This window comes from Neophocaena asiaeorientalis, unplaced genomic scaffold, assembly GCF_003031525.2.
Source record: "Neophocaena asiaeorientalis asiaeorientalis breed wild unplaced genomic scaffold, Neophocaena_asiaeorientalis_V1.1 scaffold220, whole genome shotgun sequence".
NCBI classification, from domain to species: Eukaryota; Metazoa; Chordata; class Mammalia; order Artiodactyla; family Phocoenidae; genus Neophocaena; species Neophocaena asiaeorientalis.
The window spans coordinates 2422316-2490053 of NW_020174042.1; the positions used below are offsets into that span (position 1 = coordinate 2422316).

The 67738-nt window shown below is 42.5% G+C and overlaps 1 protein-coding gene and 1 pseudogene across 1 annotated transcript; both read right to left on the minus strand.

The window, feature by feature from the left end:
• Positions 1 to 5037: 5037 nt before the first annotated feature.
• On the minus strand, positions 5038 to 5959 carry LOC112405452 (translationally-controlled tumor protein pseudogene; annotated as a pseudogene).
• Positions 5960 to 19206: 13247 nt separating this feature from the next.
• On the minus strand, positions 19207 to 59969 carry DCAF12 (DDB1 and CUL4 associated factor 12). Its single transcript, XM_024753812.1, has 9 exons — positions 59605 to 59969; positions 58264 to 58518; positions 36713 to 36919; positions 35572 to 35632; positions 26440 to 26633; positions 25389 to 25454; positions 23838 to 24000; positions 21858 to 22036; positions 19207 to 21334 (listed from the first exon to the last, which is right to left on the minus strand). The coding sequence occupies exons 1-9, from the start codon at positions 59680 to 59682 to the stop codon at positions 21176 to 21178; spliced, it is 1362 nt and encodes a 453-aa protein (XP_024609580.1). The 5' UTR covers positions 59683 to 59969; the 3' UTR covers positions 19207 to 21175.
• Between the last annotated feature and the right edge of the window lie 7769 nt (positions 59970 to 67738).

Below are 67738 nucleotides of genomic sequence, written 5' to 3' on the forward strand. Positions count from 1 at the left end.
TTGGCATCTAAATTGAGGGCAGTCCTGTAGGACTGAGCCCCTAACCTGTGAGATCTGACACATAGTGTCAGAACTGAGTTACAATGGAGGGTACCCAGTCTGTGTCCACCTGAGAACTGGAGAATTACTTGGTGGTGTTGGACAACACTCTATAAACAAAAATATCAGCCAATTTTTATGCTGGAACTACACTTGTTAGCTGCAAAGATAGACTGGCTATGGATACAAGAGTTTGTCAAATAGCAACAAAAGCATTCTGTGAGAATATGGAATTTACAGTAAGAGCATTTATATTTTGTTATATGTAAATTGTGTTTTACACATTCTTTGTATCACTAAACTTATAAATAAAATTAGGTATGTAGGGCTTCCCTGGGGCACAGTGGTTAAGAATCTGCCTGCCAAGGCAGGGGACATGGGTTCAAGCCCTGGTCCGGGAAGATCCCACATGCCGCGGAGCAGCTAAGCCCGTGCACCACAACTACTGAGCCTGCACTCTAGAGCCTGTGAGCCACAACTACTGAGCCCATGAGCCACAACTACTGAAGCCCACACACCTAGAGCCCATGCTCCGCAACAAGGGAAGCCACTGCAATGAGAAGCCCACGCACCGCAACCAAGAGTGGCACCCTGCTCCCCCCTCCTCGCCGCAACCAGAGAAAAGCCCACGTGCAGCAACTAAGACCCAATGCAGCCAAAAATGAAATAAATTTTTAAAAAATTAGGTATGTATATATATACGTTTGAAACTGAGAAGGGCTCTGTGGGGCCCTCCAGGATATAAAAGCCTTTCTGTGTCCCCTATTTCTTGTTTGTAGGAAAAAGGCTTCATTAAGCTTCCTTGACCTTCCCTAAGTTTAAAAGGGCAGATTCAGAAAGTTGCTAATCAGGGAAGGGAGGGGTTGCAGAAACAAGGGAGGAACAGGCAAGAAACATTAGTGCAGCCTTGGGGTAGGGTCCTGTTTCTTCCTCAAGGAATATACAAAATAGGGACCTCCACTGCAAGGGGCATGGGTTCAATCCCTGGTTGGGGAACTAGGATCCCACATGCCTCGCAGTGTGGCCAAAAATAAAAGGGGGGGGAATATACAAAACAATATCTTTGAGTTATTCTGTGAGAACTAAGGTCCCTGAGCACAAGATTCCTGGAGCTCTGCCCTGTTACCTCACCACCAACCAATTGGAAGAAAGTCACACACCCTGCAGCCCTCACCCCAAATTTTGCCTATAAAAACCTTTCCCCAAAAACCATTAGGGAGTATAGCGGATTCACTTTGTTATAAAGCAGAAACTAACACACCATTGTAAAGCAATTATACTCTAATAAAGGTGTTTAAAAAAATTAAAAACAAAAACCATTGGGGGAGTTTGAGTGTGGCCCTGCAATAAACCTTTCTCTGCTCCAAACTCCGATGTTTCGGTATGTTTGCCCTCACTGTCCGTCAGGCACATGAACTGTGTTCTGTAACACATTCATACCGTTACCAAAAGCTTGGCCTTTCTGTACACTGGTGACAAATCAAATCTCAGAGACAGAGTTTTGGGTGAAGTAGAGAAGGATAGCTTCATTGCTTTGCCAGGCAAAAGGGGGCACAGTGGGCTCCTGCCTCGGAAAAACTATGTGTCTCAACCCGGGAGGATTTGATGAGGGTTTATAACAATAGTTCAAAGGTGGGGTCTCTGACAAGATTAGAGTGCGAGCAGGGCCTGCCCTCCTTAATCTCGTCTTGGTCTCCTAATCTTGATGAGCTTCTCTGATCCCTTTAATCTTGCTTGCGTGGTTTTTTGGCTACTCCTCCCTTGATGAGCAACCATTTGAATCTGCCCTTTGGAACTCGGGGAATGTCATGGAGGCTCGTGTCTTGGCCACAAGAAGTGGGGGACAAAAAGGCCTCCACGCCTGGGAACCCCACCGGGCCCCGCTCGGTTTCAATAGTTTTCAGAGAGCTAGTTGTTACCAAACACTTTACCAGCATACCCATTCGGAGAAAAAGACAGTAAATAGACATAATATAACGTGAGGTTTTGGGACTTCCCTGGTGGTGCAGTGGTTAAGAATCTGCCTGCCAATGCAGGGGACACGGGTTCGAGCCCTGGTCCTTGAAGATCCCACATTGTGTGCCACACTACTGAGCCTGTGCTCTAGAGCCCATGAGCCGCAACTACTGAGCCCATGTATCACAACCACTGAAGCCCACGCACCTAGAGCCCATGCTCTGCAACAAAGAAAAGCCACCACAATGAATAGCCCGCGCACCACAACAAAGAGTAGCCCCCGTTCGCCACAACTAGAGAAAGCCCGCACGCAGCAATGAAGAACCAACAGCCAAAAATAAATAAATAAATAAATTAATTAATTAATTGAAAAACAAAACGTGAGGTCTTAAGGACTAGGAAGAAATAATAAACAGAGACTGGGGTCAGAGTGTCAGGGAATGTGCTATTTTGGATGGTCAGTCAGGAAAGGTCTCTATAATAAGATAACAGCTGAACAGAGACCTGAATGAACTGAGGGAGTGAGCCACGTGAAGAGTGTCTCAAGTAGAGAAACTGAAACTGTGTAACTCAGATTGGGACTTGAACTCATGCATTGGGACTTGAACCCAGCAAAAACCCAGATTGGGACTTGAACTCATGGTCTTTTAATGGAGATCACACACCTTGTCTCAGTTTCTTAAGGTCTCATTACAGAAATAATTCAAAGACAAAGTAATAGGTAAGAAGTGTATTTATTTAGAGAGAAACACACTCCACAGACAGAATGTGGACCATCTCAGGAGAGAGCAGCACCAGGGTATGGGTTTGTCAGTTTTTATAGAGGTGGGTAATTTCATAGGCTAATGAGTGGGAGGAATATGCCAGCTATTTTGGGAAAGGGGTGGGGATTCCCAGAAATTGAGCCACCGCCCACTTTTTCACCTTTATGGTAGGCCTTGGAACTGTCATGGCGCCTGTGGGTGTGTCATTTAGTGTGCTCAGGGCCTGGTGGAAGTCAATCATCAGCCAACTTGGACCTATTGGTTCTAACCAGTTTATGTCATGTCCTCGGACTATGTGATTCTTTTTTTTGAATTTTATTTTATTTATTTTTTTATATAGCAGGTTCTTATCAGTTATCTATTTTATACATATTAGTATATATATATCAATCCCAATCTCCCAATTCATCCCACCACCACCACCACCCTGCAAACCAGTTCATCTGTACCATTTTTCTAGGTTCCACATATATGCGTTAATATACCATATTTGTTTTTCTCTTTCTGACTTACTTCACTCTGTATGACAGTCTCTAGATTCATCCACGTCTCTACAAATGACCCAATTTCATTCCTTTTTATGGCTGAGTAATATTCCATTGTATATATGTACCACATCTTCTTTACCTTGAGGTATTTTTTGATTTCCTCTTTGATTTCTTCAGTGATCTCTTGGTTATTTAGTAACATATTGTTTAGCCTACATATGTTTGTGTTTTTTACGTTTTTTCTCTATAATTCATTTCTAATCTCATAGCATTGTGGTCAGAAAAGATGCTTGATATGATTTTAATTTTCTTAAATTTACAGACGCTTGATTTGTGACCCAAGATATGATCTATCCTGGAGAATGTTCCATGTGCACTTGAGAAGAAAGTGTAATCTGCTGTTTTCAGGTGGAATGTCCTATAAATATCAGTTAAATCTATCTGGTCTATGTGTCATTTAAAGCTTGTGTTTCCTTATTAATTTTCTGTCTCGATCATCTGTCCGTTGGTGTAAGTGAGGTGTTAAAGTCCCCCACTATTATTCTGTTACTGTTGATTTCCTCTTTTATAGCTGGTAGCATTTCCCTTATGTATTGAGGTGCTCCTATGTTGGGTGCATATGTATTTATAATTGTTAGTTCTTCTTCTTGGATTGATCCCTTGATCATTATGTAGTATCCTTCCTTGTCTCTTGTAACATTCTTTATTTTAAAGTCTATTTTATCGATATGAGTATTGCTACTCTATCTTTCTTTTGATTTCCATTTGCATGGAATATCTTTTTCTATCCCTTCACAGTCTGTATGTGTCCCTAGGTCTGAAGTGGGTCTCTTGGACACAGCATATATATGGGTCTTGTTTTTGTATCCATTCAGCAAGCCTGTGTCTTTTGGTTGGAGCATTTAATCCATTCATGTTTTAGGTAATTATCGATATGTATGTTCCTATGACCATTTTCTTTATTGTTATGGATTTGTTTTTGTAGGTCCTTTTCTTCTCTTGTGTTTCCCACTTAGAGAAGTCCTTTTAGCATTTGTTGTAGAGCTGGTTTGGTGATGCTGCATTCTCTTAGCTTTTGCTTGTCTGTAAAGCTTTTTTTTTTTTTCCTATCAAATCCAATATAATCAACTGAAAAATTTATAAAATAATTATTTAACATATAAAATGTCACTAGGAATAAAATAATCAGTTTTGGCTTTTCATCTGTTCTCTTTTTTAAAATTTTATTTTATTTTTTTATACAGCAGGTTCTTATTAATCATCAATTTTATACACATCAGTGTATACCTGTCAATCCCAATCGCCCAATTCATCACACCACCACCCCACCTCCCTGCGTTGTCTGTAAAGCTTTTGATTTCTCCGTCAAATCTGAATGAGATCCTTGCCAGGTAGAGTAATCTTGGTTGTAGGTTCTTCCCTCTCATCACTTTAAATATATTGTGCCAGTCCCTTCTGGCTTGTAGAGTTTCTGATGAGAAATCAGCTGTTAACCTTATGGGAGTTCCCTTGTATGTTATTTGTCATTTTTCCATTGTTGCTTTCAATAATTTTTCTTTGTCTTTATTTTTTTTCAGTTTGATTACTATGTATCTCAGCATGTTTCTTCTTGGGTTTATCCTGCCTTGGACTCTCTGTGCTTTCTGGACTTGGGTGGCTATTTCCTTTCCCACGTTAGGGAAGTTTTCGACTATAATCTCTTCAAATATTTTCTCAGGTCCTTTCTCTCTTCTCCTTCTGGGACCCTTATAATGTGAATGTTGTTGTGTTTAATATTGTCCCAAAAGTCTCTTAGGCTGTCTTCATTTCTTTATATTCCTTTTTCTTTTCATTTTAGACAACCTACATGTTTTTTTATTTTCCTCAAAAACAGTGCCTCCGCTCCAAACAAATCAACATCAAAACGAAGAGCTCAAGTTGACATCAGTCCCATTTGTCTAAGTCCTGCTTTTATGTGGATGAAAAGCAGCAGCCAGCCAGTTATGATGAGCAGGTGATAGATCCAAACAGCCAAATTTGTTAACATTTTTCAATTTCTAGACCATCCTTAAAGAAAATCATATTTGGTATCACACAATCCTCACAGTAGTCCAGCAGAGCAACCATGCCATCTGGATTCATGTTTTCACCAATAAAGAAGTGATAGTTTTTGAAATTAGCAAGGATGTGCTTGATTTGTTCTGCAGTCCCTGTCATAAAAGGTTTTACTCTTTCTGGTCTCTGTTCTTCAAGCTTCCCTTTGATTGACTTCATGTAATCCTTGATGTAGTTCTTGTAGGCTTCTTTTGTGAAGCTGGTTTCTTGCATGTGATTGTTCATGACAGTATCCACACCAGTGATTACTGTGCTTTCAGTACCTTTGCCCTCAGGGCCTTCAGAGGAGGCATTTCCACCAATGAGCGAGTCATCAATGTTACCCTCTCTCCTACTGACCATCTTCCCCTCCACCTCCAGACACAGCCTATCCGCAATCTCCCGGATCTTGTACATGTCAGGGAACATCTCATCATGGTTGATGAGGCCCCGGTAGATGATCATGATGGCGACTGGAGGGAGACAACGGTGGCACTAGCTTAGTAGGAGCCCAGAGCTCAGAGAGAGCACAGTGCAGCAGAAGAGGCACTTGCAGGGAGGGGGGAGTGGGCGGAAAAGCCATTCTTTTTTCTTTATTCTGTTCCAAGGCAGTGAATTCCACCATTCAGTCTTCCAGGTCACTTATCCGTTCTTCTGCCTCAGTTATTCTGCTATTGATTCCTTCTAGTGTATTTTTCATTTCAGTGATCGTATTGTTCATCTCTGTTTGTTAATTCTTCTAGGTGTTTGTTCTTTAATTCTTCTAGGTCTTTGTTAAACATTTCTTTCATCTTCTCAATCTTTGCCTCCATTCTTTTTCCGAGGTCCTGGATCATCTTCATATCATTATTCTGAACTCTTTTTCTGGAAGGTTTCCTATCTCCACTTCATTTAGTTGTATTTCTGGGGTTTTATCTTGTTCCTTCATCTGGTACAAAGTCCTCTGCCTTTTCATTTTGTCTATTCTTCTGTGAGTGTGGTTTTCCTTCCACAGGTCGCAGAAGTTCTTCTTGCTTCTGCTGTCTGCCCTCTGGTGGATGAGGCTCTATGTCATTCTTTTAAAGGTTGTGCCCTGCCCCTTCTCTCCTGTTTCAAAACCAGCAAGGACAGGGACTTCCCTGGTGGCGCAGTGGTTAAGACTCTGTGCTCCCAATGCAGGAGGCCCGGGTTTGACCCCTGGTCTGGGAGCTAGATCCCACAAGCATGCAGCAACTAAGAGTTAGCATGCCACAACTAAGGAGCTGGTGAGCTGCAGCTAAGACCCAATGCAACCAAATAAATAAATATAAAACACACACACACGAGCTGATTTAAAAAAAAGAACCAGAAAGGACAAAGTCTGTGAGGGGGGAATGTGCTTGTGTGTTCTGGGAATAGCAAAGAGGCTGGTTTGGCTAGAGCCTGGTAAGCCAGCAGGGAGCAGTAGATTGAGATCCAAAAATTGGAGACGACCTTACAACGGAAGAGAACTTGAGGTTGATTCTACTCTGAGAGATGGTAAGCATTGGAGCGTTTTACAGAGTGGTGTCATGATCTGAATTTACATTTTTAAAAGATTGCTCAGGCAGCTGTGTGAACAGACTGTATGAGGAGTGGAGGAGCTTGGGAAGGTAAGGAAGCTGGAGACCGGTCAGAAGGTGAGAGATGATGTGGCTTGGACCAAGGAGGCAGCAGTGGAGTTGATGAGAAGCAGTTAGATTTTAGATATATTTTGAAAATCTACCTGACAGGAAACACTGTGGATGTCGGGTGTGAGAGAAAGAGATGAGTCAAGGATGACTCTAAGGTTTTTGGCCTGAGCAACTGGAAGACTGAAATACCATATACATGAAAGAAATCAGAAAATGGCTGGGGGAGGGCAGGTTGGAAGCCATGGTGGAAATTTTACTGGTTAGAGGCTTGAACGAACTTTCTGGAATGATGGGGATGTTCTCTCATTTAGAGTGGTGGTTGCCTGGGGGTAAACACTGTAAAAACTCAGTGAACTGAATTTTTAGTATCTCTGCATTTTATATAAATTATACCTAAACACACACACACATACACACACACTTTTATTGATAACGGGGAAGACTTAAGAAAAAAGGAGTTTATTTTAAAGGTTACACATGAGAGAGAATGGGATCCATATTGGAAACTCATTGAAATTGATCCTCCCATCTCTCTCAAGGGGGTCCCTGCATCTCCCCGTGCTTCGGCATCTTCATCACTTTCTCTTCTTTTGTTAATAATTTTATTTCATTTATTTATATTTTATTTTACTTTTTTTGTCTGCCTTGGGTCTTCATTGCTGCGTGTGGGCTTTCTCTAGTTGTGGCGAGTGGGGGCTACTCTTGTGACTACTCTTTCATTGTGCTGTGTGGGCTTATCATTGCGGTGGCTTCTCTTGCTGTGGAGCATGGGCTGTAGGCATGCAAGCTTCAGTAGTTGCAGCACGCGGGCTCAGGAGTTGTGGCTCATGGGCTTAGTTGCTCTGTGGCATGTGGGATCTTCCTGGACCAGGGATCAAACCCATGTCCCCTGCATTGGCAGGTGGATTTTTAACCACTGCGTCACCAGGGAAGTCCTTCATCACTTTCTTAAACTGTGACAATCAACAAAACAAGCTGATTTGTAGTATTTGCTGATTTCTGTGACATGAATATTCCCACCATATTTCAAGCCACAGGCTACATCAAGCTACATCATCATCCTTGGAGGCGGTAGATTGAAGTAGTGGAGAACACAGACTTCAGTGCAGGCAAGTTCTTTACCTCTCTGGGACTGTTTCCTCATCTGTAAAATGAGAAGGTGCTACTAATGCTGTCTCCATAGGGTTGTTATGAGGATTAAAGGAGTTAATATGTGGCATCTTGTACCTTTTAACTGTTAATAGCTCTGCTGTTAATTTACTGTGTGTCCTTGGGCAAGACTCTTCCTCTCTCTGCATCTTAGTTCCTGTATTTGTAAAACACAGAGGTTTTGTTACAAATAATCTTTGAAGTCCTTCCAGCTCTAGAAATCTTAGGGCCTTCTATGACTCCAGTTACAGAGAAATCTCAGCCTCCCTCTCTGGGTTTTAAGCTCTATTCCTGAAATCACAGGTACAAGGCACCTGAGTGGTGTGAGAGACAGCCAGGTAGATTCCAAAGTGGATTCAGTCTAAAGTGGAAAGTTAAAATTGTCAGGCTTGATCTCAGCCTGGGAAAACTCTTCCTGAGCCAAAAATTTCCAGCATTTGCAACTCTTTAACTGGCAGCTCCAGGTGCTGGTCAGTTTGAACTGCTTCATTTGGATGCCTGCCAGGAGCCTTTGTTTAGGAACTTTCTGATTCTCCCCTGCTAAGTAGGTACTGAAGGGAATACCTTTTTTTTCTTTTCTTTTCTTTGTTGTTTGGTTTTTTCAAAAAATTTTATTTATTTATTTATTTACTTTTGGCTGTGTTGGGTCTTTGTTGCTGCACGCAGGCTTTCTCTACTTGCAGTGAGCGGGGGCTACTCTTCGTTGCAGTGCACGGGCTTCTCATTGCGGTGGCTTCTCTTGTTGTGGAGCACGGTGTCTAGGCGTGAGGGCTTCAGCAGTTGCGGCACGTGGGCTCAGTAGTTGTGGCTCACAGGCTCTAGAGTGTAGGCTCACTAGTTGTGGCGCACAGGCTTAGTTGCTTCGCAGCATGTGGGATCTTCCTGGACCAGTGCTTGAACCTCTGTTCCCTGCATTGGCAGGTGGATTCCTAACCACTGTGCCACCAGGGAAGTCCCTCTTTTCTTTGTTTTAATGGAGAGAAACAGTAATAAAAAGAAGAAAACAAATACAGAGAGAGACTAGGTTAATAGAAATAGAATATTAGAAGTAGAGAAAAAAACACCAAGAGAAAGAGATTTTTCCTACATTTTCTAACAAAAGAAGACAAATACAAACAAAGCTGAAGACAAAATAAGAGCTGATTCCTACCACAAGTCTGGAGAATTTCTCAGAAAGGATCATGTTTAAAATAAATACACATGCAGCACAGGTGGAGGTATTTCTTGCCTTTTCCTCTACCAACTCTTAAGTCTGAGGTAACTCCTGTAACCCCTACTCCCAAATGCCCAATGGAATAATTTTACATATTTTTCCATTCAGACCCATATTCTCCTGGTTAAATTCTGTAAGACCTACACTTATCACCTTAGAACCAAAGATTCTAAACTGAAAAGTGACCTCAGAGCATACCTCCTCTCCCTGCAGTATTTTACATATGAAGAAACCAAGGCTCAGAGAGGTTGAGTAACTTGTCAAGGTCCCACAGACATGTGACAGAGCTAGGTTAGGTGGTAATTCATATATCTCAGTGGCACTTGTCCTATCTATGAGGGTCCCAGAAATAAACAGATGGATAATTCAGAGTTTAATAAAGGAAAAGCAACAAGAAATGATGCAGTACCCCAGGGCCAATGACAGTGGGAAACTTGATCACTATGGGACCTGAGGGGACAAAGGGAGGAAGCAGAGAGCGTATGAAAGGTGTCTGCAGAGACCCTGCTTTTAGGAAGGTGGGGTGTATGATGGGGAATAAACAATCTCACATCCCTCTTTTTCCCACTTTTAGCCTCCATTGGCTGAACCTAACTAGAAGCCAGAGGACAAGGAAGTCTGTTGATAAAAGACCAAACTGAGGCACTGAACAGGGAGGGTGGAAAGCAGATCTGGAGGCTACAAGGAAGCAACCTATCACCATTCTATTCACTGAAATTTCAAACAATGCTGTTCATGCCCCATAATTTGGCCTTAAAGTGTGCAACACAGCAAGTTGTCAGGAACATAAGATACAACAGGAGTCAAGAAAGCTCCAAGTTAGGACACTGAGCTGTCATATAGTGCTGGAAGTAGAAGACTAGTTGGGTGGATGGAAGTTTCCAGGGGCTGCTCTGCTCCTCAGCCCAGTGCCTAACCCACACAGACTTGGCGGAGAGCCTTTCAACAGCCCAGGCCCTGCCCTCAAGGAATCCAAGTCTAGTCTGCAAAGGGTGAGGCCTGACCGTAGATGACTCCTCCTGGAGACCTGCATGATGCTGATGGGCAGGGAAGACTTCTCCACCAGGGCGACTTCCTGGAGAATCAAAAGTGATGCCAACTAGGGCTTCCCTGGTGGCACAGTGGTTGAGAGTCTGCCTGCCGATGCAGGGGACACGGGTTCGTGCCCCCGTCTGGGAAGATCCCACATGCCGTGGAGCGGCTGGGCCTGTGAGCCATGGCCGCTGAGCCTGCGCGTCCGGAGCCTGTGCTCCACAACGGGAGAGGCCACAGCAGGGAGAAGCCCCCGTACCACACCCAAAAAAAAAAAGTTAAAAAAAAAAAAAAGTGATGCCAACTATAGGAGAGAGGGGCTGGCATCTCTGTCCTGGGACGTGTGAGGAGATAGTTTGGTGGAAGCTCAGGGAGACCTAGGGAACCTTCTCCTTCCTCAGAATAAAGTTACTTCTGCAGGCATCTCCTGATTTCACAGTTCCTTTTGGCTGTATCCTGTCTCCTCCTCTCCCACTCTTATACCTGTCTTCCCTGAAGCCAAAGGAGTCTGGGGTGGAGTTAATAAGATTCTCAAAAGCAAGTTAAGCCAGTTCCTGCAGGCCTGAACATGTTCTGTTGAGGAGTAGCCCCTGCAGAAAACTACTGTCCCCAACTGTAGCCACAGTCAGCTACAAATAGTGCAGAAAGAGGGGTAAGAGCTCAGAGAAAACACAAATCGGCACCTGACTCCAAACACAGATGAACCCAAACTGGACCTGTAGATGCTGGGGCCTTGCCTGCAGGGCAGAGCTAATGCTCATCGTGCCCTAACCCTGGTCAGCAGTGGCCACTTCTAAAAACATCTCTTTCCTTGAGGCCTTGCTCCAATTCTACCAGCTCAGCTTCTAGCAGAGTTCTTAGAGAAGCTGCATCCCAACAATGACTCAAGGAGCCCAGCTTTCAGCTTCTCTCTCTAGGGTTGTTCAGGTCCCCTGTGTCCTAGGGAAAAGCCACACATGGCTCCCTCCGGCAGGAGCAGCCTGGCTAAGCCTCTCACCTCTCTGTGGTTAAAAGGGGAGGATGCAACCAGGAAGTGTAAAGGGGCCCCTAGTTCTAGCTTGGGTAAAGGCCTGGCTGGACGCTTGAAGGCTTGGATCCTTTTGTCCAAGTTAACTCCAGCTAGTTCCCATGCTCCTGGCTGTCCCATAGTCGCAACTATTTGGACTGAGTTTAAGTGAGGGAGGTTGGCCATCTTCCAGGGACTGTGAAATCTCAGCAGATGGCTCAGCTTGTTGGGAGCTCTACGAATCCTTCACAGTTGCGCCCTATTTCAAAGCACCTTCACATCCCTTATCGCAGAAGTTCACAATCAGCCCAGAGAGACTCAGTCTACAGTCAAACAGCTGGTTAATGATTAGAGACAGGATACAACTAGGAACATCAACCTCAGATCCAGTGCTCTTTCTCCAAGCTGCCTCCTACCTAATTCCTCCAACCAATGCTCAGTTTATTGAATTTGGAGATGCCCTGGCAACATCCTGTTGTTCCTTGAACAGCAAGGTCTATCTGGCTTTAAACAACACACACACACACACACACACACACACACACACTTTTGAGAAATTGTGTGCATATATTTTTGTAAGTCAAATCTGTACATAAATGCATAGGGGAGCTTGGTTCAAGGATTGTCACTCTGAAAAGTTCATTATAGAAAACAAAACAAAAAGACCTCCTTTAAGACTTAACATTACACTACAGCCCTGCCTACCTCTCCTCCCTCCCTTCTTAAAAAAGTGTTTTGTGCATATCTTTGATCACACTCCATATGGAGTTTGTTTATACAGGGGTGGTGCCTCCAGAGGTTGGGAAGTAAGTTCTGGCTCCCCCTACTGGGCTCATGATGAATTCATTGGCCCAAAGGAATTTTCTCAGTCTCCCCAGAAGATTCTGGGGCTCTGGGGACGATCATATTCCTGCTTGTGCTTGGAAAGACCCCGAAAAACAGGGCTCCCTGAGGAAGGGTGTGATCATAGAAGACTTTCTAAAAGAGTTAGGTCCTGAACTACACCTTGAAAGATTTTGACAGGAGGAGTTGGTGGTGAGCAATCTTGAGAAAGGGAAGTGCTGTGTGAATTGAGAGGATTGGATGAGCTGGCTGGCCTAAGCAGGATGTTTGTACCCCAGGAAAGGGAAGTGAGGAATTTTCGTTCTAGGATTTTTGAGCAAAGGAGCAATCGATATTCTCTCTCCTCCTTTACTACTAACTTCTTATTCACAACCAGCACATGTTGAAGAAAAACTGGGAGGGTGTATTTTAAGTGACACTACTAGAAAATACAGATAAGCAAAGGAATAAAAAAAATATCATTGAGGGACTTCCCTGGCGGTGCAGTGTGGTTAGGAATCCACCTGCCAATGCAGGGGACATGGGTTCGAGCCCTGGTCCGGGAAGATCCCACATGCCGCGGTGCAACTAAGCCTGTGCGCCACAACTACTGAGCCTGCACTCTAGAGCCTGTGAATCACAACTACTGAGCCTGTGTGCCACAACTACTGAAGCCCATGTGCCTAGAGCTCATGCTCCTCAACAAGAGAAGCCACCCCAATGAGAAGCCCGCGCACCACAACCAAGAGTAACCCCTGCTCGCCACAACTAGAGAAAGCCCACACGCAGCAACGAAGACCCAACGCAGCCAAAAATAAATAAATTCATTAATTTAAAAAAATCATTGAAACTCTGCTGCCAAGAGACCCACTACTGACATTCTAGTGATAACATTTTAGATTTTTCCTGTACCTAAATGTAGATACGTATGAATTTTACAAGAGATCCTGCATTAGAAGCTGGCTTATAACTTTGTTAATTAATAATATATTCTATGTTATAATCATCCTATGTCACTACATATATATTTACTTGTTATATACCACTTTTAAAACTTTTATTATAAAAAAATTCTAACATTACATAATTAGAAATACTAGCATCATAAGCCCCCATATACCCATCTTGCAGCTTCAACAATTATAAAATTACCTCTTTAAAATAATCTAGGGACTTCTCTGGTGGCACAGTGCTTAAGAATCCACCTGCCAAAAAAAAAAAAAAAAAAGAATCCACCTCCCAAGGCAGGGGACATGGGGTCGATCCCTGGTCCGTGAAGATCCCACATGCCGCGGAGCCACTAAGCCCGTGCGCCACAACTACTGAGCCCGCGCTCTAGAGTCTGTGAGCCACAATACTGAGCTTGTGGGCCTAGAGCCTGCGCTCCACAAGAGAATGCAATGAGAAGCCTGCCCACCGCAACAAAGAGTAGCCCCACTCGCCACAACTAGAGAAAGCCCGTGCACAGCAATGAAGACCCAATGCAGCCAAAAAAATAAAAATAATCTAACTCTCTGGATTATTTATTTATTAGTATTTTTTTGGCCCCACTGCATGGCATGTGGGATCTTAGTTCCCCAGCCAGGGATTGAACCCGTGCTCTTTGCAGTGGAAGTGCAGATTCTTAAGCGTTGGACTGCCAGGGAAGTCCCCCTCTGGATTATTTTAAAACATAACCTTGATATCATGTAATTTCATCTGTAAATAAAATATCTCTAAGAGGTAAGATTTAAAAAAACATAATCAGTAAAACAAACAAACAAACATAATCAAGGTATCATTGTTATACCTAGAAAAAGTAACAGTAATTCTTTGCTATTATCTAATACCCAGTCAGTGTTATGTTTTCCCTGATTACCTTTTTTTTTTAATAGTATTTTATTTTTTCTTGGCTGTATCGTGTGGCTTGTGGGGTTGACCAGGGATTGAACCCAGGCCGGCAGTGAAAGCGCCGAGTCCTAACCACTGGACCGCCAGGAATTCCCTCACTGATTATATTTTTCAGTTACATTGTTTTGAATGAGAATGTAAACACCCTCTACACATTACATTTGTTTTCTACGCCTGTCTCAAGTCTCCCTTAATACACAATAGTTCCCTTTTTTTGTGCTAGTTGTTTATTGAAAAAAGTAGATCCTTTTCCTTACATTCAGCATTTGGTTGTTTGCATCCCTGATCTACCATTAATATGTTCTTCCACCCACTGTATTTTCTGAGAACTGATAGATCTAAAAGCTTACTCAGATCAAGTTTGATTTCCTGGCAAGAATACTTCTTAGGCAATGCTGTTAACTTCCTATTGTGACCCATCAGGAGGAACATAGTATGTAGTGGTCTCTCTCTGTAATAAGATTGACCAGAGAGTATTTAAAATTTTTATTTAACCATTTCCTTATTAATAGACTTAGGATACTTCCATTTTTTTGTTTTTTTGCTAATTAACGCTACGACAACCATTCTTATACGTCTGTCTTTGCATGCTTGCCTAGAATATTTCCTAAAATTCCCAGAAGTCTGGGTCAATGGATATAATCAATAACTTTTTTTTTTTTTTTGAGGTACGCGGGCCTCTCACTGCTGCGGCCTCTCCTGCTGCGGAGCACAGGCTCCGGACGCACAGGCTCAGCAGCCATGGCTCACGGGCCCAGCCGCTCCGCGGCATGTGGGATCCTCCCATACGGGGGCACGAACCCGTGTCCCCTGCATCGGCAAGCGGACTCTCAACCATTGCACCACTAGGGAAGCCCAATCAATAACTTTTCAGTGCAATAAATACCATTTTGATAGGCTAAGGCTTCCTAATAAATACCACAGGAAATAAAATAAACCAGTAGCCCAGGAACAATAAAGTCAATGCTGACTTTTTCTGCTGACTTGTGCATCCTTCTCATTCTGGCTAGCAGGTCCAGGTTTGCACAGGCAGGCACAGGGCAGATTCTATTGTAAAGCTAGTTTAGGTATGTTAGGCCTTAGCTAGATCTTCTATTTTCTCCTGTTATCAAGGGGGACTGCAGAGAGCTGTCCATGTTATTGGCTAATAAATTCAGGATGGGAAAGCATCCTGAGACTCTGCTGTCTACACTGTGAAAAGATGACCTAGGGTAAAAGTTAAAAATGTTGAGGCAGTTTGACACAGTTAGGAAAAAGCAACCAGAGGTAGGCAGTTTGGGGGATTACTGCCTCGGTCCTGGAAGGAAGAGGTTTGTCAGACAGAAGCAATTAAAGTATGGTTCTGAGCTTTAATTTTTGCGTTTACAAGTCTTAGCACAACTATATAAGTATATTTCCTCTTTGTATCATCATAAAAGAAAAAAGTTTTTCTTAAATCTCAAATGTGATTTCATAAAAATTGGTATCTGAAAATTCCTTAGACTACTCCTGTATTAATTTGCTAGGGCTGCTGAAACAAATTACCACAAACTTGGTGGTTTTAAAACAACAGAAATTCATTCTCTCACAGTTTTGGAGGCCAGAAATCCAAAATCAAGGTGTCAACAGGGCCACAATCCTTCGCAAGGCTCTAAGGGAGACTCTTTCCTTGACTCTTCCAGCTTCTGGTGGCTCCTGGCATTCTTTGGCTTATAAATGCATCACTCCAATCTCCTCCTGTCTTCAGGTCATCTTCTCTGTGTGTCCCTGTATATCCTTTTCTGTCTCATAAGGACACTCTCATTGGAGTTAGGGCCTAGCCTAACACAATATGAGCCCATCTTAATCCTTCCCCTAATTACATCTGCAAAGACCTTATTTCCAATTAAAGTCACACTGAGGTTCTTCTGGTAGACTTGAATTTTGCGGCGACACTACTCAACCTACGATTTCCAATGTTTTACTGGAAACCGTTAGGAAAATACGATTCATTTAACAAACCTGCTATATTTACCTGCTTTGAGGACAAACTGCTTGAGGATCACTGCTTCATCTTCTTAGCCTTCCCTGCACCACTAGAGTAGTTGTGGATCCAGGAAATCTAACGTCTAATTTGAACTCCTGTCCTCATCATATAAGATTAAAAAGAAAAATGATGTCCAGAGGGGAAAAGACTTGTTTAAAGTCATGCTCATGAGCAGCAGCAGTAGATCTATAACTGAGCCCATATCCTCCCCTTTCAGTCCACACTTACCTTGCGCAATTGGCATTTGGGGGTGGCATGAATTTACCTCCCCCAGGGAAGAGCAATAGTATTTTTTTTTTTGGGGGGGGGGCATGCCGTGCGGCATGCTGGTTCCCCAACCAGGGATCCAGGGATTGAACCCCTGGGCTCCCTGCACTGGGAGTGCAGAGTCTTAACCACTGGACTGCCAGGAAAGTCTCTCTCTCTTTTTTTTTTAGTATCTTTAATTAGGTAATATAACATCCCCCTTCCTCAAGAAAAAAGAAAGGGCTAATGGTGGGAACTTAAGCATGGTGATTGGCACAATAATTCTGTGTTTCTAGCAGAAGGGCCTGGGGACTGAGAGCTGCAGTGGTGGTAGTTAAGGATGTTTCTTGGGCAAGCAACACATTACACGGCCCAAACGCACACTCCTCAGGCCAACGTACCCAGCACAGTGTTCTATGCATCAACAAACGGCCTTGACCCTGGAGACAAAAGAAGCTGCATTATTTTTTCCAGTCCTCTGTCCAGGCTGTCACCAGCTAAGTAAAACGTAGCTACTGGTAAGGGAAGTTTATTTTATTTAAGATGGGAGTTGATCATTTGTTTTCTTCCTGTTCTTAGCACTAGGGATGTTAATTACAGCTCTGAATACTGCTTAACAAGAAATGCAGGAAACATGTGACTCTGGGCTCAGTTAATGAGTATTATTATCTTTTAAAAATTCTGATGTCGGCAATTACACACTAATCAAGAGTGTTCACATATGAGGCTCAACCCAGGGGGAGTTTAAGAGGACAGCTCATACCTGTCTTGGAGAGCTGAGTCATGAGTTTACAGTCCCATCTTGAGTTCAGTTCACACCTCTGTCTTTAGTGGTAGTTTAGAAACAAATTTCTCACATTTGTTTCTCTAGATTATTCTTTGAAGGAGCTGAAATGAGGGCAGGAGAACCAAGCTAACAAACCTGAACTTTCTTTTGTCTTCATCAGTAATTCCAGAATTAGAAGCCCACATTTCTACCTTCCCAAAGCTTCCAGCCATTTCAGCACAATAGCATGAAATGAGATGTGGCTAAAAGCAAGAAACATTGAGTGTTCCTCTTCTCCCCTTTCCTCTCCACATTGTTGTCTCCCAGACACCAGCCAACTGAAAAGGAAGGAAAAAAACACTTGGGTCATAGGATCTTACAAGATTGACCCCCCCCAATCCTAAGCCATGGGTCTTGACACCCTGCTTACTTTTCCTGGGTACCTGCTCTAGGAAATGTATGGGATCAGAGGGCCCTGGACTGGCAAACTTTAGCTTTATTAGGAACACTAATAAATTTAATAGAAAATTAATAGTTAATTTAAAAAAATTTTATTTTGACTGCATTGGGTCTTCGTTGCTGCATGCGGGCTTTCTCTAGTCGTGGTGAGCGGGGGCTACTCTTCCTTGTGGTGTGCGGGCTTCTCGTTGCGGTAGCTTCTCCTGCTGCGGAGCACGGGCTCTAGGCACGCGGGCTTCAGTAGCTATGGCACACGGGCTTAGTTGCTCCACGGCATGTGGGATCTTCCCAGACCACGGCTCGAACCTGTGTCCCCTGCATTGGCAGGCGGATTCCTAACCACTGCAGGACCAGGGAAGCCCTAGTTAATTAATTTAATGGACCAGATTAATACTAATCAACTTCGGAAGTGGCAGGCATGAGGGAACCTGGGGCATAAATGAGGTTCCAAAGACTTCTGCAAAAGGACCCAAAGGATGATGGGAGGAGCCAGCAGCCCATGTGGAATGAGGCATGCACCTGACAACAAGGAAGTTCTTTCATGGCCTGGGAGTAAGGACTGCTGGCAGGAAAGGGAGGGACCACATAAAGTCCACAAAGCCCTTCTGTGATACACACTTCGCTGCAAAGTTTGGTTGGAAAGTGAGAGCAGGGCCAAGATTCCACAGAGGCCAGAGGTCCAGGCCAGGCCCTTCCCACATCCTGTGTCGCCTTTCTCTGAGCATGTTCCATGCACATGAGTCCCATGGTAACCCCAAACCTCAGGCTGTGAGAAGCATGTCTGTTTTAATCTGCATTTCCCAAAAATAATTTGACCATGGAGCATTTTGCAAACACCAATTACTGTTCCATGGATTGGGGATTCTGAAAATCTCATTTTGGGAAAGGCCAATTCCAGTCCTTTTCCAAATGTAACTCTTCTTCTCTACAGCCCTCTGAAGCCCTCTCACTTGCTTCAACTCATTCACCTCCCCCTTCCTGTTTTGCAGCCTTTGATCATATAGGGAGGTGCCTGTATGAGTCGTATTCTGAATCAGTCTCTAAGGGCAGCTGTATTCAGCTTGCCTGGCTCTGTGGCCCAGCCCTGATGGGTCTCCCAGAGATGACTGAGGAGAGTGGTAGGGTTCAGCAGTCTGCCTTTCTCTCAGCTACAGCCCCAAACAGCTTCCGGGAGGAGCATCACTCACTATGGACACTGCATCCTCTCTTAGAGCTAGGATCTATGGTTCCAACTTCAAAAAAATGATACTGTTCCCAGGGCACTATCATAGTCATTCTCAGGGCCCCTCCACTGAAGCAGACAGGGCCTATCACCAACCCTAGTTTATGTTAGAGGAGCTGGTCACGTTGCTCACATCCACAGTGATTCAGAGCAAGGACTAGCACGCTCCCTCATCTTCAGTCTGTTTTTCTCTCCAAGTACCGCACGACTTCCCCCGGGCATACCCACTCTCAACTGGACTCCAGAGCAACTGATCTTGGGCCAGGGCTGGGGACAAGGAGCAAAAGCAGGTCTTAGTGTTTGTGTGTTTGCCCTTGACCTGCCTTTACCCTAGAGGGAACTCCTGTGTTCTTCTGCTCCAAGCAATCCAACCACCCCAAGCTGACCTTCCAACCAGTCATTTGGGGCCTTTTTCCTGCTGTCTCTTGGCTATACATACTCAAACTTTGCATTGGAATAAGATTTATTTATTTTTTTTACTTGGCAAAAAGTCAAGTGCTACATTTTTAAAAACAAAATCTCAAACAATCAAATGCATTACCCATCACAGAAGAGGGTCTGGCAACAGTACAAAACATCCTACTTAAGATTTTTTTTTTATACAAGTAGGTTTAAAATGAGTTCTGTGAGAACTAAGAAATCTACAGCTTGTAGTTTAATAATAGAAAAAAATTAAGACAATTAAAAGATCTGTAGCATCCAGCATTTTGCTTAATTCCCTGTTTTATAGCACCTATTTCTCTAGGTTAGAAGATGAGAATTCTAGAACCTGTGGTGTATGCCTTGTACCACAGCAAGATAGGGTGGACCTGCTGTCTCCCCTCCCCACCAGCCCCCATCACCAAGGAGAAGACACTCTTTTTTTTCAATCTCCCCACTTACTCCCAGAGCAGAGGGGGATAACTGGGAAAGCAACTTAGAAATCAGAGTGCAGGAATATGACTTCCTTTCCCCAGAATGGGCTGCTGACAGAAGCAGAGTATGTGTTTAGAATGGTGGAGGAGTCTGTGGGTGGGAACAGCTATTATCTGCAACATGATGCATAAAAAGCAAGGAGTAACTGGACATCACGGTCAGTTGCCTGCAAGTTTAAAAACCTCAGACTAAACAGACAGCTCGAGGGAGGAACAAATTACTAACCACATAGATGCTTTACATGCACACCACTGTTGGCTGTAGGCCACCTCATCGCCATCCCAGGGCTAAGCCAACAGAGTGGCTCCACTGTACTAAGAAAAACAAACATTACACACAGGAAGCACTCACTACACACAGATAAATCCCCTGTTCATCCCCACCCTCCAGAACTGAACCCAATTTAGAAAACAAAAGCAAAATCCACTGGGGAGATTAGAAGAAGGGCAAAGAAGTTTCTCCCCAAAGCCAAGGGGACCGAGTATGTGAATTTTAGCAGACTTGAGGCCCCCAGCTCCAGGCCCCTGAGAAACCAGATCAGGTCTTATTTGACAGGAGGGAGAGGGAGGTTTGGATGTAGATTCTTTTTACGAAGTCCTACCAAAGCTTCTGTAGCCTCCAGAGCTGCATCTTGGATGGAGACCCTGATGTTTTGGGGGGAGTGGTCATTGATTTAACCAGATGGGAAACTGAAGTGAAAGTGACACATACACAGAAATGTTCTCACCTGGGGGACACACAGATGGGAAGGCAGGTGGGAGATGGATTACTCTGGAGTCCTGGCATGAGTCCCCAGGAAGCTTCAATCTAACTCAAAGGGTTTCCTACTGGTGATTTGTTTTCCTTTCTATTTTTACTTCCTATAATCAGTGTTGTTAGACTTTACAAAACAAGATAAAAACTAGTCCCAAAGCTGGACTCTGTGAATATAGTTGTTTCTTTTATAAATATTTTAATTACAGTAATCCTCACTCCAGATAATTTCAGTGACAAACGGTACTCGCAGGCACACAAGTTCTCACTCACACACACACACACACACACACACACACACACACACACACACACACACAGCCCCCAAACTTTCACAGAAAGTCTGACAGCAACCATATAATTATAAAGGAGCCCCACCTCTCAAGAGTGAAGTAAGGGTGAGAATGACTATGTCAACCTAAAGAAGCCAGAGGGGAGACTGTGTGTCACTTAAAGAAAAAATATAAACAGGAATTAACAATGTCTGATTGAGAAGCCAGAAAGAAAAAAGATAGTAAAGTAAAATTCTGCTTACCAAAAGGGAAAAAAGGAAAAAAAAAAGAGAAAACCCTTTATATTTCTGTACAGAGGTTCTTCCTGTCAAGTGCCTAAACCATAGGCAAACTCTGGCGTTCCCACTAAAATATGAGGGACTCACACCACTGGAAAAAAATCAAAATAAGAAATGGAAACTGAGGATGGAAATTAGTGAATTTCTGTGCATTCTGGGAGAGACTTAGTTGGCGTTAACTCCAGAGCCCAGCGTAGTTTCCATGGAGTCCTGAAGGGAGGGGTCCTCCTGCCACGAAGAGCTTCGTTCCAGACGAGTCGTAGCAGTGTGTGTAGACAGCGTTGGGGAAGGAATCAGTGTCCGAAAAGTAACTCCTCCAGGTTTCGTCATGATTCTGTGGGAAATAAGAGACTCTGAGCACTCGCCGTGGGGCAGAAAAGGGAAAGAAGGGACAAGAATGCTTTCTGGGCTCCTTAAGAGGAGAGGGTCCTATATCTATACAGGAGACTGGTGCTCAGGGGAGCTGGAGCCCCATTTTTCCAAATGAACATTAGGGAGGAGCCAAGCAGGCTGAAGAATTGCTACACAAACTGAAGGTCTTCTCAGGACTGCTGGAACCAAATGCTTTCATAATTCACTGGCAGCCTCAGTGGGAGGTTCCTCTCCTTCCAGCTCTATTATCACCTGGGGGTTATTCTGGGCCAACCGGTGTGTCTTACTGGGCCTGTTTTCCCACAGACATGCAGACACAAAAACAAAACCAAGGGAAAGTGCCTTTCTCTGCTCCAAGGAGTGTCTCTTACTAGTGAAAAACTATGTGGTAGGTGGTGTGTCAGTGGGGGTGGGAGTGGGTGGGTAGAGTGAATACAACTTTTCCGTCACTGTCCAGTAACCATGTGAGGCATGGGCTTACTCACCAGCCAGCCTCTGCCAGTTGTTAGTTTCAGATTCTCCCCTGCTAGTCTGGGCTTGGACCCATAACAAGCTGAGAGCCTCTCTTCCAGGAACCTCTGAGCTCGGATGTCATAGAAAAGCAGGGAGCCCTGCCCTGTGCCCACAGTGATGATGTGCTCATAGAAGCTCACTGACCGGATACCTGAGAGAGAGAAAAGTAAAGGGCAATCAGGTCTGCTAGCCGGAACTTCTCTGACACTGAGTTCACATGGCACCCCTAAATACCACAGCGCCTTTCCCAAGGCAGACCTAGCTCACGCACAAGCCAGAGAACCCCGATGCCACACTGCTCATCCACACACTAACAGGAACCTTCCCATAAGCCTCAGAAGTACCAAATGCCTGATGATGCCCAAGATGCTTTGGGCCCAAGACCGTAAGTATGCCCTGAACCTGCTTGCCTCCCCTCGACTCACTCTGAGGTCACCTTTCATAACTCTAAGTTCTTCTCCATTATATGTTTCCAACCCGTACTGAAACTGAGGGTAATCTGCATATTTACAAATCATTACATTAACAAGGACTTTCTTGTATTTGACCTAAAACCACTACCATGGCACTGCAAGAGGTCTTTATCTGGTATTAAGTGTGTTATGAGAGTGGCAAACAGCCTAGAACTGAAGCACTCAAAGGTGCACTGTCTCTCACTGTGAATTTAAGACAAGTCACCTGATCACTTTGGGTCACAGGGAAAATACATCTGCTGCATCTGTGGATCAGATAAGTGCATGGGATGTGAAGATGTCTCTAAGTACAAAAGAGGTGCTCACTAATATTTGTGAAATCAGTATTTCCTTATTAGGTTTGCAAGCTACTCCTGTAACAGTAACCAAAATCTCTTAAAACTTCATCGCAGACATCATTCCGGCCAAGATTATTTATTCTTTCCCTTACTACTTTCCTTACACACATTATTCTCTCTGTTCTGAAATGTATTTCAAGAATAACTGAAAACAAATCTAAAACAATGGCCAAAACTGCAGCATCTACACGAAAATAAATACTACTTGAAAGAGAAGATACTGTGCCTTTTAGGACTCCCAGGATAACGTAGCCACATTTTTGCATGAGAAGGGGGACAATGTCAGACGAAGAAGGAAACACACTTTGTTACGTTGGACAACCTGGATTCTGGTCCCTGGCTGTTCCCCCACCAACCTGTGTGGTGTTTGGCAAGTTATTTAACCAATCTGGGTCTCAGTCTCCTCATCTACAAAATAGGGTGTAAACTGCTTCCCACAGGGTCCTTGGTAAGATGAAATGAGATGTCAGACAAAGGTATTCTGAAATCTTAAAGTACAGTACAAATGTAAGTCTCTTTTTATTCCTCAATGAAGAATGAGGGTGCGCTCAGAGAGAATATGCTATTAAAGCTTGGGAGGCGGGGGGCCTGAAGCCTAATTCACCCAGTGGGTAAGAACTACACTGAAAACTGTCTTCAGCTTTATTGAGGTATAATTGACATAGGATACACTGCACATATTCAAGGTATACAATTTGAAGTTTTAATATATGTATGTATCCATGACACCACCACCACAATCAAAATAACATATTTATCACCCCCAAAAGTTTCCTCATGCCCCTCTGTAAAATCCTCCTCACCCCACCACATCATAACTTAGCATAAAAGAATTTTATAGTTCAGGTAGGGGCCCAGCAAAAAACTACCACAAGGAGTAGGGCTCTGTGGAGGAACAAGGAAACCACCAATACGCTGACTATTGGTTTCCATCAAAGGCTTCTGTGGCCACACGTTTGTGTGCGGTGTGCGAAGCTTTGCTGCCATATGCAGGTATTCAATCTCCCCTCTGTGTCACCAAACACCTCCACCAGGTTCCATATAGATCACTATATTTGTTTGGAAACCAATATTGAAACTGAAGGTCAAAACCCATTCACAACGCAGCTGTAAGCCTGAGGGGCACATGGGGGCCTCTTACCACTGCCTCGCTCCCTGGAGCAGACAGACTTGACGTTGTATGATGGTTGCCGTGGATCCAAGAAGGAGACATGAGCTTGGGAGCCCACTGCATACACTGACCACTCACTACCATAGGCCAGGCACACATTCTCACGGCAATATGGCAGTTTGGTGGAGAGGAGCTGAAAACAGAGAGAGAAGAGATGCACCTATGGCATTACCGGAAAGCACACGGCAGGGCATTGTTCTTAGATGCCCACCTCTGTGGGCTTTCCTCATATACCAGACAAACAAAGTCACAGACAAAAAGACATGTACCAATTAAGGAAATAACATCCTGCTCCACCCCTACGTATGTAAGAGAAAGAAAGAATGATGATACTAAACAAGATCTAGGTACTGAAGAGGACCAGTTAGGGAAAAAGGTCAAGCTCGAATTAAATAATCAGAAGCAGAGAGAAAGGCCAAAAGCCACAGGCTGTTTCCAGGGATAACCCCAGGGCACTAAAGCCAAGGTCCCACTCTGTTCTCTCTGCTGGGAAGAGCCACTACCCTTCTCACTGATCTTCAGGTAAAGGGGCTGATTTCTGGCTACCCTCAGCCTAACTCCCCAACTGTATGGGAGTTGTACACTATAGAAAGCACACTCGTGGGACTGCTCAACCCCAGGTAACCCCAATCAGCCTTAACCCTGGATCCTTGTCACTTAGCCAATCCTCAGTGGCTACTGCACGTAAGGGACCAAGCAAGGCCAGTGGAGCTCAAAGGCTGCTGTGACACGAAGGAAATCAATAATTCCTGGAGCTCTGCTTCCTCTTGAAAAAGAGTCTATCATAGAAGTTATAAGCAGCAAAGGCCTCTGGAATAAGAAGAGGACAAACGATCCACGGGTAGGTTTAACTTTAGGTAAAAGGTGCTTGCAAATACTGTAAATTAAATCCATACCTTACATGATTATTTTAGAGATGATTAATCTTAGTTTAATTGATCTTCGGTTGCCAATGGCTCCTAACATTTAGGTTTTTCCTGCCCTCACAATATTGCAAATAGTCAATAATCCATAAGCAAATACTTAAATGCACTGTGGATTGGAAGACTGCTAGTTAAAGGAGTCTCTCAGCAAGTCTTTGCAATGTGAAAGAATCACCCCCTCTTTTTTTTTTTTTTTTTCCAGTTCTGGACATTAGTTTAATCAGTCATTTTCACCTTCTCTGAAGAGCATAAAAATTTACTCAGTTTGCCAGTATCCCTGTCATGAAATTGCTGTAAGTTGTTCTATATTAATTATTTCACAGGAAATAGACAGATCTCTTATTGTTGGGTAACGGAAATGCGTAGATTATCCTGTACATGTTACTCCGATCAACTGATAACATAGTTTCTGCTGGGCTCCCTCTGACTTCTTTAAAAAACTTTTAAGAGGGGCAGGCCAGACTCAGAATTTCATGCACTATGCAATCACATGCCCAGATCTTTGGAGAATTCGTGCTTTAGACAAGAATGAAAAAGTTTAGGGAGGATTAAAGTATTTTAACTATAAGGTGAAACTACTAAGTCATGTTCATCATACCTTAGACAGTGTGTTTTCAGCCTTCCAGAGATGAAAGTAGCCATCCAGAGATACTGCTCCCAATTCCTGCAAAAGCAATGAAAAACAGGTTATACTCACAGCAACTAATATATAACAGTAAGCAGGGGAAGACCCTGCAGGTTGGGGTCCTCCCATTACTCACTCCTATCCTATGATGGTGCCAGGGATTATCAGCCCATCATCTTACCCTATAAAATGCAACTGTACAGCATATTAAAGCAAGGCTGCTTCTTGACAGAACCCAAGAAGCAAGTCCTGGTTTGAACATAGACACCCATGGTTAAAAAAGCCCATACTATACAATCATACACATGACATCCTGTTTGATAGTTAGAGCAGAGCATGCACATGAAAGACAGTTTTGTAAGTCTCAGTGTGAGAGCTTCTATAAGTAGAGGGTCTAAGCTGGGAGAGATAAGTCTACCCCTAACCCATAAACATGGATGAGAGATAGGAGGCGGCTAAGGGAACTACCCCTCAAATTGTGGCCCGATTCAAATTTTGGGAAAAGAGCCTTTCTTCTCTTCTGGCTCTGGGTCTCCATACTAACACTCTACTTAATAGCCCAGCAGTTTCAGATCTGACTCAAATGATTAAGTTAAGACTTGATGGCAGTGTTGAGAAGAGGCAGTAAAGAATGAAAAGAAACTGAATACAAGAGAGAAGAAAGTGACTGCATGTAGGAAAATCACACCCAAAATAGAGGACCGGCAGGATCACGTGCAAATGAGAGACAGTCAAATCAGAATGGCCCTGGGGAAACTCTGAGAGGCTAACAGATATGAACCATCCAGAGAATACTCAATGCAAGGGGTGGCTTTCACAATTTCAGTTATAATCTTTCTCAGAGAGAGATTATAACTAAGCATCCCTCAGCCTTCAAGAGATGCTCTGTGGGCTCAGGACTGAGTTATGTAGTAAGCTCTGACTTGGGGAAGGAGAAGGAGAAGGACAGTGCACCTCCCAAGACATAAGCCAAGAAGCTGAAGCAAGAGGAACAGGCTTCAGGGAACCTTTGGCAAGCTCATACCTTGTTCTTGTTGTTGAAGGCCAGAGCTCGGACCTTGCAGTTGTCAGGGTTTGTGTCCTCCTTGGGGATGTCCTTTAAGGCCTTGTGAGTGATGTGAGCATACACAGGGACCTGTGACACATTGTGCCTTGCGTCACTTTTGGTTAACACATCATCTGTCACCTCCCAGAGTCCCATAGAACCATCGCGTGAGCCTGTAGGGCAAGGAAACCACAGATGTCAGACATATCCAACTTTCCATGAGACAGTCCCACAGAAGCCAAATGGGATTTCTTAGTCTAGCTCTCTGTGCACCATGCTCATATGTGCTGAAGCCTGGCCAGGTGGCCCACACCAAAACAGAAAGCAGTATGTATTTTAATAGCTACACCAAGAGGATGATTCAACTGAGGTGTAGGAGTTAAAATATAACCTTTAAGTGTAACATAGTTGGTGGGACTTTTGAAAAGAGAGAATACATTTGATAAAGCTCAGTAATTTTCCAAGCCAAATGCTTAGGTCACTTGGGCATGCATGCATAGGTGATTTCTACTAGGCAATAGGGTTTGGGAACTTCCACTCTAGATCAGTGATGCTTAATATTTTCTGAGTCATGTACCCCTCTGACAGACTTAGGAATGTTAAAGACCCCTTTCTCTAGAAAAATACACAAAAAACCTACCTTGCACACTCAGTTTCAGGGAGCTTCATGGGCCTCTTGAAGAAACCATAATCCCTGAATTAAGAATGACTGTTCTGGGCTTCCCTGGTGGTGCAGTGGTTAAGAATCTGCCTGTCAATGCAGGGGACATGGGTTCGAGCCCTGGTCCAGGAAGATCCCACATGCCGCGGAGCAACTAAGCCCGTGCGCCACAACTACTGAGCCTGCACTCTAGAGCCCGTGAGCCACAACAATGGAGCCCGCGTGCTGCAACTACTGAAGCCCGTGCGCCTAGAGTCCGTGCTCCTCAACAAGAGAAGCTACTGCAGTGAGAAGCCCGCGCACCGCAACGAAGACCCAACACAGCCAAAAATAAATAAAATAAAATAAATTAAAACAAAATGCCTTAAGAATGACTGTTCTACATTAAGATGAATGCTTAAAAACATAAAGTTATCCTTAGGGAACATAATGAAGCACTTAAAAACAAGTCTGTGGTATAGTCATAAAACAGTATATCAAGAACCAATAAAGAGAGCTTCCCTGATGGCGCAGTAGTTAAGAATCCGCCTGCCAATGCAGAGGACACGGGTTTCAGCCCTGGTCTGGGAAGATCCCACATGCCGCGGAGCAACTAAGCCCGTGCGCCACAACTACTGAGCCTGTGCTCTAGAGCCCGTGAGCCTCAACTACTGAAGCCCGCAAGCCTAGAGCCCATGCTCCGCAACAAGAGAAGCCACTGCAATGAGAAGCCAGCGCACCACAACGAAGAGTAGCCCCCGCTCCCACAACTAGAGAAAGCCCACACCCAGCAACAAAGACCCAACTCAGCCAAAAATAAATAAAAAATAAAATAAAATAACCAATTAAAAAAATGTTTTCAAATTCCTGTCCAGTAGCATTATCTGCCAACACTCCTTTGAGACCAGAAGGTGCCCTTCTCACACTGCAAATCTCCTGAATAGTTCACGGTAAAAATTGTCTAACATGGGATAAATATCATCCAACTTGTTTGTATCATAAGGTTTGTGGACAAAGGTTCAAAGTAGAGGGCTCATCATGTGTGAAATCTAGAAAAGGCCAGAGAGTGAAGGGCACATCTAGAGAACTACGTACGGTTTATAATACAAATTAAAAAAATAAAACTATACAAGTTTTATTATGAAAAATTTCAAGCATATTGAAATGTTGAAAGAATTTTACAATGAATTGTATACTTACACCTATAGTCTACTATCAACATTTTCTCATATTCGGCATATCATATATCTATACATATATCCATCCCTCTATATGATCCCATTTTAACCTACTGATAATCCCATTTTAACAACTCAAATATGTACTGAAAAAAGACTAGCAGGATTGATTTCAAATTGTTAACAGTGACTATCTCTGGGCACAAACTGTGTGGGTAATTCTTTCCTTTTTTGTTTATTTGAATTTTAAAACATTCTTACAATAAACATGTATTACTTTTACAGTAAAGAAAAAATTATTTTAAGAACTAATCTGGCAGCAACATGAAGATTAGATTGGAGGAGACAAGACTAGAGGCAGAGAGAAAATATGGAAGGACATTGGGGTAATTCAAAAGATAGACGATGAGCACTCAAGTAGACAAGATAGAAAAGAAATTGATGGATAGAAGAGATATTTTAGAAAACAGAATCAACATGGCTTGGTAATCTAAGGAGATTGAAGAGTCTTAGTTCTCTGGCTGTGCACCTAGGTGGAAGGTAGGAGAATTTACGAATATATGTCAATGGCAGGGGGAGGTGAGGTCCTGGAAGGGAGATGATGAGTTTGAATACACTGAATTTGAGGGGAATGTTCAGGGGTTGATGCTCATCATCAAGTCTGAACATTAACACTGGTTAACAAGTATTGAGCATTTTCAATATGGCAGCCACTAAGCACTACCTCATCTGATCTTCCCAATGACCCTGTGAAGTATATATAATCATTATCCATGTTACAAATGAGGAAATCCAAGTCTCAAAAGCCTTAAATAACTTGCCTTCTATGCTAATAAGTGGTAAGACCAGGATTCAAATTCAGATCTTTATTATCAGAGCCAATACTCTTTTTTTTTTAAATGCAGCAAAAACTACTGTTAATGGTACATCAAACACTTTTTTATAAATAATAAAACCTTGTTTATTTCCAATTTAACAAGACATCTACATTGACTTAAAACTATTTGGACTTTCTTGCTGATGTGACCTCTCAGAGTATGAAATTCCTGATTTGGATGTGAACAAAGCAGAACTGAAAATTCAAAAGAAACTTTTTTTTTTTTTGGCCGTACCATGCAGCTTGCGGGATCTTAGTTCCCTGACCAGGGATTGAACCCAGGCCCCCTACAGTGGAAGCATGGAGTCCTAACCACTGGAGCGCCAGGGAACTCCCCAAGAGAAACACTGTCTCCTGCCCTCCTGCACAGCTGAACGTTAGAACTATTTCCAACTGAGCTGCTTACTGCAAAACTTTGAGGCAGTTTCTCAATCTTTGTATAGTATAACACTCCTCCAAATTGGGCTCCTCGTTAATTGTCTCTGCACACATTAGTTTTAAAATATATACTGGGGACTTCCCTGGTGAGCCAGTGGTTAAGAATCTGCCTTCCAATGCAGGGGACGCAGGTTCGATCCCTGATCGGGGAACTAAGATCCCACATGCCGCAGGGCAACTAAACCCGGGCGCTCTAGCGCTCTTGCGCCACTAGAGAGCCCACGTGCTGTAACTGCTGAGAGGCCCGCGCGCCAACGAAAGATCCCGTGTGCCTCAACTAAGATCCGACACAGCCAATAAATAAATATTAAAAAAAAAAAAAAGACGGCACAGATCAGTAGCTAACACTTCCTGGGCTTCTTTCACTGTGGTTGTTCTGCCTTTGAACAAATGGGAAGGTTGAGCTGGGAGGATTTTTAAAAAATTAATAAATAAAATGTATACTGTGTTTTTACCGTCTTCCATAATTGTCAACAGTATGTCACACAGCAACTCCATCACTAAGGTAGGGAAGTGTACTAACTTACTTTGATGATTAGGAAACTGAAACACAGCTTCTTTCAACATTTAACAATTTGGAGAACAGAGCATTTGAAGATTAGTACTTTTACAAAGCTATATTTCCTCAATTTAGATGGCAAAATTATGTATTAGGAACATCGATGGAAGGATTTTTGTTGTGTATGTTGATTTATAGTGATTCTACAGTTTATAAGGAAGGTGTATTCTATATTATCATAATTAAAGTCTCAGTAGAAGATGAGAATTATCACGAACATTTAGATTTTAATTTTTCATTAAAGTATAATTCACTTACAATATAATATTAGTTTCAGGTGTACAGCACAGTGATGCATTATTTTTATACTCTATTTAAGGTTATTATAAAATAATGACCATATTTCCCTGTGCCATACAATATATCCTTGTTGCTTATTTTATTTTTTATAAATTTATTTATTTTATTTTTGGCTGTGTTGGGTCTTCATTGCTGCACGTGGGCTTTCTCCAGTTGCGGCGAGCAGGGACTACTCTTCGTTGCAGTGCGCAGGCTTCTCATTGCGGTGGCTTCTCTTGTTGCAGAGCATAGGCTCTAGGTGCACAGGCTTCAGTAGTTGTGGCTCACAGGTTCTAGAGCACACGCTCAGTAGTTGTGGCACACGGGCTTAGTTGCTCCGCGGCATGTGGGATCTTCCCGGACCAGGGCTTGAACCTGTGTCCCCTGCATTGGCAAGCGGATGCTTAACCACTGCGCCACCAGGGAAGCCCTGTTGCTTATTTTATACATAGTACTTTGTATCTCTTAATTCTATACTTCTATCTTGCCCCCTCCCTCTCCCCCCTGGTAACCACTAGCTTGTTCTCTTTATCTGTGAATTTGTTTGTTTTGTTATATACATTCATTTTATTTATTTTTTTGATTCCACATATAAGTAGTAAAGTGTTTGTCTTTCTCTGACTTATTTCACTAAGCATAATACCCCCTAGGTTCATCCACGTTGTTGCAAATGGCAGACTTTCATTCTTTTTTAATGGCTGAGTAATAGTCCATTGTGTATATATACCACATCTTTTAAAAAAACTTTTATTTCATATTGGAGTATAGTTGACTAACAATAGTATGTTAGTTTCAGGTGTACAGCAAAGTGATTCAGTTATACATATACATGTATCTATTCTCTTTCAAATTCTTTTCCCATTTAGGTTATTACAGAATGTTGAGCAGAGTTCCCTGTGCTATACAGTAGGTTCTTGTTGGTTATCTATTTTATTTTTCTATTTTATTTTTTTATGGCCACGCCACGTGGCTTGTGGGATCTTAGTTCCCTGACCAGGGATTGAACCTGCACCCTCTGCAGTGAAACCACAGAGTCCTAACAACTGGACCACCAGGGAATCCCCTGGTTATCTATTTTAAACATAGCAGTGTGTACATGTCAATCCCAAACTCCCAATCTATCCCTCCCTGCCGGTAACCATAAGTTCATTCTCTAAGTTTGTGAGTCTGTTTCTGTTTTGTAAGTAAGTTCATTTGTATGAACTTTTGTTGTTGTTTTTTTTTATATTCCACATGTAAGCAATATCATATATTTGTCTTTCTCTGTCTGACTTACTTCACTTAGGATGATAATCTCCAGGTCCATCCATGTTGCTGCAAATGGCATTATTTCATTCTTTTTAATGGCTGAGTAATATTCCATTGTATATATTTAACACATCTTCTTTATCCATTCATCTGTTGATAAGACACATAGGTTGCTTCCATATCTTGACTATTACATATGATGCTACTAAGAATACTGGGGTGTGTGTATTTTTACGAATTAGGGTTTTCATTTTCTTTAAATATATATCTAGCTGTAGAATTGCTGGATCATATAGTAGTCCTACTTTTAGGGGTTTTTTTCAATTTTTTTAAATTGAAAAAAATATTTATTTATTTGGCTGCGTTGGGTCTTAGTTGTGGCACATGGGATCTTTGGTGCGGCATATGGGATCTTTCGTTGTGGCACACGGGCCTCTCTCTAGTTGTGGCACATGGGCTCAGTAGTTGTGGCGCACAGGCTCTCTAGTTGTGGCGCATGGGCTCTAGAGTGTGAGGGCTCAGTAGTTGTGGCATGCAGGCTTAGCTGCCCTGAAGCATGTGGGATCTTAGTTCCCTGACCAGGGATCGAACCCACGTCCCCTGCATTGGAAGGCAGATTCTTAACGAAGGCAGATTCTTAACCACCGGACCACCAGGGAAGTCCCTATTTTTAGTTTTTTGAGGAACATTTATACTTTTTTTCATAATGGCCACACCAATTTACATTCCTACCAGCAGTGTACTAGGGTTCCCTTTCCTCCACATCCTCACCAACATTTGAAGACTTTTTGATGACAGCCATTCTGACAGGTGTGAAGTGATTATTATCTCACTGTGGTTTTGATTTGCATTTCTCTGATGATTAGCAATTTTGAGCATTTCCTCATGTGCCTGTTGGCCAGTGTATATCTTCTTTGGAAAAATGTCTATCCAGGGTTTCTGCCCAATTTTTAATTGGGTTGTTTATTTTTTTATATTGAGTTGTATGAGCTGTTTATATATTTTGGATAACCCTTATTGGTCATATCATTTGCAAACATTTTCTCCCATTCCATAGGTTGTCTTTCTGTTCTGTTGATGGTTTCCTTTGCTATGCAAAAGCTTTTAAGTCTAATTAGGTCCCATTTGCTTAATTTTGCTCGTTTCTTTTGCCTTAGGAGAGATGAAAAATATTGCTACAATTTATGTCAAAGAGTGTTCTGCCTATGTTTTCTTCTAGGAGTTTTATGGTTTCCAGTCTTCCATTTAGGTCTTTAAATCATTTTGTTAGTTTTGCATATTGGTGTGAGAAAATGTTCTAATTTCACTCTTTTACATGTAGCTGTCCAGTTTTTCCAGCACCGCTCTTCACTGGAGACTGTTTTTTCTCCATAGTATATTCTTTGTCATAGATTTATTGACCAGAAGTGTGTGGGTTTACTTCTGGGCTCTCTGTTCTGTCCCATGGATCTATATGTCTCTTTTTGTTCCAGTACCATGCTGGGCTTTTAAAAAAAATAATTAATTAACTACTTTATGGCTGCGTTGGGTCTTCGTTGCCACACGCAGGCTTTCTCTAGTTGCGGCGAGCAGAGGCTGCTCTTCGCTGCGGTACATGGGCACCTCACTGCGGTGGCTTCTCTTGTTGCTGAGCATGGGCTCTTGGCACGCGGGCTCTAGACCGCAGGCTTGGCAGTTGTGGTGCATGGGCCTAGTTGCTCCGCAGCATGTGAGATCTTCCCGGACCAGGGCTCAAACCCGTGTCCCTTGCATTGGCAGGTGGATTCTTAACCACTATGCCACCAGGGAAGTCTTACCATGCTGTTTTGATGACCAAAGCTTTGTCGTTTAGTCTGAAGTCAGGGAGCATGCTATCTCTAGCTTTGTTCTTTTTTTCCTCAAGATTGCTCTGGCAATTTGGGGTCTTTTGTGATTCCATATAGATTTTAGGATTGTTTGTTCTACTTCTATGAAAAACATCATGGGTATTTTGATAAGGACGGCATTAAATCTGTAGATTGCTTAGGGAAATAGAGACATTTTAACAATATTAATTCCTCCAATCCAAGAACATGGGATATCTTTCCATTCCTTTGTATCATCTTCAATTTCCTTCATAAATGTTTTACAGTTTTCAGAATATAGGTCTTTCACTCAGAGCCAATATTCTTTTTTCTTTTTAAATTGAAATATAGCTGATTTACAATATTATATTAGTTTCAGGTGTACAGCAAAGTGACTCAGTATTTTTGCAGATTACATTCCGTTATAGGTTATTACAAGATACTGGGTATAATTCCCTGTGCAGCAGTCCCGAACTGCTGGGACTAGGGACTGGTTTCATGGAAGACAATTTTTCCATGGACCGGGGGGTTGGGGGGTGGGGGAGTGGAGATGGTTCAGGCAGTAATGCAAGCATTGGGGAGTGATGGGGAACGGCAGATGAAGCTTTGCTCGCTCATCCGCAGCTCACCTCCTGCTGTGTGGCCCAGTTCCTAACAGGCCATGGACCGGTAGCAGTCCGCGGTCTGGGGGTTGGGGACCCCTGCTATACGGTATATCCTTGTTGCTAATCTATTTTACATACAGTAGTTTATATTGGTTAATCCCATAATCCTAATTTGTCCCTCCCCCCTCCCTCTCCCCTTTGGTAACCACAGCTTTGTATTCTATGTCTGTGAGTCTGTTCCTGTTTTAGAGCCAATATTCTTAAAACCTGCTATACTGTTCACAAAATGTAGACTTGGAAGCTATCAGCCTGAAAACATAGAATACTCACAGCCTATATGAAAAAAGAGAAGGGAAGCTCCCAGAAAAAGCCACATCCTGGCTCCTAACAATCACACTTAGTGCAAGTTACTGTCATACAGATAGTCCCTATAGAGGTGACATGATTCAGCCTTTGCCTTCAAGGAGCTCTCATTTCTTGGGGAGACAAATGACAGGGAATCCAAAAGCTTCTGAACCAATACTGAATAATTCTGAACTGTGACTATGCTTGTCCATTAGATTTATTTTCCCTCCTGGCTGCTTTCTATTGCCTTGCAAAGAATCCAAAGAAGAAACATTTACGTTCCCTTAGCTTTGTGCGTAGCAGTTCTAAGCATGGGCTTGGAACTCAGAGCTGGATTCAGATCCTGAGTCCATCTCTCACCATCTGTGTAGCCTTTGGCAAATTATAATTTCTCAGAATCTACATTTTCTCATTTGTGAAATAAGGCTCATAATGCAAACCTTCTAGGACTGTTCTGAGGATTCTATGAGATAACACACATGAAGTACTTAATTTAGCAACTCTTACAATTTTTTTTAAAATTTGGGAATCTGGAATGGGGGATTATATTTTTACATATACGTACCCAGCAAAACTGGTTGGCACTCTGAGCCTACTTTCTAGGCTGCTGTGGGTATTCAGAAAGCATTTGAGTATCTCTAGGTTATCTTCTCTACACTCATTTCCATGTATTTTTAGTGACTGTTCTACCACTGGGAGAGAAATTCCCCTAATCCTATATAGCTTTATCAACACTATATAGTTGTACAGAAAGTAACAGTTGCTCCTAATACTTTGCAGAGCACACCAACTTTTCCAAAAGCACTTTCACAACTATTGTCTCAGTGAAGCCCCACAAAAATGTTGAGGCTAACATGCTAATACACAGGCTCTTTGGAACAAGGCAGAGTATGAATAATAATTGTGCTAGTACTTTGCAGATCAGGAGTATACAAGGGGAATGACTTATCCAAGGTCACATGGTAAGTCAGGAGAAAGAGTATTAGAAACAAGGTTTCCTGGCCCCTCACTGATGGTCGGTTTACTGGGCTATTTCTAATCACACTACTCTCCTTCTTCAACTTCTAGCTTCCCTCCCTCCCTGCCACACCAGAACTCCCTACAAAAGGGCAATTTTACCAGATACCGCCATAGTGTCACTGATCCATGCAATGGAAAAGATCCAGTCCTTGTGTCCATCCTTCAAGAGGAGGGAGTGACAGGTACAGAGAGAGAAAAAAAAAAAAGGAAAAAAAGAAATCAGTAAAATAAGGATTACAATGTACACCCCTGAAAAGTTTACGAGTCTGACTGAAAATATCTTTGTAAAAATTACAATTCTAATCTCTGGTGATTTCAACCCAAACGGAATGATCCCACAACTTTTAACTTCTGTCTTGAGAAGCTCAAAGCTGGAATAAAACTGGCATTCTTGTGGACAATAAACATGGCCGGTGGACACACAGCTCTAGCATTCTATCTCTGGATGTTCTACTTGTGGTTCCTACGCACAATTACCCACTACTCATCCCTCCAACACACCTCCTTGCACTCCCCCCTTGCTTCCTGGGAGAATATAGGTACAACTGACCTCTATGCTGTTCCATCTGTCTGGTACTCTCTTCCTCCAGACATCAGCATGTCTTGCACCCTCATTTCCTTTAAGTCTCCCTGCTCAAATGTCATTCTTATCAAAGAGGCCCTCCCAACTATCCCCTGAAATAGCATTCTCCACCATGCTCTCTCCCTTTAGCCTGCCTTTACTCTTCTCCACGGCACTCATCACACTCTGACATACTGCTGGTACATTTTTGTTGGTTTATATGCCTCCCTTCACTTGAGTGCAGGCTTCAAGAGGGTAGGGGCTTTGTCTGTTTTATTCACTGCTATGTCCCCAGTGTCTGAAACAATGACCGGCCATAGAAGGGTCAAAAAATAGTTGCTGAATGAATAACTTAATAAACCCTTCTGACTATGGGCAGTAGGAGATGTGTAACCACTGTGGTGTGGACTCAAACACCAACCCACCGCTCATGGCCTCTGAGGTGTACTGCTCGCCTCTTTATCAAACATACCCTCTGCCAACATATCTGATACTCCCTGTGGTGAGTGGAATACCAACTCTGAAATCTCCACCCCCATACCTCACCATTACGCACCCCCAACCCAAGTCCGCAGAAGTCTAGAGGAAACTGTCCCTTCCTGGGGGGTTTGTGGGATGAGGACTGGGCTCTGTTAAAAAACAAGGCTACCTCTATCTACAATTATTGGGGAGACTTACATCTCCCACACACACAGGATCTAGTGTAGGCAGCCGGTAGACAGCAAGGCTGTTGGGGTTGTCTCCTCCGGTGGCTAACAGTGTTCTAGAGGGATTCAGCTCGATAGCATGGATACCACAGCCCTGCTGTGTCACACCGCCGGGCTCCCGGTCCTTCAGAATGGGGATCTTGGTGATCTGGCTTGTCTGGACATCCACTACAAACAGCTACAAGACAAAAGGGATAAAGAAGCTGAACGCAGTTTCTCTTCAGTGTGGCTAACGCTGGGTACAAACATCCATTCATTCACTCAGTTACCCATCAAACATTTAATTAATGTCTACTACGTTAGACCCTGGGCATTATTAAACGCATGGTCAGGGAGACACTAGTCAAATGAAACATGTAAATAAGAAAACATAACATAGATAGATATAATATGCTACATAAACAGAGAGGAAGAAGTAAATTCTGCCTGGGATTCAAAGAGGATTATGGATCTAATGAACCTGATGAAAGGTTTTCTACCAGGTCAAGCATATTTTATATAACTCTTTTTTTTTTTTTTTTTTACTATTTATTTTATTTCTTTATTTTCCTTAATTTTTTTTTTTTTGGCTGTGTTGGGTCTTAGTTGCGGGACACAGGATCCTTGTTGAATCATGCCAGATCTTTTCGTCATGGAGCATGGTCTGCTTGGGTTTCTCTCTAGTTGTGGTGAGTGGGCTCCAGAGCACATGGGCTCTGTAGTTTGTGGCACGTGGGCTCTCCCGTTGAGGCGCGTGAGCTTGCTAGATGTGGCATACAGGCTTAGTTGCCCTGTGGCATGTGGGATCTTAGTTTCCCGAGCAGGGATCAAACCTGTGTCCCCTGCATTAGAAGGTGGATTCTTTTTCTGTTTTGTTTTTTAAAGATTTAAAAAAAAATTTTTATTTATTTTATTTTTGACTGCATTGGGTCTTCCTTGCTGAGTGCGGGCTTTCTCTAGTTGCGGTGAGTGGGGGCTCTTCGTTGCAGTGCGCGGGCTTCTCATTGCAGTGGAGAAGGTGGATTCTTTACCACTGGACCACCAGGGAAGTCCCTATGTAACTAATTCTTATCTAACCATGCACAGAAGCTTATAAACAAAACAAGTCAAAACCACTATTAGACATACCTATAAACATTACCACATTTGCAAGAGTGACCTGAGACAGGACAAGGTAAGAGATATTCATCTCACTGCTTATCTATCACACACACATTCTGTTTTGTGCCACCATGCCTTTGCTCATGCTGCTGCTTCTGCCTGAAATGCTCTTATCCACTTCTGTACCAAACTAACCCCTTTTCACTCTCCAAAATTCAATTCAGAGAAATACTTTATGGAAAAGATCAGTCTTAGACAAAGGGCATTCCCAGTGGAGTCTTTTTTTTTTTTTAATATTTACTTTTTAGGGTGTGCTGGGTCTTAGTTGTGGCAGGCAGCTCCTTAGTTGTGGCTCGCAGGCTCCTTAGTTGCGGCACATGAGCTCCTTAGTTGTGGCAGGCGGGTTCCTTAGCTGTGGCACATGAACTCTTAGTTGCGGCATGCATGTGGGATCTAGTTCCCTTACCAGGGATTGAACCCAGGCCCCCTGCATTGGGAGTGCAGAGTCTTAACCACTGTGCCACCAGGGAAGTCCCTGGAGTCTATTATTATTAAACTCTTTATGTGATTCAATGATTCATTTATTCACTCACTGATTCAGCACCAACTAAATGACAATAATTGTTCTAGATGCTAGAAATATAACTACTAGGAATGATCTCTGGCCTCATATACCTTATAGTCTAGGTAGTTCATTTAAAATCCTATCAGCAGTTCTCAGAGTGAAGCCAAATCATGTTATATCGTTGTATAAAATAACCTACTGCTTGCACAGGAAGATCTATGAAAGGAGAAAGCAGGTAAGCCTTAAATTTAAAATAGAAAAAGGAAAGGAAGAGTAGCTAGAACAAGACCGCCAGGTAGAGACTGAGGAAAAATTTTAAAAGGGAAGGTGGAGAGAGGGGAACCACTCCTGAGTCTGTAGGCCCTGACAACTACTTAAGGCAGACCTCCTGCCTAACAGTCAGTCACTGATGTGTCTGACAGGCTTTTTTTTTTTTTTTGACAGGCATTTTTAAACTCAATGTGTCTAAAACAAATACTCTTCCTCCCCAAATTGCTCATTTCATCTAATGCCACCCAAATCTGCCTGGTCACACAAGCCTGGGATTCATCCTAGACTCCTCCTCCCTCATTCCCACCATCCCAGCTAGTCCTGCCAAACTATCTCCTAAATATTCTTACAGTTGGCTCCTTCCTCTCCATCCTCTCTCCTCTAGACAACTGCAACTGGTCTTTGTGCCTTCAGGCAAGGTCACCATAAAAACTATCCTCCAGGGGCTTCCCTGGTGGCGCAGTGGTTGAGAGTCCACCTGCTGATGCAGGGGACGTGCGCGGGTTCGTGCCCCGTTTCAGGAAGATCCCACATGCCGCGGAGCGGCTAGGCCCGTGAGCCAGGGCTGCTGAGCCTGCGCGTCCGGAGCCTGCGCTCTGCAACGGGAGAGGCCACAACAGTGAGAGGCCCGCATACCGCAAAACAAACAAACAAACAAAACCTATTCTCCATACTATAATCATTCATCTTCATAAAAATGGAAATCCTCCCATGTCAATTAAAAAATATCTAATGGTTCCCCTTTACCTAAATTCAAGCCCCTTAGCATGGCATCAAGACTCTTCTCAATGTGGCCCCTACCTATCTCTCTAGCTTCAAATCCTGCCATGGACCTTATACTCTAGAAAGAACTGCTTATTAATTATTATTCACACAAATAATAATTATTTTATTTTTGACTGCATTGGGTCTTCAATGAAGACTCTCCAATGAAATATAATTATTTTGTTTCATGCTCATGCTGTTCACAATGCCAGAAATGCTTCCTCCTACTCTTTTCTTTACCTGGTCATCACGTCCTTACCTTTCATGATTCAGTTCAGACATGTCCTCTATGAATATTCCTTAATGTCCAGGCTGGTTAAGTTCCTCTCTTGTAGGCTCCCAAGACAGCCCTCTACCCACAATACTTAGATATTATTATCACAATTTCAAAATCTTTACTTGTTTCGGGCTTCTCTGGTGGCGCAGTGGTTAAGAATCCGCCTGCCAATGCAGGGGACACGGGTTGGAGCCCAGATCTGGGAAGATCCCACATGCCATGGAACAACTAAGCCTGTGCACTACAACTACTGAGCCTGTGCTCTAGAGCCTGCGAGCCACAACTACTGAGCCCAAGTGCTGCAACTACTGAAGCCTGTGTGTCTAGAGCCCATGCTTTGCAACAAGAAAAGCCACCGCAATGAGAAGCCCGTGCACCGCAACAAAGACCCAACACAGCCAAAATAAAAAAAATTCTTTACTTGTCTCTCTTCTCCATTAAGCTAATAATGTCCTTCCAATTCCAAGAGCAGGGGGTTTACCCTATTTGGTTCTATTCTCCTGCCCCAACCATGCAGAGCTACATAGTAAGTGCTTACAGTAACCACCTTTCAAGGGACCTGCCCAATGATGTTAGGGGGCCCCCACATCCCTGCACTCAGAGTGGGGGCCTGTAGCTGAGTTTGATACAGCCCAGATTTCCAGATCACAGCACTGTCCTGGGGTGGCCTCCTGGCTCAAGGAGAACCAGTGCAGAGGCTAGACTGGACTGGGTCATTCAAATTCTCTCAGCAATATGGAACTGGCTGGTGGCACTAAACCAAACTGTCTCGGTGGCCATTTTCTACCAAAGCCAGTCCCCAGAGAAAAGGAAACAGAAGACAGGAATCATGGACATCCCTGGTTCCTAGGGGCTTTCCAACTTCTAGTTGTTTTTCTGCGATCCAGGGATACTTCCTGCTCTTCAGGTTTGCAAGCTAGCCCTTCCAATAAATGTGAGTGGATTTCTTACCCTTTTAAACAAACGATCTCTAACCAACACAGCCCCTCAAATGTTTAATAAAGCAAAATGTACTGCCCACTTACACTTTTGTGTTGTGTGGGACAGTGCAACCATAATATACTGGCTTCTAGATCAGTGATTCTCAAACTGATTATAATACAATATAATATAATACAATAACCTGGGGAATTTTCTTTTTTTAAAAAATACTACAAAACAAACACAACTCCCAGGGACTTCCCTGGTGGTCCAGTGCTTAAGACTCCGTGCTCCCAATGCAGGGGGCCTGGGTTCGATCCCTGGTCAGGGAACTAGATCCTGCATGTCACAACTAAGAGCCCGCATGCCGCAACTAAGAGCCAGCACAGCCAAATAAATAATAAATAAATAAATAAATATTTAAAAACAATTCCCAGGCCCTACCCTAAAACTCCTCCAATTAGAATTTCTGAGTTTGGGGCCAGTAAAAGTGAATTTTTTTCAAGGATCTCCAGGTGAATCTAATGACTGCCCATGTTTAACAATCACTGATCTAGAGCTTTGCTATTCAAAGGAGTATCTGGAAGCTTGTTAGAAACAAAGAATCTCAGGCCTTCACCCTAGACCTATTAAATCAGCATCTGGAGTTTCTCAAGATCTCCAAGTACACTGAAGTTTGAGAAGCACTGATGTAGAGAGAAATCTACTCTGTACACTAAGGACGATGCATTTGATAAGACACAACCCTATGCCTTAAAACAGGGCTCCATTTCTGCCACCCAGAAAAGGTGAAGAGAAAAAGCTTCATCTATTCATGTCCAAGAAAGTCTTAAGTCCAACCTCTCCAGTTTTAGACTTGGGAGAGACCTAGGTTTGAATTCCATTGGTTACTTAGTAGCTATGTGATCTTGATCAAGTCACTTTCACCTTTCTGAATCTTGTTTCTTATGTATAAAACTTGAATAATATTATTTATCTAATAGGGTTGCTAGGAGGTCTAATAAAATGTAAAGTATCTAGCGCAGGGCTCAGCACAGAATAGGTACTTAACAAGTACTAGCTAATAGTAACATTCTATTCTAATGTTTGTTTCATTCAGTAGGTTATAATGGCTTCTACACTAGATGAAAAAGATTTCATACAAGGGAAATGCAAACAGCTGGCTCTGTAGAGGCCCAGGAAACCAAGAGTTTACCCCCAACCTCACCCTCATCCTTGCAGAGGAATGACTAAGCACCATGTGAAGGACAGAGCCTTTTTGCTTTTTCAAAGGAAGGAACAGGGATGTGGATGGAGTGCCAGAGACTATCTCCCCAAGCTGTCTGACAAAGGGTCAAGGCTTCAAACAGCTCCTGTAACATTTCCCAGAATGAGGCTGCTCCACATTAACCTACTGGGATCCCTGCCAGAAACCAGCAGCACGGCAAGATAAGCTTGAGGCTTAATGGCTCCCTGCAACTTACAAGTTAGGACAGAGGGAAAAAAGAAAGCAAAGGCCTTACAATCAGGAAGATTGTATGACTAGTGAGTACACCTCTAAATGCATGTATCTGCATATAGACATATGCAATTGTGTGTATAGAAAGTCAAGGTGGCTTAATAAAATGGGGGGAGGGGAGATTCACAAAGTATCAGTGTTTTAGATGGAGGTTAATGGAGAAAGGAAAGCAAATCCACATAGGTCGCACAGAGAGGATGACTATACCATGTCAGATGGTAAAAGGCAAGAGGGCAGCTTAAGTATGGGAAAGGGAGGATAACTGAAATCAAGCAGAGGAATACATTTCCTCTCCCAAACGGAGATGGGGAGGAGCAAAGGAGAGAGCCAAGATCCAGAAACACAACAGGAAATGGTTAGACAATATGTATCTAAAATGAAAAATGTGTAAACTCTGCAATTTCAATTTTAGAAATTTATGATAAGGAAATAATGACAGGTGAACAATTTTAATTATAGTCAATTTAATTAATTAATTTATTAATTTGGCCCTGCTGTGCAGCATGCGGGATCTTAGTTCCCTGACCAGGGACTGAACCAGTGCCCCCTATAACGGAAGCACAGAGTCTTAACTACTGGACTGCCAGAGAAGTCCCAAATTACAGTGAATTTTAAACCAGTGAAACACCACAGGGGATTGGGAATATCCACACAATGGATTATTATACAGCCTTTAAGAATGATGGAGTAGAGGATATTTATTAACATGGAAAGTTGGTCATGCTATGTTATTAAATGAATACCCTCCCTTTTAAAAACATGAGTCCAGGGACTTCCCTGGTGGCTCAGTGGTGAAGATTCCCAATGCAGGGGGCCTAGGTTTGACCCCTGGTCAGGGAACTAGATCCCAAATGCATGCCTCAACTAAGAGTTTGCATGCCACGGAGCCAGCGAGCTGCAACAAGGAGCCCGTGAGACACAACTAAGGAGCCTGCTTGCTGCAACGAAGCAGCCCATGTGCCGCAACTAAGGAGCCCACCTGCCACAACTAAAACCCAGTGCAACCAAATAAATATTAAAAAATAATAAATAAAAATGCATCCAGGAATGTTGATTTTTTTTTCCTCAGGGAACACATATGACGTGCATAATTAAAAGATAAAAGAAAAGGACCACAGGCCCTGAAATGAGCTGCACTTACTCAGGACTCCAATGATGTCCAAGAGAATCGGGCATTCTGTCCAGCCCATCTCTAAAAGCTTGCTGCCTACTCACCTGCATCCTGCTGTGCAGGAGACAGGGGTATGGCCGAGATCAATAAGCTGCTTGAACAATATCAAGACTCTATAGCTATAAATATTTTAGACTGTTTAGGAGCTAGAAGAGTTGTCACACCTAGAAAGTTGAGTCACTGTTTCTATTGCAAGTCTATTAAAGGAAAGACCCATGTGGTTGTTTAAAGTAAAATAACATGGTTGGGGTCCAAATTACAAAAGTAACACGTCATAAACTTGTAAAACATAGAAAAGGGGAAATCAGAAAATGAACACCACCACTACTACCACCTGGTGTATTTTTTTTCAGGTCCTTCACTATATACCCAGTCAAATGCATACATATTTTTCTCCATTTATAAAAATGTGACCTCATATATATTATTTTATATCTTTTAACACCTTTTCAAATTAATCTATATACCTTTAAATAATTTTTAATGGCTTTAAGGTGATTCGCTGCATGGGTATGCTAGAATTTATCAAACACATTCCCTGTAATTGAACATTTATGCTGTATCCAAATTTTCAGTAATGCAAAACACACTGCAGTGAACATTCTTGTATCTAAATCCAGGTGCCTGTGCTATGCTAAGATCTCTTACTCTTTGAATTGTGAATCTAAGCTGCTCCTCCAAAAGATGGCTATAGGGCTAGCTTGCTGAAATCAGCAATGGTACTTGGTATTAGGTCCTGAGTACTGATATTTTCCCACTAGAATCATGATTTTGTGGGAGGAGGACCAAATTAGGATTTACAATTATCCTAAATTTAAGTAACATAATAATTCTTTTTTTTTTTTGGTGGGGGGGCGCACAGCTTGCAGGATCTTAGTTCCCCAACCAGCGACTGAACCCAGGCCCTCGGCAATGAAAGCATGGAGTCCTAACCACTGGATCACCAGGGAATTCCCAGTAACATAATTCTTTACAAGCGTTTAACATGTCCAGTAAACTGATTCTTAACCCCTGATCTTGGAGGGCTCTGTTGAAAATGGAGTAAGTCCTGAGAGTCAGCTTTGGCAAGACACCTAAGATTTTGCCTGGTATCCGCCAAAGTCACCTAGTGAAGAGCCTCTGACAGTACACCACAGAGGTTTAGCTACCTCAAGCACCGTGACAAACATTTGGTAAAAAATTTCTCTTAGGTTGTAAAATCAGAACTCAATTGAGTGTTGCCTGTATCTAAATACAAAGCCCATGTCCTACTTCCAAGTGATATACCATCCAACCAGAGAATAGAAGGGTAAACAAAAGAATTGGTCAACTAGCCTGATTTTACACAGATCCTCATTTCTTCCTATGGAAGATGAAAATTAATTCCTATAGTACTGAAGGATACTAATAGTTAATGTATAGATTATTCAGAAGAAAACAAGATATTCTCAGCTTTTTGTTCCCCAGAGCATTTCAAGGCATAAGATCTTCTACTCAGAATTAAAAGGAAGCCTTATCTCTAAACTGCAAACTACTGGAGAGCAGATTGTCATTACACACTAATTAATTATCTAGTATATTAAGAGATTATAAACTTTTAATAATAACAGTTTAAAACAATAACATAATCCCTATTCTTTCATTCTTACTTCCTGAGCCTTACAGCACAAAGACTTAATGATAATATGATTATGTATCTGCCCACTGAAAAGGAAGAACTCTCTCCAGGTGTTATCTGGAGCTCCAAAAATCTTCTGTGACTTGAGAGGGGAACTCCTTTTGCTGTATATCCTACCACTGTATTTCCAAGCTCTTTCTTTACACCCTTTCCGTAGAGAGGAGGTATACTCCAAGACTGCTCAGTCTTCGTCAGCAAACAAGATAAGCATTGAATGGCAACCTGGCAAGGCCACTTTCACCATTGCTTTAGGCTAAGAGAAAACATCTAGCTTAAGTAACTTTTTTTTTAAATTATAGAGTTTATTGACAATACTTTATCTACAATACTGGAAATAAAAAATGCAAGAAAGATTGCTCAGAATCCTATCTCTCGGGACTTCCCTGGTGGTCCAGTGATTAAGAATCCACCTTCCAATGCAGGAGACTCCGGTTCCATCCCTGGTCAGGGAACTAAGATCCCACATGCCACGGGGCAACTAAGCTCGCACACTGCAACTACTGAGCCCGTGTGCCACAACTACAGAGCTCACGCGCCCTGGAGCCCCTGCGCCACAACTAGAGAGAAGCCCACGCGCTGCAACAAAGAGCCCGCACACCACAACGAAAGGTCTTGTGTGCCGCAAGACACGACACAGCCAAAAAAAAAAAAAAAAAAAAAAATCCTATCCCTCTTTTCAAGTCTGTTTTTCATTTGTCAAGTTCCTGTTCAGTCCTTAATCACATGCATGTATAACGGTGCATAGCTATAATCAGCAGAGAGAATTCTGTATCTCATTACATTTAACATATCAAAAGCTCTACATGTTATTAGAGTCTTCACAATTATGTCAATACCTCCATAATATCATGCAGATTTGATTTACCATAAATTACTTAAGTATTCTATTGTTAACATTTTGATAAAATAGCTTCCAATAATTATTTTGTTAAAAAAGACTTCTCTCTTCCTTTGGATAATTTCCAAAGTATGAAAATATTAGGTCAAAGGGTATAATACTTATTAGGCTCTTCATTCAACAAACAATACACCCCAGGTCTTTGAAACACAATGCCAAATTACTTTCAAAAAAGGGTTTTAGTGACAATAAATATATGACCTGTTCCACCACATCCTTATCAGAACTGGTTAACATTTTAATTTGTATACAGAAAAATATTTTGCTTTTATCTATATCTCTTTTATGATGAAATTAACTATAATTTCCTAATTGTATTTTTTCTTATATAAATTATATCTAAATGAATTATTTTTAAATGTTGAAGCTCCTTGGGATGTGACTGACATACAGAAAATAACCAATTTACAGGGTAGAAAAATGGTCACTTCTTATCTTATGTACCTGAATTTGGCCAGAAATACACCTAAAGGCTAGAACCATCAAACTACTGTTACCACTTCCTCCTCCACTGCCATTAATTACATCAACAATTTACTAAGTACATGTTTTAGGCACTGAGCTAACCAACATCTTATTTAATTTTCTTCATGACTGAGCTAGGCAGATACTACTCACTCCATTATTATTATTATTTTTAAAATATGTATTTATTTACTTATTTGGCTGCACTGGGTCTTAGTTGAGGCATGTGGTATCTTCGTTGCTGCATGTAGGATCTTCGTTGTGGCACGTGGACTCTTAGTTGTGGCATGCATGTGGGATCTAGCTCCCTGACGAGGGATCAAACCCGGGCCCCCTGCACTGGGAGCGTGGAGTCTTAACCACTAGACCACCAGGGAAGTCCCCACTCCATTTATTTTAAAGGTGAAAGAAAGGCTAAGGAGAAATTACCTGGCTTGTCCAAGGGTACAAAGCTAGTAAGAAATGGAGTCCAGATTCAACCCATGAATCTCTGAATCCAAATACACAATACAAAATGACTTAAACTTGTTGATATTTCTGACTTGTTTACTATAACTCTTCTAGTAAAGAGACCAAAAAATTGGAAAGTAATGACTTAAGCTAAGATCTGACTTAAAAAAAGAATGGGCAGGGTCTTCCCTGGTGGCACAGTGGTTAAGAATCTGCCTGCCAATGCAGGGGACAGGGGTTCGAGCCCTGGGCCAGGAAGATCCCACATGCTGTGGAGCAACTAAGCCCATGTGCCACAACTACTGAGTCTGCGTTTTAGAACCCGCAAGCCACACTACTGAAGCCTGCGTGCCACAACTACTGAAGCCTGCGTGCCACAACTACTGAAACCTGCGCGCCTAGAGCCCATGCTCCACAACAAGAGAAGCCACCGCAATGAGAAGCCCACGCACCGCGATGAAGAGTAGCCCCCGCTCGCTGCTACTAGAGAAAGCCCACGCGCAGCAACGAAAACACAACGCAGCCACACACACAAAAAAAAAGAATGGGCAAATTTCTTGCTTTGTCTGTTGAGACCAGAACTGGCATATAAGGAAAATAATTATTTGTCAAGGGCTTCCTCAAAGTGCAGAAATAAGATCTGATTACATACTACTGGTTGCTGAACAGATATTAACCAAGATGCCTACAAGGAAATTCTTTCAGATCCATTAAACATGATGTCCCACCTATGCCCCGAGTGTGGTTTAGAAAATACAAGGAGAATTCAAATGAATGGTCTAGATTTAATAAGGTGACAAAAAAATTATTGCTATACAGCATAAAGTCTAAGCCAGTGATTCATATAAAAATTGCCTGAGAGCTTGTTTAAAATTCCAATTCCTAGGTTTCACGGAAGGAAAAATCCTGAATCAGTACTGGAGTGGGGACCAGGAAACTTGCATTTTAAACACATACCTCAAGTGATTGTGATGCAGACAGTTCCTGAGTCATGCTTAGGAAACAAAGGCCTAAGCAATCAGAAATCAAATATACATCAATTTAGAAGAAGGCAGACTGGCAAAAGAAGACTAAAGGAAGAGCCCAAGGAAAACAGGAACCAAATCAAGTAACCAGACTACCTCATTACTAACTTTCAGCAGGTAGTTAGCCTGCCAGGCACCTCCCAGCAAACCTCTGCTCTCAGCTACCCACGTTTCCCCATCCTCCGAGTCTACAGGGCTGCAGGAACAGGCCATAAATTCACCAGGGGCCATGTGGCGAAGCATGTGACTCAATTCTCCAGATGAGATAGGTGATGAACAGGATTATTCATTATTAAAGGCTAGACATGAGTCAGAAGGAAAAGAAAAAAAAAAGTTACCTACAGGAGATTCAGTTAGTCTTGTCAACCAAATCCCCGGCAACTTGAGTCACTCTCCCTTGTTTCTTCCCAGCATCAGCCAAATGGGTCTATCCAGAGTTGCTCAACATTCCTTGTATATTCCTGACTCTGCTATGGAATGGACATCCCTGCTTCCTTCCCATAGTTGAAGACTCTTCCTCCTCTAGGAAATCCTCTCTGAATACCCTAGCTAGGAATGACTTCCTCTCAGGTGCACTCCTGGTTGGCGTGTCTAATGAGGCATCTATTTTGTTATTAACTTTGCACGCAGCTATGTATCGTATCCCAGCCAAGCTAAGCAGAGGTCAGGCAGTCCTCTGCCATTACGGGTATTGCAGTGAAAGTTTGAGGAGTACTTGGCATAACATAAAGAATTCTGACAAGGAATAAGGAAAATTAGGACCCAAACTTAACTCATTATAGAATCTCAGACAAATAACTTTTCTCCCTTTGGGTCTGTTTCTTCAACTCTAAAAAAAATTGGAGGCCAGTGGTTACAGTCCCTTCCAGCTCTGTCTGAGATTTGTTTCTTTATCACTGCAAACCCACATGAAGCAGTGTCTTGCTATACATGGGAAAAACTCAATAAATGGTTATAAATTTAGTAAAAGCAGACACAAAACACAAAGTTGTCCCACTACATTCTAGCCAATGAAATGCAGAAAAATTACTCCATTTCTTCTCACATTCAAAAACTGTCCTGATGAAAACATCCCCACCTACAAGTGAAAGGGACTGATGGCCTCCAAGGATCCAAAGGCATATAAGGGCATTCAAGTGGAATCAGCAGTTTAAGAAGCTGAATGTTGGGACTTCCCTGGTGGCGCAGCAGTTAAGAATCCCCCTGCCAATGCAGGGGACATGGGTTCGAGCCCTGGTCCAGGAAGATCCCACATGCTGTGGAGCAACTAACCCCGTGCGCCACAACTACTGAGCCTGTGCTCTAGAGCCCGCGAGCCACAGCTACTGAGCCCGCGTGCCTAGAGCCCGTGCTCTGAAACAAGAGAAGCCACCCCAATGAGAAGCTTATGCACCGCAATGAAGAGTAGCTCCCACTTGCTACAACTAGAGAAAGCCCGCGCAGCAACGAAGACCCAATGCAGCCAGAAATAAAAAAAAAAAAAAAAAAAAGAAGCTGCAGCAGCCAAGTGTTGCAGTCCAACCATAATCCTGGATTGAACCCAGTTGCCAATTCTGGGTCAGTTTCTCCCTTTTATCTCCTACACCAGGAAATATATGAAGAATCCTGCTTAACGTCAAGCTAAAAAGCAATACTCCTAGATATCACCAGGAAAAACTCTCATTCATCTTGAACCAAACCCGGGCACTGCTCCCATTCCAACAGAAAAAACGTCCATGTGTCAGCTTGAGAAGACCTTTTTCTCTGACTGTAATGTCTATCAAGGATCCAGCTAGAAAAAAAAAGCCTGGAGTGCAAGAGTCACTATGTTACTCCTATGTTCATTCTCCAACGTCCCAAGCTTCCAACAGACTATACCTGAAATAAAGAGCTCAGATCACTTAAGAGAAAAACTGCCCGCCTCAAGCTCTGAGGTGGTTGTCAACTGAGGGCACAATGTTTGAAAATGCATGCATGTGTGCCTGCGTGTACACATGCATGTGCCTGATTGTCACAATAACTGAGGGTGCAGGGCAGAGGGGGACTGCTGGCATCTATGGAGCAGAAGCCAAGAATGTGAAATCTTCAGCAATATGAGGTAAAGTCCCAGAGAAGGAAGAAACCACCAAAACACCATCAATATTCTTGTTGAGAAAAGCTGCCCTAAAATTCTTGAATCCTTCCATAGGACTGCTGTTCAGGCCCTGACCCTTTTTATTAATTTTTAAATTTTTATTGAAGTATATAGCTAATTTACAATATTATATTCATTTCAGGTGTACAACATAATGATTCAAAATTTTTATGGCTTATACTCCATTTAAAGTTGTTATAAAATATTGGCTATATTCCCTGTGTCGTACAATATATCCTTGTAGCTTATTTATTTTATACATAGTAGTTGGTATCTCTTAATCCCCAACCTCTATCTTGCCCCTCCCCCATTCCCTCTCCCCACTGGAAACCACTAGTTTATTCTTTATATCTGTGAGTCAGTTTCTGTTTTGTATATACATTCGTTTTATTTTTTAGATTCCACATATAAGTGATAACATACAGTATTTGTCTTTCTCTAACTTATTACACTAAGCATAATACCCTCCAGGTCCACCCATGTTGTCACAAACGGCAAAATTTCATTTTTTATAGTTGAGGAGTATTCCATTGTTGTGTGCAAGTGTATGTATATATATGTATGTATGTGTGTGTATATCTCACATCTTATCTGTTCATCTGTTGTTAAGACATTTAGGTTGCGTCCATATCTTGGCAACTGTAAATAATGCTGCTATGAACATTAGGGTGCACGTTATCTTTTTGAATTAAGAGTTTTTGCTTTCTTTTTCTTTGGATATATACCCAGGAGTGGAACTGCTGGATCATATAGTAGTTTTACTTTTAGTTTTTTGAGGAACCTCCATGCTGTTTTCCATAGTGGCTGCACCAATTTACATTCCCACCAACAGCATACAAGGGGTCTCTTTTCTCCACACCCTCACCAACATTTGTTGTTTGTGGTCTTTTTGATAAAAGCCATTCTCACAAGTGTGACGTGATACCTCACTGTGGTTTTGATTTGCACTTCTCTGATGACTAGGGATATTGAGCATTTTTTCACGTGCCTGTTGGTCATGTGTATGTCTTCTTTGAAAAAATGTCTATTCAGGCCTTCTGCCCAATTTTTTTTTTTAATAAGTAAATTTATTTATTTATTTTATTTATTTTGTTTTTGGCTGCGCTGGATCTTCATTGCTGTGCGCAGGCTTTCTCTAGTTGTGGTGACCGGGGGCTACTCTTCATTGCAGTGCACGGGCTTCTCATTGTGGTGGCTTCTCTTGTGAAGCACGAGCTCCAGGTGTGCAGGCTTCACTAGTTGTGGCTTGTGGGCTCTAGAGTGCAGGCTCAGTAGTTGTGGTGTATGGGCTTAGCTACTCTGTGGCATGTGGGATCTTCCCCAACCAGGGCTTGAACCCGTGTCCCCTGCATTGGCTGGCGGATTCTTAACCACTGTGCCACCAGAGAAGCCCCCTGCCCAATTTTTTTTTTTTTTTTTGGTACACGGGCCTCTCATCCACGGCATGTGGGATCTTCCCGGACCGCGGCACGAACCCGTGTCCCCTGCATTGGCAGGCAGACTCTCAACCACTGCACCACCAGGGAAGCCCCTGCCCAATTTTTAATCAGGTTGTTTGTTCTTCTGATATTGAGCTGTATAAACTGTTTACATATTGGGGGGTATTAACCCCTTACTGTTTATATCACTTGCAAATATTTTCTAATTCAGTATGTTGTCTTCTCATTTTGTGGATGCTTTCCTTTGCTGTGCAAAAGCTTTTAATTGGGTCCCATTTGCTTATTATGCTTTTTTTCTTTTCCCTTAGGAGATATACCCAAAAAATACTGCTATGATTTATGTCAGAGTTTTCTGCCTATATTTTCTTCTAGGTGTTTGATGGTTTCCAGTCTTAAACTTAGGACTTTAATCCATTTTGAGTTTATTTTTGTATACAGTATGAGAAAATGTTCTAATGTCACTCTTTTACAAGTAGCTGTCCAGTTTTCCCAGCACCAATTTTCATTGAAGAGACTGTCTTTTGTCCATTGTATATTCTTGTCTCTCTTGCTATAGATTAACTGATCATAAGTACATGGGTCACACCCGAACATTCTTGACCATTAATTCCCTCACATACAGAGGGTGACTAAAGTCTGCAACACACTACATGAAACAGGATTCCTGGAGCCCATACCTGCGTGAATCCAAGCAAGACCTTCTCAAGATGAAGACAAGTCAGAAAAGGGCAGCCAACTCTAGCACCATCACATATAAGAGGCATAAACTTATTCCTACTGCTCCTCTTCCAAAAGCCTTATAACATCAATTAACCTGACATAGTACTTTAGACTTTTTGAAGCATTTACACAATGATTTTCAATCTACAAACACTTCTGCACATGTGCCCAGCAGAATGAACTTGCCAAGATAGCAATTCTATCACTTCCACATCTAAAATCTTCCTCTCAAAAGAGCCAAATATTCTCAAAATAAGATAAAAACTAATTCTGGGATAACTGTGAACATTTCTTACTAGACAAAGAATAACCATATGTCATTTAAAAAACTAAAACCTAATTAGCAGGTTAATATCCTAACTACAAAATATAGAAGGATCATACAGATAAGAATGCTGTTTACAAAGGATTAATCTCTAAAATATATAAACAGCGTACGCAGCTCAATATTAAAAAAACAAACAACCCTGTCAAAAACTGGGCAGAGGGCTTCCCTGGTGGCACAGGAGTTAAGAATCTGCCTGACAATACAGGGGACATGGGTTTCAGGCCTGGTCCAGGAAGATCTCACATGCCGTGGAGCAACTAAGCCCATGCACCACAACTACTGAGCCTGCACTCTATAGAGCCCTCAAGCCACAACTACTGAAGCCCGAGTGCCTTGAGCCTGTGCTCCACAACAAGAGAAGGCACCACAACGAGAAGCCCGCACACCACAATGAAGAGTAGCCCCTGCTCGCCGCAACTAGAGAAAGCCGGAGCACAGCAACGGAGACCCAACACAGCCAAAAATAAAAATAAATAAATAAAATAAATTTATATTAAAAAAAAGGGCAGAAGACTTAAACAGACATTTCTCCAAAGAAGACATACAGATGGCCAACAAATACATGAAAAGCTGCTCGAGACATCACTAATTATTAGAGAAATGCAAATCAAAACTACAATGAGGTATCACCTCACACCTGTTAGAATGGGCATCATCAGAAAATCTACAAACAATAAAAGCTGGAGAGGGTGTGGAGAAAAGGGAACCCTCTCGCACTGTTGGTGGGAATGTAAATTGATACAGCCACTATGGAGAACTGTATGGAGGTTCCTTAAAGAACTAAAAATAGAATTACCATATGACCCAGCAATCCCACCACTGGCCATATACCCAGAGAAAACCATAATAATTCAAAAAGACACATGCACCCACTATTGCATGCACACACACACATGCAATAGTTCATTGCAGCACTATTTACGAGAGCCAGCTCATGGAAGCAACCTAAATGCCCATCGATGGACGAATGGATAAAAAAGATGTGGTATATATATACAATGGAATATTACTCAGCCATAAAAAGGAATGAAATTGGGTCATTTGTAGAGACGTGGATGGACCTAGAGACTGTCATACAGAGTAAAGTAAGTCAGAAAGAGAAAAACAATTATGGTATATTAACGCATATATGTGGAACCTAGAAAAATGGTACAGGTGAACTGGTTTGCAAGGCAGAAATAGAGACACAGATGTAGAGAACAATCATATGGACACCAAGGGGGGAAAGTGGGGTGGGGTGGGGTGGGGGGGATGTGCTGAGATGAGTTGGGAGATTGGGATTGACATGTATACACCAATATGTATAAAGTAGAGAACTAATAAGAACCTGCTGTATAAAAAATAAAATTAAATTAAAAAAAAAAAAAGAAGAATGCTGTTAACCTGAGATGTACACTTGGCCAAACCCAAGGAATTCTGCAAGCATTTTAAAGCATTTTCTAAAGGGCTGTAACCCCATTGGGAACATAAAATAGTAACACGAGGAGGAAATGTATAAAGTAGAGAACTAATAAGAACCTGCTGTATAAAAAATAAAATTAAATTAAAAAAAAAAAAAGAAGAATGCTGTTAACCTGAGATGTACACTTGGCCAAACCCAAGGAATTCTGCAAGCATTTTAAAGCATTTTCTAAAGGGCTGTAACCCCATTGGGAACATAAAATAGTAACACGAGGAGGAATGAATACAAAATCCAGTCAGAAAAAAACTCCCACATTTTTCCTTTGTTTGTTTCCATGTGTCTCAAATTGAGTTTCATATTCTGCTTTTATGATTTCAGGAGTTTGAATATGTAAACTCAAGTTTATAATATTATAGCTATTTTCTCAACCCTGGTAACTACTATTCCACCCCACCCCCAAAATTAAGCTTCTCCAAGTGCTTCTTCCTCTCATCTGGCAGCAAATTGCAGCCCAAGCCTCATCTTGTCTGCTTCATTGTGATCCACCAAGCCTACCTGTGAAGTCAGCAGTATACTTCTGACCATTACTTTGGGAGTTGGTGAGAAAGATAAAAGCAGCTCTGGCAACAGGAGTTAGCCTGGTACTATCACTTAGGCTTTGGGGTCTTGCTGAAAATAATTCCATAGGAGATTTTCCTGTGAAAATCCTATGTACTTAAGCCTTTCCCCAAATCACCCTTGCAAATCCTTTCTAACACTCTCTTACTGAGTGGCTTCATGGTTCCCTGCGGTGGAGGTTCACACTAGCTGCAAGGAGCAATTTTATCTATTATAGGTGAGTGAGTCCCTGAAAGTCAAAATATGGGAAATAAGAGTTCATGTCTAAAATTAAAAATCTCAAACTCTGCACACATTATCACTCTACCTATCACCATCCTTCCCAAACCAACCCCTCTCAAAATATCCAATTTCTTGAATTGTTTTTGGTACTCTCCTGGTTTTCCTCTGACCTCCCTACTCCCCCTGTAGCAGATCTTCCTGCACCATAAATGCAGGTGTTCTCCAAGGTTCTGTTCTTAACCCCCCTGTCAATATCAATGGTTCTTACCCATTTTTGGCTCACAATATTCCCTCCGAAAATGTAATGAAATCTATGGACTGCTCCCCTACACCACCCTCCCACATCATGCTCAGAAAATATACATCTAATGATATTTTTGCAATTTTAGGGAAGGTTTATGGAACCCAAGAGTGACTTCTCTACCCTCTCTCCATGGTAATAGAACAATTTAAATAATCCCTTATACATATGTGAATCCTAAAGCACTAACTTCAATCTTTACCCCCTCTCAAACTTCAACTGATTGAAAGCACAAAACTAAACATTTTCTCTTCAAATGTTTTTTTGTTTCAAACGTTTTTCTGGCAAGCTTCTCTTATTTAGCTTTTCTGTATGGCTCTGTACATAACCTGAGCTTGTAACACTAAAGCGGGAAAATATACCTACCCATCCTGGTTCCCAAACCCACATTTCAATTAAGGTTATACTACCTCTCCTTCTTTAAGTAATTTAGTAAAAATATGAGTGTTGTAATGTTGTTAATGATTAAAACATAGGCTGGGGAATTCCCTGGCAGTTCAGTGGTTAGGACTCCGAGCTTCCAATGCAGGGGGCGTGGGTTCGATCCCCGGTCGGGGAACTAACATCCTGCAAGCTGTGTGGTGCAGCAAAAAAAAAAAAAAAAAAAAAAAGCAAAAAACATAGGCTAGCAATCTTATTCCTGTGCTTATTAGGCCCAGGGAATTCAGAGAGGTTGAATGGACTGCCCCTAGTTTGAGTGTTAGCCCATAGCACAGGGAAATTCCCACCCCACCAATCAAGCTACAGAATAATTTACAAAACCTCTACTGCTTTTTTCACAGATGACCCACTGCCTCAGCAAATGTTTCTATACTATAGCCCCAAGTCAGTTAACTTGGAAATGGCCTAACTTTTTTTAGCATGTTAGTTAACGCTAACAGTTAAACGCTTAAACGCTCATGAATACCCACAGCAGCCAAGAGAAAAAGCACTTCTAACCCGCAGATACATATTAAAAGATTATTTTAGAATATAAACAGTTGTAGTATACCTTTCCTACTGAATACATTTAAATCATTTCACTGATGGTAAAATTTCAATACATCAAAACTTAATTTACTATTGAGAATCCAACATGAACTCCTCCCTCCCCAAACTCTTCAGATATTATCCAAAGATAGTGCTAACTATTTAAGTAATTTTCCTTTTAAACTGAGGGAAGTCCCAGGGAGTGCCAAGAGCATTGGAAAAGGCTTTTGATTCATTATCACCACTACTATTTCTGAACAAGTAAGATACTGCTAACTTGAAATATTTCCCAAGATGTATACAGCTACCTTCTCAGCACTTGCATTTTACAGATGGGAAAACAAAGGCACAGATAAGAGAATCATTTGCCAAATATTACAAGTTCAGAGAAGAACACTGTTCCTGGTTCCCAATTTTGGTTCTGAAAGCTAAGCAAAGAAAAACACTAATTATAAAAAGAAAAGAAAGCAAGACTCCACTTAAACTCTTTAAGTCATGAGGAAACAGGAAGACAGAAAGAGGCACATATCAAGAGTAGGTTAAATTACTACTCAACATTATTCTCACCTTCAAAAGAGGGTAAATAAATTCAAGAAGCAGGAGATTATTATGATTAATTCAGTTTAAAATTCAGCAACATTTGCTGGGGCAAAACACTATGATGGTTTGTATGGTTATGGGGTGTGAAATGAATTCCTCTAAATGGAAGACTCTTTCTAATCCAAGTGACAACGATGACAGTTCTCTTAAACGAAGAGTAGTGACCTGAGAGACTAGGAAAAGGAAGTTTTGTAGGAGCTTGCCACCACTATTTACTTTTGAAAGCCTTCTTTATAACAAGCAACCTTCAACAAAAGAGGAAATGAAAGCTTGGCCTCAACCACCATGGTATTATATCGTTCCTTAAAACTCATGTTTAAACCTTTACCTATGTCCTTTATAAATAAATACTTCTCCTAGTACTTAAGACTTTCTTGATCTAGAGCCATCTTCTCTTTCAATTAATCCAAGATGTGTTTCTGTCCAGGGTAAATTCACCCAGCCATTATGACATTTCTTGTCTGTTCACCCAGGGTGAGGTGAAAACAGAGAGCAGCTGGACCTACATCTGATCTTTTCTCATGTGTTAATCAGAATCACTTCCCAGGGCTTCCCTGGTGGTGCAGTGGTTAAGAATCCGCCTGCCAATGCAGGGGACACGGGTTCAAGCCCTGGTCCGGGAAGATCCCACATGGCACAGAGCAACTAATTCCGTGAGCCACAACTACTGAGCCCATGTGCCACAACTACTGAAGCCCACGTGCCTACAGCCCGTGCTCCGCAACTAGAGAAGCCACCGCAATGAGAAGCCTGCGCACCACAATGAAAGAGTAGCCCCTGCTCGCCACAACTAGAGAAAGCCTGCGCACAGCAACAAAGACCCAAAACAGCCATAAATAAATAAATAAATAAATTTACTTAAAAAAAAAAAAAAATCACTTCCCACCTGTAGGCCCTGTTTTTTCTCACTTGCCATTCCTCTGACATCATGCTATTTATGCTCTTCTGTTCTAATCATATCCACAATATCCAATCATGGATTGATATTTTATCCATGCCTTTAATTGTTCTGGTTAAATTTACTGATAAAATTTCCCCTTCATTCACTTATAACTATCTTCTAAGTCATTCTACGTAAAAATACTCTCCTACTCATGTCATATTCAATTTTTCTTGCTACTGAATTCTTTTCAGAAGGCTACTTAGCAAAGACCAAACATTTATTGGGTTGGCCAAAACGTTTGTTCGGGTCTTTCATAAAATCTTATGGAAAAACCCAAATGAACGTTTTGGCCGACCCAATACATCCTGAAATATACCACCGAACATACTTCCCTGCCCTTTCTTATAGGAAATACATCTTTAGATTCTATCCCCTAAAAAGAGAGTGTTTGTCTTATTCCTATCTTTAGCCAAGTACGAGTTTAAATACTTCTACATATGCCCTTAGCCTAGCAGACAACACCTAGGTTTTCACTATCCTGTATCCTGAATGATGCCCAGACCATCATTCTTTCCTCTGAGGCCTCTGACTTAAAAGACAACATAAAAAGGGGGGGAAAAAAAATCAAGAAGCAGTGGCATATCCATATGGCAAGAGGCCTAAAGAAACAGACTCCTCTGAAGATTTACCAGAAAAGAAATGTGGAAGTGGGAAAAGGAATAGAAAAGGAAGAAGTCATGAACAGATAGGAGGGAATGGAAAGGAGAATAAGGCAATCTCCTCCCCCAAAGAACTAATGGGGAAAACCAGCAGTGAGAGATTCTAGGACATGTGGAGCCATATATCCAGAACTAGGAGATAGTTCATATCCACCCAGAAACTTACCGTGTTGCATTTTGTGCCACACACCACTTGCCTATGATTCAGCCACTGAGATGCAAACACTTTATTAAGTGTCCCCAAGTGAAACTCTCTCTCCTTCAGGAGGCTGGGAAGTTGCTGTGCTGCATAACCATGCAACACTCGAGAGTAGTTGGTTTCATTCTGTAGCCTGACTTCTCGGTTCTTCAGGTAGTACACTAAGGATCTCTTCACTGGGGGGAGTCTTTTCCTTTTGTGAAGTGAGTGATCCCAGCCAAACTGTGGAAAGCAAAATTAGAAATCACTGCTTTGGCTACCTTTGTCAGAATAAGGGATCCTACTGTATTAGAGAAATCACTAAGAACTCATCCTGCAGGATTTACATACAACAGAAATACAAATACAATGGAACAGGAAAGTCAATCTAGAAGTCCAGTTTAACTCTTCCAACATTGAAAAGATGCTGCTCATAGTGATACCTATGGAAAACAAGAGCTGAAAAGGAAAGGAATGTAAGCAGAAAAGAGTATGAAAAGTTTACTAAGGCCTTTTATAAGTGAAGAATTCAGGTACCTTAAAGTTATCCTTGATAGAGAAGGGAGTGAAGGGCCGAGAGATTAACATACAGACCTCGGCTGCATCTCTAATGGGCCCCCTTCTCCCTCTCAGCCTGTACTCCCCGCGAAGCATGGACGGTGCAACCCAAGGAGCCCAACTGGGGTCCCAGGTCTTTCAGGGTTGCCCTATCAGTGGCCGCCTTCCTGTCACCAGGTCTGCGCTCCAAGCAGTTACAGAATTCCAAAAATCAAACACCAACGGGGTGGGAGGCACGGGAAATCTGAGTCTGAAGGGACCCAGAGAGCAGGACAGGAGTGATACCTGGAACCTGCTGTTTCATCTAGGGGTCCAAGTGCCAAAAGGCCCAGCTCAGAGCTTGGGTATCCAAAGGGAGGCTCATTCCTATATGAGAGACGCAATCATTTCCCCTTCCCCGGGCCACAGGAAGGCGGACTTCACTGTCTCTCCCGTTATTTTACGGGAGGTTTTGTTCCCGATTCTCCTCGACCTCGGTTTACCTTCCTCAGAAACCCAGTTTGTTTTCTCCTCAAGCCCCGTTCCCGGCTGCAGGCCTCCCCGGAATATGTCTCGTTTTCACGTTCCCCTTTAGTTCCTCACCCCTGCTGACTATCTGCTTTTCAGTGAACTCCTGCTGGCCCAGCCCGGATCCTATTGACCACGGCTCCGCTCTTCACCCGCCCCTCGTCCCCCCAAGACCTTGGACCTCGTTCCGGTTCCCTGATTTGCGAACCCTATCCTCTGGGTGCCTCGGCCTTATCACCCGGGGCCCGGCCTCTCAGCCCTCACCTGTGGGCCCTGAGCGTCGCTCCCAGCTCCCGGCGAGGCGGGCGCTTTCCGCTTCCTGCTAACTGCTTTCCGGGCCATAGTGGGCAGCGCCGCCGCGGCCCCGCAGCCACATGGGGCGGGGGAAACGAGCGGGAGCAAGACGGCAGGTCATATACTGGGCCCCGGGGCCGCGCACCTTAGTGCGCCCGGTCCAGAAAATGGCCCGGACCCCGGGCGGCAGTAGAAAAACAGGGAGGCAGGGAGGGAGGGAGGACCGGGGCCGGGAAAGGGAAGGGGAAGGGGAAGGGGAGACAGGAACCCGAAGCTTTCCGACGACCAAGTCTGGAAAGGACGGCGAGCGGCTGGAACCAAAATACCCTCTCCCTTTCGCCCGCGCTCCGTCATCCTCGCGCAGCCGCACTTCGTAGCGCGTCGCCATGGAGATGCAGTGCGGACAGAAGGATTGGGTTTAGGGCTCGCTGTAGCGTTCGCGGCAGTTGCTCAGCGGCCTCCAGCCCTTTTTCAAGGGCCATTTGACTGCTGCTGGAGGTGGGCGACCTGGGGGCAAAGGAATCTGGGTTCTGGCCCCCGACCTCGGAGCCCCACCCTCCCATCCGCAGGCACCCGGAAGTGAGGGCGATTACCCTCGCTCGGGGAAGGAATCCCTCCCAACACGCCTTTACCCCACAGTCACCGCTGGTTATCTCAAACAAGCGCTTCACGTTTCCCCAAACCTATGAAACCGAGCCCTGGCGCCAAGGGCTGGACACTGTGAGAGGAGGCATTAACTTCCTTTTCCCAGCCAGTAAGGTGGTGTCCGACTCGAAATCCACGCTGGGCACAGTCAGCCCAGGTCCCCCCCAACACCAGACCCAGGGCCTCAGGCCACCCTCTCCCCACTCCTGGGGAGCTCTCAGGCTTCATTTTCCACTCAGTCTTCTCCCTCCGCTGGCCTCCTCCCTGCCCCGCCTGACCCTCTGTGCTGCCCTAATCGCAGCAGCCTCTTAGTTACCTCTTCCTTAGCTGCAGCGTGGTACCTCGCCTCCCTTTTAGAGTCCCGTGACCTGCCGGCCACACAGTCTTTTGTGCTCTATGAAATAGGCCTCCCTCCGTAATTTATGTTTCTACGTCTTCCATGCAGTCCTAAGGTGAGGACTAGAACAGGGGACTGCTACTGCCTGCCTCTTCCTTGGGGCCCAGGTTACGTCTCCATAGGGCAGATAGGGTGAAATTCTGAACCACAAAGAGGAGCCTTTAACTTGTCAGTCCAGTTAGGACTGTCATTGGTCACCAGACAAGGGGGCTTCTTCAGGATCACCCTTGCCTCCATTTTCAGAAGATTCTGTACGGATTTGTGTGCCAGCTCCCACCTTTCCTCAGGCAAAGAAATCCTTTGAGGAAGCAGGAAGCTCTTCCTTGGGGCTGACGGCCCTCAGGCTGTAGTGCCCAGTTACCCGCTGATCCCTTCAGGCTTCAAGCCTCATACCTCCAGGGAGCTCTGTTGGCCCATCTGAAGTTCCGCCTACGAGGAGATTTGGATTTGTTTTCCAAGTGGAGCCAAAGACCAGATTGAGACAGTGTCCTCCGCCATCCCAAGTCAGCACTGTCACTAACCCCTAATGCCACCTTGGGAAAGGCAGCTCCGTTTTACTAGGTCAGACCTATCCCTTCAGAGACATACACGCAGTGAGTGGGTCAGCAGTAGGTCAGCTTCCTTTTTTGAGCCTGTTGTTCCAATTCTGTCTTGCCTCACAATGCCCTGGATGACCTAGGACAAGAATCTGGAATTCCTTTGAGAATCTCTAGGTTTTTGTTGGGCTGCGCTTGGATCTTAGTCTCCTCTGCCAGTGTCACAGGCTGTAGGTTCATCCTCGAGGTTGGTGCACTTTCTTTTGACATCCCAGGAACTATCCCCAAATGCACCTTCCAGCAGAGCTCACCATTTCTGTGGAAATAAAATAGAATGAAGATTTATTTGAAAGTTTAAAAGTTTACAATTGTTTTTAAAAGACTGATAACATGAACTATTCGTGAGGAGGTAGAATGACTAGAACTCTTATATATTGCTAGTGGGTGTGTAAATTGGTACAAACAATTTGGAAGAAATCTATGGCAGTACCTACCAAAGCTAAACACATGTACCTTGTGATGGAGCAGTTCTACTTCTGGTTGTAAACCCAACAGAAATGAGTGTTTATGTCCACCAAAAGGCATTTACAAGAACATTCATAGCAACTTTATTCATAATAGCCCTAAACTGGAAATAGTTCAAATGTCAATCAATGGTAAGATAAACTGGGGTTCCCATGACCTCTTCAGGTGCGATAATTTGCCGTAATTGGTCATTGAACTCGGAAATAAATACTATTACTGGTTTATTATAAAGGATTTTAAAAAGGATGCAAATAAACAGCCAGATGAAGAGGTACATAGGGTGAGGTCTGGAAGGGTCCTGAGCATGGGAACTTCTGTCCCCATGGAGTTTGGGGTATGCTACTCTCATGGCACGTGGATATGTCCACCAACTTGGAAACTCTCCAAACCCTATAGTTTAGGGTTTATATGGAGGTTCCATTGTATAGGCATGATTGATTAGATCATTAGCCATTTATTAACTCAATCCCCTGTCCCTCTCCCCTTCCTGGTGGTTGAGAGGGTGGGGCTGAAAGTTCCAATGCTCTAATCACAAGGTTGTTTCCCCTGGCAAATAGCCCCCATCCTAAAGTTACCTAGGGGCCCATCTTGAGTCACCCCATTAACATAAACTCAAGTATGGTTGAAAGGGACTTATTATGAATAATAAGAGCTGCTCCTCTAACCATTATCATTTGGGAAAAGAGTTTTAGGAGCTCTTGTGTCATGATCAAATGTATATATTTCTTATATCACAATATCACAGTAATAGAAGTCAGAATAGTCATTATTCTTGGTGGTTACTAGCTGGGAAGAGAACCCAAGGAGGCTTCTGGTGTGCTGGAAATTTCTATATCTTGACCTTGGTGGTGATTATACTAGTGTATACATATGTAAAATTTCATCAAGCTGTACATTTAAGATTTGTGCAGTTTATGTAAGTATACCTCAATATAAAGAAATAAACATTCTATGGGAATTCCCTGGTAGTTCGGTGGTTAGGATTCTGTGCTTCCACTGTAGGGGGCACAGGTTCGATCCCTAGTCGGGAAACTAAGATCCTGCATGCCGCACTGAACGGCCAAAAAAAAAAAGAAAGAAACAAACAAACATTCTAGGGGCTTCCCTGGTGGCACAGTGGTTAAGAATCCGCCTGCCAATGCAAGGGACACAGGTTCGATCCCTGGTCTGGGAAGACCCCACATGCCATGGAGCAACTAAGCCCGTGCGCCACAACTACTGAGCCTGCGCTCTAGAGCCTGCGAGCCACAACTACTGAAGTCCGCACACCTAGGGTCGGTGCTCCACAACAATAGACGCCCCCGCAATTAGAAGCCTGCTCACCGCAACTAGAGAAAGCCCGCTCACAGCAATGAAGACCCAATGCAGCCAAAAATAAAATAAATTTTAAAAATAAATAAATTAATAAAAAAAATTAAACATTCTAAATTCTTTCACCTGGGTCCTTCCTCTGTACTTTATAAGAGACAATCAGGCTAGGAAGGGGAAAAATTTTAAAACCATACTGTAGGCTGAAATGAACCTGAGAGGACACTGAATTCATCACTTTGCCCTCAGCTCTACAAACAAAACAAAAATACTCTCCAGACATATGAAAACCTGGGAATCACCTTTATCTCTCCCAATTCCTTTTTCTAAAAAATGTTTATTATTGTTATTTTAAAATTTATTTATTTTTGGCTCTTTTGGGTCTTCGTTTCTGTGCACGGGCTTTCTCTAGTTGAGGCGAGCGGGGGCTACTTTTCATCGTGGTGCACAGTCTTCTCATTACGGTGGCTTCTCTTGTTGAGGAGCACAGGCTCTAGGCACGAAGGCTTCAGTAGTTGTGGCTCGCGGTCTCTAGAGTGCAGACTCAGTAGTTGTGGCGCACGGGCTTAGTTGCTCAACGGCATGTGGAATCTTCCCAGACCAGGGTTCAAACCTGTGTCCTCTGCATTGGCAGGTGGATTCCTAACCACTGCACCACCAGGGAAGTCCTCCCCCAATTCTTGTACCCTCTTCTCTCACACACTCACACATCTATTACATCACCAAGTCCTAATTATTTTACCTTATTAGTATCTTGAGTCAATTCACATCTCTCCATTACCCTAGTCCAAGTCTGTCACCTATTGGTCCCACCATTTGTGAAGGTCTCCTAGAATAACTACCAGCATCCACTCTGACCTCTTTTGTTATTCTGTTCTGCAGATACTTATCTTTTTCAATGCAAATTTGAACAAGTCATCCCCATTCTCACCTCCAGGTTAACTTTCTTCAATGTCTTTCTCTTGCTCTGTGGATAAAGATAAAATCCTTAATCTGGCCTATAAGAACTTGCATGACCTGGTTCCTAACTTGACTCCAGCCACATCTCATACCATAGTCTTCCCCCTTCCTCAGGTCCAGCCATACTGGTCCTCTTTCAATCCTTCCTAACCAAAATGCTCCCTCCCGCCACAGGGCCTGTGCACAGCTTTACCTCTATTTGGTTCACTCTTTTGCCTCTTTGCTGTTGTAATATTTAGTCATTCCTTGGATCTCAGTTTAAACATTACTTCCTCAGGAAAGTGTTCCCTGGCCTCCTTGACTAGTAATCCTTCCCTTCCCCATTATCAGTTTCATAGCACCATACACTTCTCCTTTGTAACACTTAACACAATTAAAATTTTACATTTATTTGTATGATTATTTGATTAATGTCTGTCTCCTCCACTAGAATATAAGCTCCTCAAGAACAGGAACTATGGTTATTTTTGCTACCATTGTATCTCTAGTGCCTAGCACATGCTAGCACTCAACAAATATTTGTTGAATAAATGGATAAATTAATGAATGAATGCAATTTGAAACTTCCTCCCAAGATTAAGAAAAGTGTCTCTGGTTTGTCCACTCATCCCCACATCTAATAAGAATCATTCATTCTTAGTAAATAATTTCTTGGACTTGAGAATCACCTTTTCCGTGACTGGTCCCTTCCTACCATCACTCATCTTTCAACCTGGCTAAGATACTCTTCTGCTGTGCCCTCACAGAAAATTTTCATGGTTAATTTGTCACACTGTATTGTAATGGTCTGTTTTCTCTCCCACTATGTCTGTCTCTCCCACTAACTTGAGAGCTACTCAAGCAAAGGACACCCTTATTCACCTCCACATCCCTAGTGTGTGGGAAGGCATCTAGCATATTTGATGTATTCCCTAGATGTTGAATGATTGAATGAAGAGTAAGTCAAATGTATGTCACATAAAGTGCTCTAGGTATGTTCATGGTGGTGTTAATAGTAGGCATAAGGAAGAAACTGTGATGAGAGTAATGCTGCAATAACTCGCTTCCAGAATCTTGGGTAAATCTATTTACTTATTTAAGGTAGCTTTTTTTCTAATTAAAAAATAATATGTTCTCAAAGTATAAACTTGGAAAGCAAGAAAGGAAAAAAAAGACAAAAAATAAATTGCCCATAATTCCAGCCTCCAGATAGCAACTGTTTACATCTTGATGTGTGATCTTCCAATTCTTTTTTTGTATGTAACTGTATCTATATATCCATATATAGTTCTTTTAAAAGATTATTTCAAACTATACTATTTTATATACTTAAATTAAAAACTAAACAATTCCCATCTCCTTCACTTCAACCCCTCCAAATCAGTCCTTGTAACCATTCCATCACAATGCAATATACTGTAGGAAGTCCATCAATGGGCGGGGGACCCAGGACCTGCTAACCTCTTACCTTCTCTTTGTCTTGGTCTTGCCAGGAAGAATAAATAACAAGAAATACTATAAAGTACTTTGGACAAATTGAATTGTATTATATATGCTTAGTAACTAATTCCTCTTGTTTATTTGCATAGATTCCTTGGAACAAACAAAGCAGATGTTGCTATGACACATTTCCCTTAATGTATTCGAGCTAATTAACTATCCTTGCTGGCAAATGGCTCAGGAGGAAAGCATTTCTGTTAGGAAAAGTACTTGGAATTTTAATTCATACAAACCATAATAAAACATAGTAAAAAAAGAGACCTGGAAGACATAGGAACATGAACTGGCACAGTTGGTAAGTGCTTAATAACTGCTCTCTTGTGATGTAAAAATGTTAGAAGTCTCCAAGGCATGTGAATGGTAATTATTTCACCCCTGTGGAAATTTTTTCAGATCCTAGGGCATAGATTATTAAAGGTGGAAGATATTATAAAGATAGCTCATCTCATTAAACTCATAGTTTTATAGAAAACTGAAGCCAAAAAAATCAAGTCACGTAGGCAGATAGCCCATGAGTGAGAAATGGAACCCAGGATCTCTGCCATTTTTTCAACTCTGCCATGTTAAACATCTGGGCCCAGTTGAACTTGTAATTGGTATTTATTTTAGCATTTTCCTAGTATTCTTATGTTTTCTCTTTATTCAGAACCTGAAATATTTTAGCCAGAATATCAACTACTTTGAGACCAGAAATTCTGTTTCTGCATTTTAGGTATAATTTGACACACACTAATAGAATTTGTAAATACAGATAATTTCTAACCATTTAGGAATTGAAATAGTGTTTAAATTATCCAGGTTCCTTGTTTTCTCTTCCTCTTTACCCTTAAACAATCTCACTTTTATGTGTAATCTCAATAAGATAAGAAAGCAAAAGAAGAGATGAAACTTTTCCACTTATAAACTCAGTAATTTATTTGGAAAATGCTAAGCAAAAAATGGCTCATTAAAAAATACATTTCACAGTGTCATTCTACCTCCTTCATACTTTTCCCAAATGCCTAATTGGGAATTAAATATAAATGTAAGAATTTTAAAAGAATATTATGTACAATTTTATTGAAGTATCTTTTACCAGCTATATCTGTTGTCTCAAATGCAAGGAAATCTTGGCATAAAAACAAACACATAAGCATCAGTTAATGATAGAAAAGTAGGGCTTCTTTGGTGGTGCAGTGGTTGAGAATCCACTTGCCCATGCAGGGGACGTGGGTTCGAGCCCTGGCCCGGGAAGATCCCACATGCCGCGGAGCAACTAAGCCCGTGCACCACAACTACTGAGCCTGTGCTCTAGAGCCTGTGAGCCACAGCTACTGAAGCCTGCGTGCCTAGAGCCCGTGCTCTGCAATGAGAAGCCAGTACAATAAACCCATGCACTGCAACAAAGAATAGACCCCGCTTGCTGCAACTAGAGAAAGCCCACATGCAGCAGTGAACACCCAACACAGCCAAAAATAAATAAATAAAATAAGTAAATTTATAAAAATAAAAAAAAAGAAAAGTAAAATGACTTACAAAGTGGAGCAAGGATTCTCTTATCATTAGGCAATTACATAATAACATTTTTGTTCTGATATCAAAAATAGCAAATTTCCAGAAAATAATTAAAAAATAATTACCAAGGGCTTCCCTGGTGGTGCAGTGGTTAAGAGTCCGCCTGCCAATGCAGAGGACACGGGTTCGAACCCTGATCTGGGAAGATCGCACTGCCGCGGAGCAACTAAGTCCGTGCGCCACAACTACTGAGCCTGCACTCTAGAGCCCACGAGCCTAGAATCCGTGCTCTGCAACAAGAGAAGCCGCAGCAATGAGAAGCCCACGCACCCCAATGAAGAATAGGCCTCCACTCGCCACAACTGGAGAAAGCCTGCACACAGAAACGAAGACCCAATGCAGCCAAAAATAAAAATGATTAAAAAAAACCTTTAAAAAAATCATTACCAAGAAATAAATGCAATGAATTATTTTTTTATTTCCTTCCATCTATGGGTGTGTTTATTTTTTGAAATAAAATTGCACACATAAATTTCCCCTATTCTTTCTTTCTTTCTTCTTCTTTTTCTTTTCTTTCTTTTTTTTTTTTTTTTAATTTTTTGGCTACAACACGCAGCATGTGGGATCTTAGTTCCCAACCAGGGATCAAACCTGTGCCCCCTGCACTGGAAGTGAGGAGTATTAACCACTGGACCGCCAGGGAAGTCCCATCTCCTATTCTTCAAATTTAACATAATATTATGAGAACTTCCAGATGTTA

Bases quoted from the DNA above. Each gene is read 5' to 3' on its own strand.
- DCAF12 (XM_024753812.1), bottom strand. From the start codon at position 59,682: ATGGCCCGGAAAGCAGTTAGCAGGAAGCGGAAAGCGCCCGCCTCGCCG. The intron at 22,037-23,837 runs GTAAGAGGCCCC...TCTCTCTCTCAG, and splicing joins CTCCAGGGAGCGAGGCAGTG to GTATCCGGTCAGTGAGCTTC. The intron at 21,335-21,857 runs GTGAGTAAGCCC...TATTTCCCACAG, and splicing joins CAACTGGCAGAGGCTGGCTG to AATCATGACGAAACCTGGAG.